The sequence below is a fragment of the Papio anubis genome, chromosome 17, assembly GCF_008728515.1.
Source record: "Papio anubis isolate 15944 chromosome 17, Panubis1.0, whole genome shotgun sequence".
Taxonomy (NCBI): Eukaryota; Metazoa; Chordata; class Mammalia; order Primates; family Cercopithecidae; genus Papio; species Papio anubis.
The window spans coordinates 44,081,335-44,142,282 of NC_044992.1; the positions used below are offsets into that span (position 1 = coordinate 44,081,335).

The window sequence follows — 60,948 nt, forward strand, 5'->3', positions numbered from 1 at the left end:
TAGTTGAAGCAAAAATTACAATACAGTCTGTTGTGGTTCTAAAAATATGCAGAGGAAATATTTAAGGCAATCATATCATAAATGAAGGTGGGCAAAGGGATGTAAAGAGAAGTAAGATTTCTTTTTTTTTTTCTTTTTGAGACAGGGTCTCACTCTGTTGCCCAGGCTGTAGTGTAGTGGCATGATAATGGCTCACTGCAGTCTCGACTTCCTAGACTTAACTGATCCTCCCATCTCAGCCTCCCGAGTAACTGGGACTACAGGCACACCACCACACCCAGCTAATTTTTAAACTTTTTTACAGACAAGGTCTCACTATGTTGCCCAGGCTAATCTTGAACTCTAGGTGCAAAGGATCCTTCCATCTGGGCCTCCCAAAGTGCTAGAATCACAGGAGTGAGTCACCATGTCCAGCTTGGGAGGTAAGGTTTCTATATTTCACTTTAACCGGTAAAATCAGTACACTGTATTAAGCCATGTACGTACAATGTAATACCTAGATAAGTCACTTAAAAAGTTACATGTAGGCCAGGTTTGGTGGCTCACATCTGTAATCCCAGTACTTTGAGAAGCCAAGGCGGGTGGATCATGTGAGGCCTATAATTCGAGACCAGCCTGGCTAACATCTCTACTAAAAATACAAAAATTAGCTTGTCATGGTGGTGCCTGCCTGTAATCCCAGCTACTTGGGTGGCTGAGGCATTAGAGTCACTTGAACCCAGGAGGCAGAGGCTGCAGTGAACTGAGATGGTGCCACAGCACTCCAGCTTGGGCGACAGAGTGAGACCCCCATCTCAAAAAAAAAAAAAGTTACATGTAAAGAAATACCCCAAAATACTACAGATAAATTAAAAAAAGATTCTAAAGAAAATGTTCAAGTAGCCCACAGGAAGGTAGGGAGAAGAAAATAGAAAAATTAAAAGTGGACTGGGCATGGTGGCTCCTGTCTGTAATCCCAGCACTTTGGGAGGCTGAGGCAGGTGGATCACTTGAGGTCAGAAGTTCAAGACCAGCCTGGCCAACAATGAAACCATGTCTCTACTTAAAATACAAAAACTAGCCAGGCATGGTGGCAGCTGCCTGTAATCCCAGCTACTCAGGAGGCTGAGGCACGAGAATCACTTGAACCCGGGAGGCAGAGGTTGCAGTGAGCCGAGATCATGCCACTGCATTCCAGCCTGGGAAATAGACCAAGACTCCGTCTCAGGACAAAAAAAAAAAAAAAAAAAAAAAGTGGAGAAAACAAACATAAAACAAAAAAATAAAACAGTAGGCTTATTCCCTAACATATCAATAGTTATATTGAATGTAAATGGTCTAAATGCAATTAAAAGATTGATATCTAATTAAAAGATAGAGATTGGTAGAGTGGATTAAAAAACATGACCTAACTAGATGTGGTGCATAAGAAAGTCATTGTAAGTATAGCAATAAAGGTAGATTGGAAGTAAAAAGATGAAAAAAGATATGTTATGTAAACATGAAACAAAAGAAAGCAGGAGTGGCTATATATATATATATCATGTATGTGTATATATGTCAGATAAAGTGGGCTTCAAGCAAAGAAACTTTTCTAGAGACAGAGACATTGTACAATGATATAAGAGAAGCGAGAAAACAAATCATCCTAAATGTGTATGCACTAAACAACAGAACTGCAATCCATATGAAGCCAAAACTGATAGAATTGAAAGGAGAGATAGAAAAATCTGCAACTGTGGCTGAAGACTTCAATCCTCCTCTCTTAATAGTTGATAGGACAGCTAGACAGAAAATCAACAAGGATATAGAAGAGTTCAACAAAACCATCAACCAACAGGATCTAATAGAATATTTATAGAACACGCCACCCAACAACAGCAAAATGTTCATTCTTTTTGACTACTCAGGTAACACATTTCAAAATAGACCATATCCTGGGCCATAAAATAAACCAATGAAAAACAACTGAATTAATACCAAGTGTGTTCTCTGACCACAATGGAATCAAACTAGAAATCAATAACAAAAAGGTAACAGAAAAATTTCCAAATGCTTGGAAACTAAACAACACACTTCTATATACTTCATGGACCAAAAAGGGAAGTCTCAAGAGAAATTATATATGTATATATAAAAACTATTTTTATATACTATATATACACACATCTATATAATGTATGTGTGTATATAATACATGTATAAATATACACATATATATGTATATGTATTACATATATTATTATATATTATATAATAGCATACTATAATAGTATACTATTAATATATTATATATTAATATAATAGTATACTATTATAGTATGCTATTATATAATAGTATACATAGTACATATAATAACATATACATTTATTTATTTATTTATTTATTCTTTTTTTAGAGATGGGCTCTCGCTCTGTTGCCCAGGCTGGAATGCAGTGGCACTATCACAGCTCAGTGCAGCCTCAACCTCCCGAGTGTCTAGGACTACAAGAGCACATTACCATGCTTGGCTAATTTTCGGATTTTTTGTAGAGATGGGGTCTCCCTGTTTTGCCCAGGCTGGTCTCCAACTCCTGCACTCAGGTGATTCACCTGCCTCTGCCTCCCAAAGTGCTGACATCACAGGTATGAGCCACTGCATCTGGCAAAGAGAAATTGTAAAATACACTGAAGCCAGTGATATGAAAATATAACGTAACAAAATCTGTGGGACACAGATGAAGAAAATGTATAGCATTAAATGCACATATTAGAATAGTAGAGGCTGGTATGGTAACTCATGCCCGTAATCCTAGTATTTTGGGGGGCCGAGGTGGACAGATCGCTTGAGCCCAGGAGTTTGAGACCAGCCTGGGTAACATGGCGAAACTCCATCTCTACAAACACACACACACACACACACACACACACACACACACACACAAACAACAAAAACCCAAATACAAAAATTAGCCGGGTATGGTGGCGAGTCCTTGTGGTCTCAGCTACTCAGGAGGCTGAGGTGGCAGGATCACTTGAGCTGGGGAGATCAAGGCTGCAGGGAGCTGAGATTGTGCCACTGCACTCCTCCAGCCTGGGTGACAGAGCGAGATCCTGTCTCAAAAAGAAAGAAAGGAAAAAAGAAAATAAATGAAAAGTAGGAAAGTCTTTATTAAATCAATGATCTAAGCTCATACCTCAAGAACCTGGGAAAAAAAATAAATCCAAAGGAAGCAGAAGGAAGGAAATAATAGGATAAGAGCAGGGCTGGGCATGGTGGCTCACACCTATAATCCCAACAGTCTGGGAGACCAAGGTGGGGGAAGTGCTTGAGTTCAGGAGTTTGAGAGCAGCCTGGGCAGCACAGCAAGTCCCCATTTCTAAAAAACATTAAAAATTAAAAATTAACCAATCACGGTGGTACACAGCTGTGGTCCCAGCTACTTGGGAGGCTAAGGTGGGAGGCTCAGTTGAGCTGAGGAGCTGGAAGCTGCAGTGAGCTATGATCATGCCACTACCCTCCAGCCTGGGCAACAGAAAGAGACTTTGTCTCAAAAAAAAAAAAAAAAAAAAAAAAAAATCCATGAAATTGAAAATTAAAAAAGAAACAAAATTGAAAAGAAAAAGAGAAAACCAACGAAACAAGGAGCTAATTATTTGAAAAGATCAATAAATCTCTAGCAAGACTGACAAATTTTAAAAGAGAGGAGAAATATATTAGCAATGAAAGAAGAGATATATGGACCCTGTAGGCATCAAAAGGATAATAGGGAAACACTATGGAACTTAATAATAGGGAAATAAAGAGAAATAGAGAATTATCTTTGGAGGCCGTTAGTCAGCCTCAGTAGGCCTCCAAAGCATTAATTAGGTCCTAATACTGGGAACCTGTAAATATTACCTTATATGGAAAAAGGGTCTTTGTAGATGTGATTAAGTAAGGATCTTGAGATGAGATTATCCTAGTAGACCTTAAGTGCAATGACAAATGTCTTTATAAGAGAGAGACAGAGGGACTTGTGGACGAAAGAGAAGGGAATGCAACCATGGAGGCAGAGATTGAAGCAATGTGGCCACCAGCCAAGGAATGTTGGTTGCCACCAGAAACTTGAACAGGCAAGAAATGAATTCTTCTATAGAGCTTCTGAAAAGTGTGTGGTCCTGCCAATGCCTTGATTTGACCATTGATGCTGATTTTGAACTTCTGGCCTCCGTAACTGTGAGAGAATAAATTTCTGTTGTTTCAAGTTATTAAGTTGTGTTAATTTGTTGCAGCAGCCCCAGGAAATCTATATCCTCCAAAAAATCTCTACACACATAAATTTGGCAACTTAAATAAAATAAACCAATTTCCCTGAAAACACAAACTACCTAACTCATCCAGTATGAGTTTATATGTGTAGAGGTTTTTTTTTAAGGGTATTAGTTTAAATTAGTTTAATTTTAGGGTATTAGTTTAATTTGAATAGCCCTATAACTATTAAGAGAATTGAATTTGTAATAAAAACCATCCTCCCTCCCTCTCAATATTTCCTGATCCAGATGGTTTCACTGGAGAATTCTACCAAACACTCAAAGAAGAATTTAATTCTTCACAATCTCTTCCAGAGAACAGAAGAGAGAAAATGTTTTCCAATTAATTTTATAAGGTTAATATTATCAAAACCAGATGAGGACAGTAGAACAAAAAGAAAACTATAAACCAATATCCTACATGAATATACAGGCAAAAATCCTTAACAGAATAGTAGCAAATGGACTCCAGCAATATAGAAAAAGGATTATACACTTGCATTTCAGGGATGCAAGGCTGATTCAATATTCAAAAAGTGATCAGTAATCCACCATGTTAACAGTATAAAGAGGAAAACCCACATAATCGTATCAATGATGCAGAAAAGACATTTGATGGAATTCAACACCCATTTAATAATTAAAAAAAAAAAAACTGGCGGGGTGTAGTGTAATCCCAGCACTTTGGGAGGCTGAGGCAGGCGGATCACCTGAGGTCAGGAGTTGGAGACCAGCCTGACCAACATGGAGAAACACCATCTCTACTAAAAATGCAAAATTAGCTGGGTATGGTGGCACATGCCCATGATTCCAGCTACTCAGGAGGCTGAGGCAAGAGAATATCTTGAACCTGGGAGGCAGAGGTTGCAGTGAGCGAAGATCGTGCCATTGCACTGCAGCCTGGGCAACAAGAGCGAAATTCTATCTCAAAAAACAAAAACAAACAAACAAACAAACAAACAAAAAACACCTGTCAGAAAAAATAGGCATACAGGGGAATGGCCTCAACTTGATAAGGAGCACCTGTGAAAAACCTACTAACATTATACTTAATGGTAAAAGACTGAGTGCTTTGCCCCTAATAGTGGAAATAAAGCACTGCTTTTATTCAACATAGTGCTGGTACCTCCAGTCCGTGCAATAAGATAAGACAAGGAAATAAAAGATTGGCAATGAAGAGGCAAAACTCTTCCTATTTGCAGATGACGTGATTATATATACAGAAAAATCTCAAGCAGTCTACAAAAACAAACAAACCTCCTAGAAATAAGTGAGTTCAAGAATGTCACAGGATATAAGATAAACATGTAGGCTGGATGTGGTGGCTCATGCCTATAGTCCCAGCACTTTGGGAAACTCCATCTCTACAAAAAAAAAAAACCCCAAATACAAAAATTGGCCAGTTGTGGTGGCGCATGCTTGTAATCCCAGCTACTTTGGAGGCTGAGGCAGGAGAATTGCTTGAGCCTGGGACATCAAGGCTGCAAGAGCTGTGATTGTGCCACTGCACTTCAGCCTGGGTGACAGAGTGAGACCCTGTCTCAGAAAAAAAAAAAGAAAAAAGTAAAAAGAAAAGAAAAAAAAAAACCTTTTAGAAAAAAAATAGAAGAAAATCTTCAAGGTCTAGGACTAAGCAAACAGCTCTTAAAGTTGACACCAAAGTACAATCCATAAAAGAATAATTGATAAATTGGAAATTATCAAAACTTAAAACTTTTGTGAAATAATCTGTAAAAAGACAAAAAGACAAGCTAGAGAGGAGAAAATATTTGCAAACCACTTATCCAACAAAAGACTAGTAAATAAAATATTAAAGAACTCTAAAAATGCAACAATAAAAACACAAATAATCCAATTAGAAAATGGGCAAAAGGCATGAAGAGATACTTCACAAAAGTGGACATACAGATGGCAAATAAGCAAATGAAAGTTATTCAATGTCATTAGTCAACAGGGAAATGTAAAATAAAACCATAATGAGATATGGCTACACACCGATCAGAATGCTAACATTTTTAAAAGTGACAACACCAAATGTTGGTGAGGATGTGGAGAAACGAAGTCACTCACACATTGATGGTGGAAATGTAGAAGGATACAGCCACTTTAGAAACAGTTTGGAAAATTTTGTGTGTGTTTTGAGGCTGGAGTGCAGTGGCGCGATCACTGCTCACTGCAACCTCTGCCTCCCAGGCTCAAGCGATCCTCCCACCCCAGCCTCCAAAGCAGTATGGAACAACACGCATACACCACCATGCATAGCTAATTTTTTGTATGAGATGGGATTTTGCCATGTTGCTTAGGCTAGTCTTGAACTCCTGGGCTCAAGCGATCTGCCCAGTTCGGCATCCCAAAGTGCTGGGATAATAGGTGTGAGCCACCACGCCCAGCCACCAGTTTCTTAAAAATACTAAACATGGGGCCGGGCTGATGGCTCCAAGCCTGTAATCCCAGCACTTTGGGAGGCCAAAGGCCCGGGTGGATGTGAGTCAAAGGTCAGGGGCCTCTACAGCTAACATGGTGAAACCCGTCTCTACTAAAATAAAACACCTAGCCAGAGGCGTGGTGGCTGAGCACATAGTCTCAGCCTTCACTTGGGAGGCTGGTAGGGAGAATGGCGTGAACCAGGAGGAGCTTGCAGTGAGCGAGATCCGCCCTGCACTCCAACCCGCAGGCACAGACTCCGTCTCAAAAAAAAAAAACAAAAAAAAACAAAAACTAAACATGGAACTGTATGGATTCTTGGGAATTTATTCCAGAGAAATAAAAATTTATGTTCACAAAAAAGAATACATGAGTGTTTATAGCAACTCTAAGTGGCCAAAAACTGGAAACAACTCAAAAGTCCATCAATGGCTGAATGGTTAAAGAAACTGTAGTACACCCATACCATGGAATACTATATAGCAATAAAAAAGAATGAACTGTTGACCCATGCAACAAACTGGATGAATCTCCTGAGCATTATGCTGACTGAAGAAAGTCAATCCCAAAAGGCTACATACTACTTGATTCCATTATATATATAACACTCTTGAAAAAAAAAATTGTAGAAATGGAGAACAGATTAGTAGTTGCCAGGGGTTAAGTGGGGAGCAGAAGGCCTGGCACAGTGGCTCCCACCTGTAATCCCAGCACCTGGGGAGGCCAAGGTGTGAGGACTGCTTGAGCCCAGGAGTTTGAGATTAGCCTGGGCAATATAGGGAGACCCAACTCTAAAAATAATTTTTAGCCACGTCTACTGCGAGAATGAAGACCATTCTCAGCAATCAGACTGTCAACATTCCAAAAAATGTTGACATTACTCTGAAGGGACACAGTTATTGTGAAGGGCCCCAGAGGAACCCTGTGGAGGGACTTCAGTCACATCAGTATAGAACTCGGTCTTCTTGAAAAGAAAAAAAAGAGGCCCCGGGTTGACAAACGGTGGGGTAACAGAAAGGAACTGGCTGCTGTTCAGACTATTTGTAGTCATGTACAGGACATGATCAAGGGTGTTACACTGGGCCTCAGTTACAAGATGAGGTCCGTGTACGCTCACTTCCCCATCAACGTTGTTATCTAGGAGAATGGGTCTCTTGTTGAAATCCAAAATTTATTGGGTGAAAAATATATCCACAAGGTTCAGATGAGACTACGTGTTGCTTGTTCAGTATCTCAAGCCCAGAAAGATGAATTCATCCTTGAAGGAAATGACATTGAGCTTGTTTCAAATTCAGCAGCTTTGATTCAGCAAGCCACAACAGTTAAAAACAAGGATATCAGGAAATCTTTGAATGGTATCTATGTCTCTGAAAAGGGAACTGTTCAGCAGGCTGATGAATAAGATCTCAGAGTTGTCCAGCTATAGAAACAGGATGCTGGATGATTCCTACCTATTTGTGATATTTAAATAATACAATAAAAGACCAACAGATTTGGAAAAAAAAATAATAATAATTTTTAAAAATTAGCCAGGCATGGCGGCATGAGCCTGTGATCCCAACTATACAGGAGGCTGAGGCAGGAGGATCACCTGAACCCAGGAGGTCAAGGCTGCAGTTAGCCATGATGGTACCTAGTGATCGCCAGCCTGGGTGACAGAATGATATCATGTCAAAAAAAGAAATAAAGAGAGAAAGAGAGAGAGAGAGAAGGAGGCAGGGAGGGAGGGACGGAAGGAAGGAAGGAAGGAAAGAAGGAAGGACAAAGAGGGGGGGAAAAACCCCTCTTTCGGTGGCTGAATCCGGAATGTCACATTTTTCCATTGAGATTTGGTGGTGTGAGGAGCTGGTCTGCAGATAAAGAAAAATGCATCAGACCTGAAGAAAAAAGAAGCAGAGATGAGAAGTAGATTACAACTTGCTCTGTGAGAGGAGGTCTGGATTGAGTGCATTCTATTTTCTTTTCATCAATTCCCCCTCTTTTTGTTCTAGCTATATATATATGTGTGTGTGTACATATATACACATATGTATATATGTGTGTGCATATATACACATATGTATATGTGTGCATATATACACATATATAATTATACACATTTATGTATGTATAGATACACACACACACACACACACACACACGGCTCACTGCAGCCTCGAACTCCTGGGCTCAGCTTCCCCCAGAAGCTGGGACTACAGGCTGGGACTGTGTATATATATTTTTGAGACAGGGTCTCACTCTGTCACCCAGGCTGGAGTGCAGTGGTGCAATCATAGCTCACCGCAGTCTTGACCTCCTGTGCTGAAGTGATCCTCCCACCTCAGCCTCCCAAGCTGAAACTACATATGCACATCATCATGCCCGGCTAATTCTTTTGTGTTTGTAGAGATGGGATTTCTCCATGTTGCCCAGGCTGTTCTTGAACTGGGCTCAAGCCATCTGCCCGCCTCAGCCTCCCACAGTGCTGGAATTACAGGCGTGAGCCACCACGCCTGGCTAAGCGATCTTGTTTTTCGTACAATCCATGGGGTACATGTGACATTTTATTATATGTATATAATACATAACAAACAAGTCAGGGTTTTTAGGGTATCCATCCCCCCAATACAATACATTTTTATTAACAGTAGTCACCCTACTCTGCTATCAAACATTGAATTTATGCCTTCTGTCTAACCGTATGTTTGTACCCTTTAACCCACTTCTCTTCATCCTCCCCTCTGCCCCCAACTTGTTTAAGCTATCTTGAGTTGGTTTCTGATGTTTCAACAAGATTCATAACGAATGCAACTGCTAATATTCCTCAGTAGTTTGTCAAATACCATTTGGCATCTTCTGTTGTTCAGTCATCGACTCTACATCTACTCTCGGGTCTCCCTGAACTTCTCCACTCCGTCCATCCTCCTCCTCCTCCTCCACATTCAGGGACCCTTTCATAATTCACATCAGGCTTTCACATACACTATCTGTGATTGTTCCAGTAAGCCTGTGAGCTAGTTCTTGTTCTTATTTCAGTTCAGCAGTCCTTTATCAAGTACCTACTAAGTGCCAGGAACCAAGCTGTAGGGTCCATTCTCCTGTTCTCCCATAGCACGAGTACACAGTTCCTCTCTAAAATCTCTGGGGCTCAGCCAGGCACGGTGGCTCATGCCTGTAATCCCAGCACTTTGGGAGGCCAAGGTGGGTGGATCACCTGAGGTCAGGAGTTTGAGACTGAGACCAGCCTGACCAACATGGTGAAACCCCGTCTCTACTAAAAATACAAAAATTAGCCAGGTATGTTGATGGGCACCTGTAATTCCAGCTACCCAGGAGACTGAGGCAGGAGAATCGCTTGAACCCGGGAGGTGGAGGTTGCAGTGAGCCGAGATCGCGCCATTGCACTCCAGCCTGGGCGACAGAGACTCCATCTCAAAAAATAACATAAAATAAAATAAAACAAAATAAACAAAATATCTGGGGTTGATGTACAGACTCACTTGAACACGCAGGCCTGGAGGCCCACACATCCATGCCTAATATATTTACAATATGTAAATCAAGTTAATAAGCTACTAAATAAGAACTGTCTTCTGAACTGCGCGTGGTGGCTCATGCCTATTATCTGAGCACTTTGAGAGGCTGAGACGGGATGATCACTTGAGCCCAGGAGTTCAAGAACAGCCTGGGCACCATAGTGAGACCCTATCTCTATTTGAAAAATAAATAAATAAGAACTGTGCTCTGTCCTACGTTGATAGGTATGGCCAGGGTCAAATTTACAATTTTGGATAACTACTCTGTCCCCTTTCTCTTTGCACACTCGATTCTATCCTTACCTTGAGTGGTTTCATGGGCACGTGTGTGGACATTTTAGTTTGCACAACCAGCCTCTATCCATACCTGCTGCAAACAGCTGCTCTTTGGTTATGTCTTGGGCTTAAGAGTGCATATGACAGCGGTAACCCCCACCCTGCACCCGTCCAGAAGGTTGACCTATTAAAGAGATCTGCACAGGCTGCGGACCACTTGGGCAGCAAACTCCAGTGTCTCAGGTACCTGGGACATGGTCTAGAGTTGAGGGGTGCTCAGGTGGTTAGAGGCCCTTCATTTTGCCTCACAGGCCTACCTAATTAGCAAGGGCTATCTAGAAGAAGGGCAAAGTAAGGCCCTCCAAAGTGTGGGGTCCTCTTGCGTGGGTCTAAGAGGAGCCCTGAAATTTAGAAGTGTTTGGTTTTCAGAGAGATAATATGCTCCACACACTGCATATTATTCAATCCCCCAGTGGGGTCTGGGGAGAGCTTAAGCAAATATGTTGGCACTTCTGCAATAAAATACATTGATATTCATTCTAAGAGAATGAAATAAAGACTATAAAGACTATAAATAGTCTTTATAGATGTCTCTATAAATTCCTCATGTCATTTCAAGTCAGATTTTGCCACCACTTGAGTCTGTGCCAAACTTAAGAAAAAACTTTTGGCTGGCCTCATGCCTGTAATTCTAACACTTTGGGAGGCCAAGGCAGGACGATCGCTTGAGCCTGGGTGTTCAAGCCCAGCCTGGGCAACATAACAAGACCCCGGTCTCTACAAAAGTAAGAAAATTAGCTGGGCACAATAGCACACACCTGTAGCCCTAGTTGCTTGGGAGTCTGAGGTGGGAAAATCCCTTGAGCTTGGTAGGTTGAGGCTGCAGTGAGCCGTGATCATGCCACTGCACTCCAGCCTGGATGACAGAGAAAGACCTTGTCTCAACAACAACAACAACAACAACAACAACAACAACGACAACACACACACACACACACACCCCCTTTCAATTTTCACAGCTTTTGAGATTCCAGAACTTGGAGATAAGGAATTATGGAACTATAACAGAGTTGTAATACAGTCATTGTTGTTCAATTGATGACACATTTCTAGCCTTCCTTTCAACTAAGTGTAGCCATGTGGCTAAGCTCTCAGCAAGAGAATATGAGCAGAAGTTATGAGGGCCGCTTTGGGTCTGAACTTTTAGGCACCAGGCATGTATTTTCCCACAGTCTTTTCCCTCTTCCTCCAACCTGGAAGACAGATGTGCCTGTTATCCAGCTTCTGTCAAGCAGATGAGGACAGAGTCCTTATATTTGCAGCACAACAATCTGGAAGGAACTAGAGTCCTCAGATGGCCAGGTGGGGCAAGATCCTTACCGAACTGCACTGCTCGACTCAGGACTGCTATGAGGGAGGGAAATGAGCTTCTATTCCTCCTTAAGTCACTGTATTTTTTTTGTAAAGATGAGGTCTGGCTCTATTTCACAGACTGATCTTGAACTCCTGGGCTCAAGTGACCCTCTGCCTTGGCCTCTCAAAGTGCTGGGATTACAGGCATGAGCCACCATGCCTGGCAAGCTACTGTATTTTTGAGCCTCCAACCCACTTAGTCTTGAACTAATTAATATAAGAGACAAGTGCTGGGCATATTAAAGATGGAAAAGATACAGTCCTTACCCTCAAGGGATGATAAGCATATTTTAAGTAAGGAAAACCAACCCATATGTGGAGACTTCCAATTAAATGTGCTACGTGCTGATGTGGCCGCCATGGAAGAACACAGGCCCACCTCAGGGCTTCAGGGAAAACTTCCTCGAAGAGATGGCGGCTCAGCTGGCCTGTGAAGGTTCAAGAGAGGTTGGTCAGATGAGAAAATGGAAAAGGGTATGTTATGGGTTAAATTGTGTCACCCTCCAGCAAAAGACATGTTGAAGTCCTAAATCCCAGTACCTCGGAATGTGACCTTATTTAGAAATAAGGTCATTGAAAATGTGGTGGCTTATGCCTGTAATCCCAGCACTTTTGGAGACCGAGACAGGAAGATCGCTTGAGTCCAGGAGTTTGAGACCAGCTTCAGCAACATGGTGAGACCCCATCTCCACAAAAAATAAACAAAATTAGCAAGGCGTGGTGACACACATCTGTGGTCTCAGCTACTTGGAAAGCTGAGGTGGGAAGATTGCTTGAGCCCGGGATGTTGAGGCTGCAGGGAACCTTAGCATACTGGAGTAGGGTGGGCTAGAATCCAATACAACTGGTGTCCTTTTTTGTTTTTTCTTTTTCTTTTGAGACAGAGTCTTGCTCTGCCACCCAGGCTGGAGTGCAGTGGTGTAATCATAGCTCACTGCAGCCTCCATCTCCAGGGCTCAAGAGATCCTTCTGTCTGTCTCCCGAGTAGTTGGGACTAGAGGTACATTACTAACGCCCAGCAAATTTTTGTAATTTTTGTGGAGCACGGGGACTTACTATGCTTCCCAGGCTGGTCTTGAACTCTTGGCCTCAATCCTCTTGCCTCAGCCTCCCAAAGTGCTGGGATTACAGATGTGAACCATCATGCCTGGCTGGGTGTCCTTTTAAGAAGAAGAAAATTTAGACACAGAGACAGACACTCAGGGATAATGCCATGTGAAGATATAGAGACACACAGACTCAGAGACGATGGCCACATGAAGATGACCACATGAGTTTGGTGTTGTGCTATACAAGTCAAGGAATGCCTGGGCCTACCAGGAACTGAAAGAAGCAAGGAAAGATCCTCCCCTGGAAGTTCTGGAAGGGGCATGATTTCAGACTTCTAGCTTCCAGAACTGTGAGTGGATAAATTTCAGCTGTTTATAAGTCCTGCACTTTGTTACTTCAACCCTAGGAAATTAATACAGGGCATGTCAGGCATAAGCAGAGGCAGAGAGGTGAGAAACAACAAGGTGTACTCAAAGAGACCATAGGCAACTCTGTATTTACAGCTGTAATGTGCGAGGCAAGGCATGTCCTGCAATGAAGCTGGAGAGTGGAAAAAACCCACTCACTGCATGTATGACACATAATTTTTAAAAACAGGAATGAAAAATGCAAAGACGAATGATCACCAAAATAACATAGTTCTTTCATGGTGGTAAAATTTTAGGCAAAGTTTACATTCTTTTTATTTTTTTCCTTATTAATTTTTAAAATGATTATGTCTTTTGTTGTTGTTTTCTTTGAGACACGTCTCGCCCTGTCACCCAGGCTGGAGTGCTGTGGCAGGGTCTTGGCTCACTGCAGCCTTGACCTCCCGTGATTCAAGCGATTCTCCCACCTCAGTCTCCCCAGTAGCTTGGACAACAGGTGTGTGGCACCATGCCCGGCTAATTTTTAAATTTCTTATAGAGATGAGATCTCACTATGTTGCCCATACTGGCCTCAAGCAATCTTCCTGTCTCAGCCTCCCAAAGTGATGGCATTACAAGATTGAGCCACCATACCCGACTGAACATGTATTTTTAATGTAATCAGAAAATAATCTATTTCATTTAGGAAAACAAAGGCAGATGCTGCCAGCAGTGAGGACAGTAGATTAGGGGAGCAGGACTAGAAGCAGAGAGACCAGCTAAGAAACTATTGCAGGCCAGGAGCAGTGGCTCACACCTGTAATTCCAGAACTTTGGGAGACCGAGGCGGGCAGATTGCTTGAGGTCAGGAGTTCAAGACCAGCCTGGCTAACATGGCGAAAGCCTGTCTCCAGTAAAAATACAAAACTTAGCTGGACACTCCAGCCTGGGCAACAGAGCAAGACTCTGTCAAAAGAAAAGAAAGAAGAAAGAAAGGAAGGAAGGAAGGAAGGAAGGAAGGAAGGAAGGAAGGAAGGTAGGTAGGAAGGAAGGAAGGAAGGAAGGAAGGGAAAGAAAGAAACTATTGCAATTGCAATGTTCCAGATCTGTGAGGAGGGTCTGAGCTCAGAAAACCGAAGTAGCAACAGACAAGAGAAATACTTAGAAGGTAGAATTAGAGAGACATGGTGAATAGCTAGAAGTATTTGGGTTGGCGATAGAGAGGGAGGATTCCAGAATGATTCTCAGATCTCTAGGTGGGGTGACTTGGTAGATGACAGCCCCTTCAGGGGGACTAGGAGAAGAGGAGATTCAGGTTTTCAGGGGAAAATGATGAGTTCAGAGGAAGATGGTGAAATACCCGTGGGGGTATCCAAGTAGCAATGTCCTCAGCTGGTAACTTTACATGGTGGTCTGTCCAGCACTCCACTCTAGGCTTCCTCTGGTAAATTCTCCTGCCCCATTCATCTCCATGATTCTCATGGTGGTTTGTTGTGTTTGTAGGACTCCACTTCCCTAGCTACAGCTAATTGGTCAAGGATGGATGCTTGACCCAAAGTTGGGTTTTGTTTGTTTGTTTGTTTGTTTGTTTGTTTTTTGAGACAGTCTCACTCTGTCATTCAGGCTGGAGTGCAGTGATGTGATCTCAGCTCACTGCAACCTCCGCCTTCTGGGTTCAAGTGATTCTCCTGCCTCAGCCTCCCAAGTAGCTGGGACTACAGGTGCTTGCCACCATGCCCAGCTAATTTTGTATTTTTTATAGGGATGAGGTTTTGTCATATTGCCCAGGCTGGTCTCAAACTCCTGGCCTCAAGTGATCCGGCTGCCTCGGCCTCTCAAAGTGCCAGGATCTCAGGCGTAAGCTACCGCACCCGGCCCTTGTTTTCAAATTCAAAGAGTAGTAGAGAAGACAGGACTGGCGACATAAACCTGGGAATCACCCCACATGGGCAGCAGTTGGATTCACAAAAGGATGAGATTTTCTAATGAGAGCGTATAAGAGGAGAAAAATAAAAGTCAGCATAGAATCTACCAAGGGTGCAGGAGACAGCAGCAGAAGAACTCACAACCAAAATGAAAAGAATGTTCAGAGAAACTGGAGGAAACCAGGAGAGAGGAGAGAATACAGCCCCAGTTAGAGTGGAGGAAACTGGAGCCTGGAGGTGAAGCTAAGAAGCTCACTGATCCAAGACTCAGATTCAGGTCTTTGCTCTTTGCATGGCACCACTGCCCATGGCTTTGATGGTACTGAGCCTCTTTTTTCTTTAAATGGACTTCTAGGGAGACAGTCTGTATAGACAACTTGTTTTCATTTCCCAGCTTCCCTCTCCAAACCTACGCCTGCTCTGAACTGAAGCCTACCTCTACTCTGCCCTCTCGATGTTGCTGTCCTGTGGGTTCATGCATCTGCCTAGGATTTGATATTTTAGGCCTGTGCGCCTGATTAACACAGGGAAGAAGAGCAACAAGGTCCTCAAAAATGCTTTGGACAAGGACAAATTGATTATTGAAGCGGAGTGAGGGTGGACATGGGACTGAAGGTTGCTGAAGCCCCTAGAGCCACATGGGAGAGCATTCAGGGCCACATGCCTATGACATTTTCTCAGAGCCATCGGTTTTATCACATTTATCATTACCCCACATCTTATTCTTAATGTCATAAGTCATGAAGATGAGTCATTAAGCTGGGTTACTCAGTTTGTCTTGTGAACATACTGATAAAAAGACTGTTATTGAATCCCCATGATTTAGAGGATTGTAGGAGTTTCAGGGGATCCAATAAAACCCATGAATTAAGCTCAACAATGGTCATGAGAACTAGTAATTAGCATCACTTGCCTGGTACTTGCATGGTTGGTATGAAAAATGACTCTGTGTTAGAAACTATCTTATAATGAAGGTAGGAGGTGTACACATGTATACATTTCTTCATATTTCTTGTGCATCTACTATATAATCAGGAATTATGTGAGCAACAGACTCAAGACAAGTGAGACCTCTGCCCTTCTGGAGCTTGTATTCTAGTGGGCTATTTCCATTTCATACCCCACTAACTGAGGATGTTTCTAACCATTGAAAAATGCCTTTCCCTGCTTCCCCCATTAGTAGAAGTGAAAGTTCACCCACCAGGATCCAGGCCAAACTGCCAGAAGAGAATAATATACATTCTACATTTAAATTCTCACTACAGCCCTGCAAGGCAGGTTAACATGATAGAAATAGATAGACCTGGGTTCAGAGGCTGGTTCTGCTACTTCCTGCTGCTTGTTCATCTCTCCGGGCCATAGTCTCCTCCTATTAAACCCTCGAGATGATAACACACACAGTGTATGGCATATAAATCCTTGGCATGTGGCATCATAGCCATTCCTATTGAGATCAGCTCATTTTTGAAGATGAGAAACTTGACACAGAGAGGTAAAGCGACTTACCCAACATCATACAGCTGGTAATTGGCAGAGCGGGAACTTGAACCCAAATCTTCTGACTCCATGCCATGTCCGCTTTCCAGTCTCGCATCACTGTCTGGTATAAGGCCAGGAAGTAATTATCCATGTGTTCAGGGATCTATGCTTCTGGAAGGGTGCAGGCCTAGTGACTTAGGAAGGACAGTATGGAGGTAGTGGTCGGGGGGTGGGGAGAATATGAGGAGTCTCGATAGGCTAGAACAAATTAATGGCCGGGGGACAAGTCCAGGCAGATTGGCACGGGCAAGACCCAGCTAGAAGAACCCGATTCAGCCCCGGCCGCTGCCTGCTCACCTGCGGCCAAACACTGACCCCTGCCGACGGCCCAAGGGAAGGCGGCGCAAGGCCCAGCTCCGGGAGTGCTGGGGGGCCCTCGCGGCTGGAGCGGGCGGGGGAACGCTCATCGCGCAGGCAGTAGCCTAGGGGGCTGGGGGTCACAGCGCGTCCCCCTTCTGGAACCTCGAGACCTGAGTGACTGCCTTGGCCACCCAGGGTGACGTTGCATCACCTCCTTCGCTCACCTGGCTTTTGACAAAAGAAAGGGGACAGAGCTGAGGGTTTTCCCTGCCCTGGGCCCCGACCCCAGCATCTCCTGGGTTTCTCCTTGCCGCGCAGCCCCCCACCGTGTTTGAGACTTGAGGCTGGAGGCCTGCCCTTTCTGTCCTGTCTAGGGTGCTGGCCACCTGGAGCAGGTGGGGGGGCGTTTCTAGGGCTGGATTTGAGTCTCCTATCGGGCAGATGGACCAACTCTAGACCAAAGGCCACTTGCTGGGGCTGAGGGGACGCTGTGGCAGTGCCACCAAATACGGCTGCTTCTTGCCCCTCCTGGCTGCTCCCATCCAGATGGGTCCAGAGATGTTGTCCCTGCAGAAGGAGCTCACTAAGGACTCTTTACCTCTTCCCTCCTTGTTCAGAACTGAGAGAGAGAGAGAGAGAGAGAGAGAGAGAGATGGGGGAGTTCTCTAGCATCCTATGCAGGGCTCAGCATTTTATTCTTTAAGATAAAAACGGCCGGGCGCGGTGGCTCAAGCCTGTAATCCCAGCACTTTGGGAGGCCGAGGCGGGCGGATCACGAGGTCAGGAGATCGAGACCATCCTGGCTAACACGGTGAAACCCCGTCTCTACTAAAAATACAAAAATGAGCCGGGCGTGGTGGCGGCGCCTGTGGTCCCAGCTACTCGGGAGGCTGAGGCAGGAGAATGGCGGGAACCCGGGGGGCGGAGCTTGCAGTGAGCTGAGACCCGCCCACGGCACCCAAGCCGGGGGAACAGATGAGAACCCCGCTCAAAAAAAAAAAAAAAAAAAAAAAAAAAGATAAAAACAAGGCAGACAGGCTTGTTAGCAATTCAAATATATTAATTTGAGAGGATTTTTTTTTTAATTTCAATAATATTTAGAAAGTAACAACATGCTTTCAAGAGTAAGGATTGATGTCAGGTCCTTTATCTTATTCTCTCCAAATCAAGAATCTCCATTTGCAATGGAAGGGATCTGACTCTTAAGTTTCCTGTGAAAAGGGAGGGAGGGAGGGAAGGAGGGAGAGGAGGAGGAGGGTGGAGAGGGTGAGTTGACTGAGCTGACCACTGCTCAGGGTGAGAAGCCTGTAGCCAGTTGCCTGTAGAGTGAAGGCAGTTGAGCCTGACAGGAGTAGGCAACTCTCATTTACAATGCATAAAGAACTTTCTAGTGCATCCTTGGGTCATCTGAACTTCAGTTTGACCCTTTGAGGTGGACCTGGATGCTAGTGCTATTCTCATTTTCAGATTAGAAAGAGGGAACTTGAGGTCAGGCTTAGTGGCTCACGCCTGTAATCCTAACACTTTGGGAGGCTGAGGTGGGTGGATCACCTGAGGCCAGGAGTTCAAGATCAGCCTGGTCAACACTGCGAAATCCCGTCTTTAGAAAAAATAAAAAAATTAGCCAGGTATCTGACACACACTTGTGATCCCAGCTACATGGGAGGCTGAGGCATGAGAATTGCTTGAACCCAGGAGGTGGAGGTTGCAGTAAACTGAGATACCATTGCACTCCAGTTTGGGTGGCAGAGGAGGATCTCTTGAGCCTGGAAGGTTGAGGCTGGAGTTCAGTGACTGATTGTGTCACTGAACTCCAGCCTGGACGACAGAGTAAGATCCTGTCTAAAAACAAACAAACAAACAAACAACAACAACAAAAAAAACATGATAGACTGATTGAAAAATTTACAGTTTCAGGTTCCACATTGCAATTAAACTTTAAGAAACTACACATGTCCAGTTTTGGTGTGTAATCTAAGAAAAATATCCACAATTATTTGAAAAGGCTATTAAGATAGTCTTCCTTTTTTCAACTACATAACTGTGTGAAGACAGACTTTTTTCATATATTTCAAACAAAACAACCTATCTCAACACATTGAATGTAAATAGAAGCAGGTATGAGAACGCAGCTATCTTCTACTCAGCTCTAGACATTTAACAGACAACAAAAATCCAAAACAATGTCACTCTTCTCACTAATTCTTTTGTTTTGGAAAATACAATTATTTTTCAACTGCTACTTATGCTAATATGTATAGCATATGGTTTATTAATGCTATTTTAAATGAGTTAATACATATTTTTAAAATTTCTGTTTTACTTTCTAACATGGTAAATTTAATGGATATTGAATATAAGCACACAAAAACAAAAACAAAATACATAAACAAGAGCTATTTGGGGCTATTTCAGTAATTGTTAAGAGTCTAAAGGGGTTTTGAGGCCAAAATGTTTGAGAATCATGGAGTTATCTATGAAGAAAATATCAACTTTTTTCTCTTTTTAAAATTGAGCTATAATTCATATACCATAAAATTCACCATTTAAAAATATATGACTCAATGTTTTTTAGCAGATTCACAAGGTTGTTCAACAATCACTACTATCCAATTACAGAACCTGTGCCTGTGTGCAGTCATTTCTCATTGCTCCCTACTTCTAGCCTCTGACAACCACAAATCTCAGTGAATGTGCCTACCTGAATATTTAATATAAATGGAATCATATAATATGTGGCCTTTTGTGACTGTCTTCTTTCACTTAGCATAATGTTTACAAGGTTCATCCATGCTGTAGCTTGTATCAGTACTTCATTCCTTTTTATGGTAGAATAATATTTCACTGCATGGATAGACCACATATTTGTTTATCCACTCATTGATTGATAAACACCTGGGTTGTTCCCTGATATGACTTGGCTCTGTGTCCCCACCCAAACCTCACCTTGAATTGTATTAATCCCCACATGTCAAGAGTGGGACCAGGTAGAGGTAATTGGACCATGGGGATGGTTTCCCCCATGCTGTTCTCGTGATAATGAGTGAGTCTCAGGAGATCTGATGGTTTTATAAGCATCTGGCATTTCCCCTGCTTGCACTCACTCCCGTCCTGCCGCCCTGTGAAGAAGGTGCCTGTTTCTCCTTTGCCTCCTGTTTCTCCTTTGCCTCCTGCCATGATTGTAAGTTTCCTGAGGCCTCCCCAGCAAAGCGGAACTGTGAGTCAATTAAAACCCTTTCCTGTATAAATTACCCAGTCTCAGGCAATTCTTTATAGCAGTGTTAGAATGGACTGATACATTCCCACTTTTGGGCCATTATAAATAATGCTGCTATGAGCATTCATGTATACTTTTTTTTTTCTTTCCTTTGAGACAGAATCTCATTTTGTTGGCCAGGCTGGAGTGCAATGGCACAATTTCGGTTCACTGCAACCTCCACCTCCCAGGTTCAAGCAATTCTCCCACCTCAGCTTCCTGAGTAGCTGGGATTACAGGTGTGCGCCATCATGCCCAGCTAATTTTTGTATTTTTAGTAGAGATAGGGTTTCACCATGTTGGCCAGGCTGGTCTCGATCTCCTGATCTCATGTGATCTGCCCGCCTCAGCCTCCCAAAGTGCTGGGATTACAGGCATGAGCTACTGCGCCCAGCTACACAATTTTTTTTTTTTTTTTTTTTTTTTGAGACAGAGTCTTGCCGTGTTACCCAGGCTGGAGTGCAATGGTATGATCATAGCTCATTGCAGCCTCCAACTCCTAGGCTCAAGCAATCCTCCCACCTCAGCCTCCCCAGTAGCTGGGATTATAGGCATGTACCACCACACCCCGCTAATGTTTTATGTTTTGTAGAGATAGGATCTCATTATGTTGCTCAGGCTGGTCTCAAATTCCTGGGCTCAAGGGATCCTCCTGCCTTGGCCTCCCCAAGTTCTGGGTTTGTAGGTGTGAGTCAATGCTCCTGGTCTCATGTACAAGTATATATAATGTTCTCAGTTATCTTGGGTATATAGCTAGCAGTGGAATTGCTAGGTCTTATGGTAACTCTATGTTGAACTCTTTGAGGACCTGCCAAACCGTTTTCCACAGAGGCTGCACCTCTTTATATTCCCACTAGTAATTTATGAGGGTTCCAATTAATCTACATCCTTGCTAATACTAGTTATTGTCTTTTTGACTATAGCCATGGTAGTGGGTTTGAAAGTTTTGATTTTCATTTCCCTAATGGTTAATGATGCTGAGTATCTTTTTTTTTTTTTTTTTGAGATGGAGTTTCGCTCTTGTTGCCAAGGCTGGAGTGTAGTGGTGCAATCTTGGCTCACTGCAACATCCACCTTCCGGGTTCAAGCAGTTCTCTTGCCTCAGTCTCCCTAGTAGCTGGGATTACAGGTGCCTGCCACCACACCCGGCTAATTTTTCTATTTTTAGTAGAGGCGGGGTTTCACCATGTTGGCCAGGTTGGTCTTGAACTCTTGACCTCAAGTGATCCACCTGCCTCGGCTTCCCAAAGTGCTGGGATTACAGGCATGAGCCACCATGCCTGGCCGACGCTGAGTATCTTATCATGTGCTTCTTTGCATTTGTATATTTTCTTTGGAGAAATGCTTATTCCAGTCATTTGCCCAAATTTAAATTGGGTTATTTGTCTTTTTATTATTAAATTGTAAGAGCTCTTATAGGCTGGACGAGGTGGCTCACTCTAATCCCAACACTTTGGATGGCAGAGGCGGGAGGATCGCTTGAGGCCATGAGTTCAAGACCAGCCTGGGCAACGTAGTGAGATCTCGTCTATACAAAAAAATTTAAAAACTTATCCAAGCATGGTGGTGTCACCTACAGTTCCAGCTACTCGGGAGCGAGGTGAGAGGATTGCTTGAGCCCAGGAGGTGGAAGCTGCAGTGAGCTATGATGATGCCACTGCACTTTAGGCTGGATGACAGAGCAAAACCCTGTCTCAACAACAACAGAAAACAGCTCTTCTATCTTCTAGACACAAGATCCTTTCTAGATCTATGATTTGCAAAGATTTTCTCCCATTCTGTGATTTATCTTTTAACTTTGATAGGGCCTTGACACTCAAATTTTTAATTTTGATGAAGTCTAATTGATCTATTTTTTCTTCAGTTGATTGTGCTTTTGGTGTTGTATGTAAGAAACCATTGCTTAATCCAAGGTAATAGAGGTTTACACCTGTGTTTTTTCTAAGAGTTTTATAGTTTTAGTTCTTTCTTTCCTTTTCTTTCTTTCTTTTTTTTTTTTTTGACAGAGGTTTGCTCTTGTAGCCCAGGCTGGAGTGCAGTGGCACCATCTCGGCTCACTGCAACCTCTGCCTCCCGGGTTCAAGCGATTCTCTTGTGTCAGCCTCCTGAATAGTTGTGATTACAGGCATGCACCACCATGCCCGGCTAATTTTTTGTATTTTTAGTAGAGACAGGGTTTCACCATGTTGGCCAGGCTGGTCTCGAACTCCTGACCTCAGGGGATCCGCCCACCTCGGCCTCCCAAAGTGCTGGGATTACAAGCGTGAGCCACCGCACCCGGCCTAGTTTTAGTTCTTATCTTTAGGTCTTTGATTAGTTTTGAGTTAATTTTTGTAGACAATAAAAGACAGGAATCCAAATTCATTCTTTTGCATGTGGCTATCCAGATGTCCCAGCACTATTTGTGGGGGAAAAAATTATTTCCTCATTTAATTATCTTGATACCTTGACCATAAACATACAGGTTTATTTCTGGACTCAATTCTATTCCACTGATGTACATGTTGATCCCTGTGCCAGTACCACATTGTTTTATTACTGTAGCTTTTGAAATTGGAAAGTGTAAGTTCTCCAACTTTTTTTTTTTTTTTTTTTTTTTAGACAAGATCTTGCTCTTTTGCCTAGGCTGGAGTGCAGTGGCACTATCTTGGCTCACTGCAGCCTCAGCCTCCCTGGGCTCAGGTGATCCTCCCACCTCAGCCTCCTGAGTAGCTGGGACCACAGGCGAGCACCACCACACCAGGCTAATTTTTGTATTTTTTTTTGTAGAAACTTTTTTTTGTAGAAATTTTTTGTATTTTTACCACATTGCCCAGACTGGTCTCGAACTCCTGAGCTCAAGCAATCCACGTGCCTTGGCCTCCCAAAATGCTGGGATTACAGGCATGAGCCACTGCACTGGGCCAAGTTCTCCAACCTTGTTCTTTTTCAAGATTTTTGCAGCTGGATAATATCAACTTTAATCTTTTTTTCATGCCAGGTGATGAGTACATGGGTGTTTGTTATATCATTCTCTTCACTTTTCAGTACTAGCAATGTACTAATAGAAAGGATGACATCTAAGTGTATAGCAATTAAACGACTTAAATGAGTTAATAAATGTAAAACACAGAAAAGTATCTGGCCCCCTCCATACTGTTAGTTGCTGTTGTTGTTATTCTTTTAAGTGAAAATTTTTAAAAGCATCTTTTGCTACTAGACTATCTGGGTTCAAATACTGTCCTGTCACTCCCTGATGGTGTGATCTTGGGCCCGTTATCAAACCTTGCCAAGTTCTAATCTGTAGAATGCGGATAATAACCTTAGTCTCAGAGAGTTGTTGTAGGGATTAAATGAGATAAAGACACAATTAAATCAGATAATGGAGATTATAGGAGATGCTTGAACCCAGTAGGTGCTAAACTATTATTTGCCTTCCTATAAGTCTGCAGGGAGCGATCAACTTAGTGAAAAGCCTAGAAATCATTCCACAGGAAGGACATGAAAGAAATGGAGCAGGGGCCGGGCGCGGTGGCTCAAGCCTGTAATCCCAGCACTTTGGGAGGCCGAGACGGGCGGATCACGAGGTCAGGAGATCGAGACCATCCTGGCTAACACGGTGAAACCCCGTCTCTACCAAAAAATACAAAAAACTAGCCGGGCGAGGTGGCGGGCGCCTGTAGTCCCAGCTATTCCGGAGCAGAGCGAGACTCTGTCCAAAAAAAAAAAAAAAAAGAAAAGAAAAAAAAAAAAAGAAATGGAGCAGGAAGCTGTTTTTAAATATCCAAAAGCCAGATGTGGAAGATCTTTTCTGTGTACTCCAGAGAGTGCCAGGGCTCCTGAATTTCAGGAAGCCATTCTGGCCAGTCATCCCCAGCCCCCATTCTTCTGGGAGAGCCCTTAATGCTCTGTGATCATCGTGCCAGCACTCCCCAATTCGGAATTATAATTATTTAGGTCTTAGACGCCCCCATCGGTTGGTCCCATTCCATAAATATTTACAAAGCGCTTACTATCTGCCAGACACTATGTGTGCTACACCCTGGGACTCCTGGGTGAATGAGACACTGCTCGTATTCTCCAAGTCACAGTCCAGCAGAACGCCAATTGGTGAAAGTTTGGAGGAGCCCCATTTCTGCTCCATGTAGCCGCTTGCAGTCTCCTCCTCCTTCCGTAAAAGCCTTTAGTTTCAGAACCAAGGCAGCAGATACTTCTTCCCAGTAAATTACCAGACCCAAAGAGAAAGTTTCAGGACCGGCAGTCCAAGCGCTTCCTGGCAGAAGTCCCAGGCCTGGCAATACGCGGCTTTCTGAGCGAGGAGCACCCTCTAGTGTCTGTCCACGGTAAGGCGGGTCCAACGTAAAACCTTTCAAACATCCCTATTTATTGCGAAGAATTTCTTCGCTTAGTTGAGTGCTGCTCATGGTTAAGCTGCTTTCAGGTCTCCGCTATAAGACAACAACATTGACAGTTTAAAAAATAATAAATATCATAGTTGCCAACATCTTTTGAGCACTTACTATGTGCCAGGCCCTGTGTTAATTGTCTTACATGGCTTACCCAGGAGGCAGGTACTATTAGGATGATGATGTCCCAGATATTGATGAAGAAACTGAGGCAGGTGGGGCAGCCAGCTCAAGCAGTCAGACTCCATAACCATGCGCTTAATTTTTTGGTTTACTGTCAAAAAGAAGCAACAACCAGGGGCAATACCAAGATAGTTCTAGTCAAATTTCTCCTGGTTATTTGGGCGAATTGTAATTTAGCTAAATCCAGCAGATTTATGTCAAAATATCAAATATGGAATGATGATGAGCCTTTCTCATGTTCATACTGAAGGGAGTAGCAAGAAAAAAATCTAGACTAGGGTTTTCAAACTGTGGGTTGTAACTCGTTGATGAGTTGGGTAAAAAATTTAGTGGATTTTTACTAGCACTTTAGAAATTGAAATAGCCGGGCGAGGTCTGCAATCCCAGAACTTTGGGAGGAGGCCAAGGTGGGCAGATTACTTGAGCTTAAGAGTTAAAGACCAGCCTGGGCAACATGGAGAAACCTCATCTCAAAAAAAAAAAAAAAAAAAAAAAGCCGGGCATGGTGGCATGTGCCTGTAGTCCCAGCTACTTGGGGGCTGAGGGGGAAGGACTGCTTGAGCCCAGGAAGTCAAGGCTTCAGTGAGTCGAGTTTGCACCACTGCACTCCAGCTTGGGTGACAGAGAATGACCCTGAAAAAAAAAAAGAGAAAGGAAGAAAGAGAGAGAGAGAGAGAAAGAAAGAGAGAGAGAGAGAAAGAGAGAGAGAAAGAAAGAAGGAAAGAAAGAGAAAAGAAAGAAAGAAAGGAAGAAAAGAAAGAAGAAACTGAAATACAGTCATGTGCCATTTAGCAAGAGGGAAACATTCTGAGAAACGCATGGCTAGGTGACTTTATCGTTGTGATAACATCAGAGTATACTTACACAAACCTAGATGGTATAACCCACTACACACCTAAGTTATATGGTGTAGCCTTTCGCTCCTAGGCTACAAACTCATCCAGCATGTTGAGTACTGTATACTGAATGCTCTAGGCAACTATAACATAATGGTGTTTGTGTATCTAAACATAGAAATGGTACAGTGAAAATATGGTATTATAATCTTTTTTTTTTTTTTTTTTTGAGATGGAGTTTTGCTCTTGTTGCCCAGCCTGGAGTACAATGGTGGGGTCTAGGCTCACTGCAACCTCCGCCTCCTGGGTTCAAGCGATTCTCCTGCCTCAGCCTCCCAAGTAGCTGGGATGACAGGCGCATGCCACCAAGCCCAGCTAATTTTTGTATTTTTAGTAGAGACAGGGTTTCTCCACATTGGCCAGACTGGTCTTGAACTCCTGACCTCAGGTTATCCCCCTGCCTAGGCTTCCCAAAGTGCTGGGATTACAGGCGTGAGCCACTGTGCCTGGCCTGGTATTATAACCTTATAGGATGACTACCATATATGTGGTTCATTGCTGACCCAAACACTGTTATGTATCACATGACAGCATAACAAATCAGGACTATACTAGCATGCATAACGAGGCAGTACATATTCTCCCGCCCCACCTGCCTCTCTCTCTCCACACACACGTGATACATGATATATATTTAAGTGACTCAAATCTTCCATCCAGAAACCTTTCAAGAAGGTTCCACCTGGCAGCCCACTCCTATCCTGAGGTTACTGTTTGCCTTAGGCAGTTTGAGCTGCCATAGCAAAAATATCCTAGACTGGGCAGCTTAAACCACAAACACTTCTCAGAGTTCTAGAGGCTGAGAAGGACAAGGTGAAGGCGCTGGCAGATTTGGTGTCTGGCGAAGGCCTGCTTCCTGGGTTGTAGATGGTCATCTTCTCAGTATCCTCACATGGCAGATGGGAGTCTCTTTTATAAGGGCTCTAATCCCATTCATGAAGGCTTATGACCTAATTACCTCTCAAAGGCCTCACCTCCAAATACCATCACACTGGAGATTCTATTTCAACATATACATTTTGGAGACAGATAAATGTTTAGTCTACAACATTGATGAAGCACTACATCGCTTGCATCTTCTCTTTCAGCCAGGGTGAGAAGCAGCTTTCCCACCCAGCACAGTGCTGTGGATGTGTGGATGCTTTGCTGATTGGGTTGGAGGCATGCTAGGCCCCTGTCCTGTCACTCTCCTCTGCCCCAGCACACAGCAGCTCCCCAGTTGCTCCACTGATCCACCATCATTCCTCCATAATTTTGTATGCACTCCTTGTCCACACATATATGAGCCTTTACTTATCCTTTAATATCCACTTGACCAGGTGAACTTATCATGATGAATGTAAAATATTCATAAAATGGTACAAAAAAGTGAGCATGTGTGATTATGTGCTTTTTTCTGTGGTGAGGGTCTGTAGCTTAGGTAAGATTCTCACAGGAGTCTGTGACCCCCAAAATATTAAGAATTAACCACTACATTTGCCTGGAAGCCCCACAGGGTCAGGATCTATCTCTTTTATTAATCTGTTATTTCTCTGTCATGTGTTTCTAGCTGACAAACACATAGTAGATATTCGAACACCGCTAGTCCCTAAACACTTCTGCCTACTTCTGCTGTCACCACCTTTATTCAAGTCACTATTTGTCCACCTTGACTACAACAGCAGCTTCCTAAATGGTCTCTATTTCTGCCTTTGCCCCCTAGAAGCCATCATTCATACAGCAATGTGATCTTTAAAATCAGGTCATGCCACCCTGTTGCTTAAAACCTTTCAGTGACCTCCCATTACACTTGGAATAAAATCCAAGCTTCTCACTCTGATGTCCCAGGCCTGGCATCATCTGGCTTCTAGCTGGCTCTCTAATCTCATCCTACATCACTCTCCTCTCTTCCTCTGCTCTGGCCACATCTAGCCAAGTTCCTATTCCTCCAATGTCCCAAGCTCTTTCTTCCCTGGCTTGGTAAAAGGTTCTTGGGAAAATCTTCCAGAGATGAAATCACCTTCAAACCAATTAAATATACACTTAAGTAGGTGAAGCAGGAGAATTGCTTGAACTCAGGAGGTGGAAGTTGTAGTAGCCGAGATCATGCCACTGCACTCCAGCCTGGGCAACATAGCTAGACTCTGTCTCAAAATATAAATAATAATAATAATAATAATAATAATAATAAAGCTAGATACATCTAAAAGTTTGAATTATAGAGCCATTTCAGTACTTCATTTGAAATATTAAGTACATGGTTGGGTTTTAGACATGTATTTTATTTATTTATTTATTTATGTTTTTTTGAGACAGAGTCTTCTCTGCTGCCCAGCTAGATGCAGTGGTGTGATCTTGGCTCACTGCAAGCTCCACTTCCTAGGTTCAAGTGATTCTTGTGCCTCAGCCTCCAGAGTAGCTGGAACTACAGGTACACACCACCATGCCCGGCTCATTTTTGTATTTTTAGTAGAGATGGGGTTTCATCATGTTGCCCAGACTGGTCTGGAACTCCTGGCTTCAAGCAATCCACCTGCCTTGGCATCCCAAAGTCTTAGGATTACAGGCATGAGCCACTGCACCTGGCCTACCCATGTATTTTAAAGGGATCACTGTGGGGCTTCCACTTCTGCGCATGAAGGATAAACTGTTGTAGAGATTGCTTCCCCCACCACACACACCCAAAACTAGTAAATTAAACAAAATATATGAAACAACTGTTTTCACTCATTGGACAGCAGGCAGTGCAAGACTAAGATCTCTGAGAAAAGAAAAATAAGTTCAGCCTCACCAGAGCCCCAGCTTACTACAAGGAGACAGTGAAGAGAGTGCTACATGGAGTACCCAAACAAAGCCCCGTGGTCTCACTGAGTTTAGGAGACAGGGTTTAGAGTTCAAGGACGTGAAGGCAGCTAGAATTTGTGGGAGAGAGTGCCAGAGAAGCAAGAGCTGCATGGGGGGAGAGAGAGAGAAAGCAACAAAGTCTCATAGATCATTAGAGATTCCCTCAAGTCTTTGGGGACTGATCTACACAGGTGTGGGGTGAAATTCCAGACGGTTAGAAAAAGTAAAATCAGAAAGCAGAAGACTGAACAAGTGTTGGAGTTTACACAGGGCTGGGCATAGTTTGTGTTTCCATCAACCAGAGTGAAGAGACCTCATAACACACAGGTATTGGGTAGAGTCTTCAGGAGGATAGAGACTTAGTGGGGCTAAATTATTAACAGCTCTAGAATAGAGGCCAACCTGGGCTTTTCCTAACAAAGCTTAATAGCAAGACTTAAAAGAAGAAAACAAATCACAAGTAACTTAATTATATGCCAGGACAAAATTCAGAACTCTGTTTTTTTGTTTGAGTGTTTGTTTTGTTTTGTTTTGTTTTGTTTTGAGACAGAGTCTCACTCTGTCACCCAAGTTGGAGTGCAGTGGCATGATCTCGGCTCACTGCAACCTCTGCTTCCTGAGTAACTGGGACCACAGACGTGTGCCACTATGCCCAGCTAATTTTTGTATTTTTCTCCAGTACTCTTTAAAAGAATACAACAATATCTTGCACTCAACAACCCAAAATACACGATATTCAGCATCCAATAAAAAATTGCCAGGTAGTCAAATAAATGGGAAAAAATTACCCATAACCAGCAGATAAATGAAGCAATAGGAACAGACCACAAAATTCAGAGATGATGACATTAGTAGGCAAGGATCTTAAAATAGCCATTATAAATCTCATAAATTATGCCCAAGGGTATAAAGAAAAACATAAATATGATGAAGAGAGAAAAGAAATATATTTTTAAAGTACCCAAAATGGAACTTCAAGAGATGAAAAGCATATGATCTAAAAATGAAAGATGTGCCGGGCGCGGTGGCTCAAGCCTGTAATCCCAGCACTTTGGGAGGCCGAGACGGGCGGATCACAAGGTCAGGAGATCGAGACCATCCTGGCTAACAGGGTGAAACCCCGTCTCTATTAAGAAATACAAAAAACTAGCCGGGCGAGGTGGCGGGCGCCTGTAGTCCCAGCTACTCGGGAGGCTGAGGCCGGAGAATGGCGTGAACCCGGGAGGCGGAGCTTGCAGTGAGCTGAGATCCGGCCACTGCACTCCAGCCTGGGCGACAGAGCGAGACTCCGTCTCAAAAAAAAAAATAAAAAAATAAAAATAAAAATAAAAATGAAAGATGCACAGGAGGAATTAACAGCAGATTATGCACTGCAGAAGCACTGCATAAGAAAAGATTGGTGAATTTAAAAATATAGCAATAAAAACTATTGAAAATAAAGCACAAAAAATCCACAAAAATAACAGAGCATCAATGACTTATAAGATAGTATCAAAACCAAGACACATCATAATCAAATTATTGAAAATGTTGACTGGGCATGTGGCTCAAGCCTGTAATCCCAGCACTTTGGGAGGCCAAAGTAGGTGGATCACTTGGGAACAGGAATTCGAGAGCAGCCCGGCCAACACAGCAAAACCTTGTCTCTAGTAAAAATACAAAAATTAGGCATAGTGGTGCACGCCTGTAGTCCCAGCTACTCGGGAGGCTGAGGCAGGAGAATTGCTTGAACCTAGGAGGCGGAGGTTGAAGTGAGCTAAGATTGCACCACTGCACTGCACTCCAGCTTGGGCAACAGAGTGAGACTCTGTCTTAAAAAAATAAGTAAGTAAAAACAAATAAAATAGGCTGGGCATGGTAGCCCATGCCTGTAATTTCAGCACTTTGGGAGGCCGAGGCAGGCAGATTACATCAGGTCAGGAATTTGAGACGAGCCTGGCCAACATGGCAAAACCCCATCTCCATTAAAAATACAAAAATTAGGCTGGGTGAGTTGGCTCACACCTATAATGCCAGCACTTTGGGAGGCTGAAGTGGGTGGATTATCTGAGGTCAGGAGTTAGAGACCAGCCTGGCCAACATAGTGAAATCCTATCTCTACTAAAAATACACAAATTAGCCAGGTGTGGTGGCAGGTGCCCGTAATCCCACCTACTCAGGAGGCTGAGGCTGGAGAATCACTTGAACCCAGGAGGCGGTGGTTGCAGTGAGCTGAGATTGCACCATTGCACTCCAGCCTGGGTGACAAGAGCGAAACTCTGTCTAAAAAAAAAATGCAAAAATTAGCCGAGCATGGTGGCACATGCCTGTAATCCCAGCTACTCGGGAGGCTGAGACAGGAAAATTGCTTGAACTCAGGAGACAGAGGTTGCAGTGAGCCAAGATCACACCACTGCACTCCAGCCTGGGCAACAGAGTGAGATTCCATCTAAAAATAAATAAATAAATATTAATAAAAATTAATAAAGAAAATCTTAGAGTACCTAGAAAAAAATGAACACATTACCTAGAAGAGCAAAGAAGACAAATACAATGGACTTCTTGTCATAAACTATGCATACCAGAAGATAATGGAATAACATCTTTAAAGTGCTAAAATAAAAACTATTAACTTAAAAATTTTTCCATCTTTAAACTATGAACATGAGAGACCTATTAGCATCCTGTACCTCATAATGTCATGAACTGAGATGGGTACAACATCACATCTGTGGTTTTCATGCCAAGAGGTATGCTTATATATTTAGTCATGAGGGATATCAAATTCAAATTGAGACGCATTTTACAAAATAATTGACCAGTGTAATAAATTACTTGATTCCATTTTTGATGTTCGACTGCTGAGTTTTCAAGTCCACAGCTCCACTCCTCCTTTCCCTTTTACCAAAAACCTGGGCAAGCCAATAATAAAGGCAGAAGCTGGGCATGGTGGCTCACACCTATAATCCCAGCACTGTGGGAGGCCAAGGTGGATGGATCACCTGAGGCCAGGAGTTTGAGACCAGCCTGGCCAACATGGTGAAACTCTATCTCTACTAAAAATACAAGATTAGCTGGGCATGGTGGCGCATGCCTGTAATCCCAGCTACTTGGGAGGCTGAGGCACAAGAATTGCTTGAATTTAGGAGGCAGAGGTTGCAATGAACCGAGATTGCAACACTGTGCTCCAGCCTGGGCAACAGGGTGAGACTCTGTCTCCAAAATAATAATAATAATGATAATAATAATAATGCCAGGGTACTCGCCTCCTTTAATGCCAGGGTACTCTCCTCTCTTGCACCAGTAGGGAAATTCAAACCACAAAACCCTGGCCTGTGCATCAGAACCCTCACCCCGGCTTTACTCCCTAGCAATAAAACCCAGAGCCACTTGCCTCTCCTTGTTCTCAAGCTGTTTTTAGGCCTGCTTAAGAGCCTGCCCTGTTCTGAACAGAAAACCTCATAACACGAGTAATAAGCTTTTCCAAACCCTCCATATGTGTGTATTTGGCATCACCAATCTTGACATCTAAACCAAATCTGGGGTAGAGATTTGATCCCTTCCCCTGTGGGGCAATCACAAGACAGCTGGCACAGAGAACAGCGTGCCTTAGATGATAGCCACCTACCATCAGGGGTCTCTCTCCTCTCGCTTTGGCTTGCTATTGATTCTGCTGCCTATTGGCAAGCTCACACTTTGAGCTGTGCTGCTTTGTTCCACATTTGCTGAGTACTACTAAATCTCTGTTATGGATGTAACTGACCTGAATTGAAAGTTTCTGTAATTGGCATTCTGAGACAGAAGTATAAAATTGAAGATGTCCTTAAAGTGGCCCTAAAATGTGAGCCCCATCTGGACCTATCTGTGCATCTCAGATTGAATCATATGTCTTGCTTCTGGCATAAACCATGGCTGATACTAGACTCAAGGGCATGACACTTATTATTTTGTGACTATTGGTTGTGTGTCCCAACTAGGCATTAGCCTATGTTCTATAGAGTGTGCAGGAGAAAGGCTGATACCCTGTGCAATATACAGGGCCATCTGGTGGTTGCTCTGGTGAGGAAGCACAGTCACCAGGATTAAAGATAAAAACACTCAATAGCACTCCATGGCATGAACCCTTATAAAAACTAGGCCAGAATGCATTACTCCATCTCTCTTAAAGGGTCAGAGGACACCATCATCACCCTACCAGATAACTATAAAACAGACCCAGAAAGAAGCTGGGTTTGATTAAGTGCTGCAGCTTAACCTATCAAGGGATTCATTCAAATCCAACTCAAGGCTGGGTGCAGTGGTTCATGCCTGTAGTTCTAACGCTTTGGGAGGCTGAGGTGGGAGAATTGCTTGAGCCTAGGAGTTCAAGATCAGCCTGGGAAACATAGTAAGACCTCGTCTAGGCCGGGCGTAGGGGCTCACCCCTGTAATCCCAGCACTTTGGGAGGCTGAGGCAGGTGGATCACGAGGTCAAAAGATTGAGACCATGCTGGCCAACGTGGTGAAACCCCATCTCTACTAAAAATACAAAAATTAGCTAGGTGTGGTGGTGCGCACCTGTAGTCCCAGCTACTCGGGAGACTGAGACAGTAGAATCGCCTGAACCCAGGAGATGGAGGTTGCAGTGAGCTGAGATTGTGTCACTGCACTTCAGCCTGGCAACAGAGCGATATTTTGTAAACAAACAAACAAACAAACAAACAAAAAACACCTCATCTATATAAAAAGATTTAAAATTAGCCAGGTATGGTGGCATGTACCTGTAGTCCCAGCTACTTGTGGGGGCTGAGGTGGGAAGATTGCTTGAGGTTGAGGCTGCAGTGAGCCATGATTGTGCCACTGCACTCCAGCCTGGGTGACAGAGTAAGACCTTGCCATTAAAAAAAATCCAGGGGTTGGGTGCAGTGGCTCATGCCTGTACCTGTAATCCCAACACTTGGGAGGCCGAGGCGGGCAGATCACTTGAGGTCAGCAGTTTGAGACCAGCCTGGCCAACATGGTGAAACCCCATCTCTACCAAAAATACAAAATTAGCCAGATGTGAGGGCGTGCCCCTGTAGTCCCAGCTACTCAGGAGGCTGAGGCATGAGAATCACTTGAACCCAGTAGCAGAGGTTGCACTGAGCTGAGATTGTGCCTCTGCACTCCAGCCTGGGCAACAGAGTAAGACCCTGTCTCAAAAAAAAAAAAAAAAAAAATTCCACCAGCCTGGGCAACACAGCAAAATCCCATCTCTACAAAAAATACAGAAATCAGCTGTGTGTGGTGGTGGGTGCCTATAGTCCCAGCTACTCTGGAGGATGAGGTGGTAGGATCACTTGAGCTGATGAAGTTGAGGCTTCAGTGAGCTGACATCACACCATTGCACTCTAACCTGGGAGAGAGAGTGAGACTGTCTAAAAAAAAAAAAAAATCCAGCTTAAGTCCAGGGTCCCTAAATCAAATAAAATAACAATTGCCATGAAAGTGGCTGCCGCAAAAGTGGCCCCTTACCCTGAGGGTACTGATTTGTGACTCTCCAGAAGAATAAACATAAATATGAGCAGAGAAGAGAAGCTCCCTCCTCCTGAAGTACATCCAGTAACTCCCCCAGACACACACACACACACACACACACACACACACACAACTTAACAGAGGTTCATGATTTAACCCAATTGTAAATCTGAAATTTACTCTAAAACCTATACAATAAAAAAGATATTTAAAGGAGGAAGTGGGGGGGTCTCTTTGGCTTTCGCACTTGTACAACATAAATTCTAAATTAACTTTAGGCCAGGAACAGTGGCTCATGCCTATAATCCCAACCTTTTGGGAGGCCACGGCGGGTGGATTACCTGAGGTCAGGAGTTCGAGACCAGCCTGGCCAACATGGTGAAACCCCACGTCTACTTAAAAAAATACAAAACTTGGCCAGACGCGGACTCACGCCTATAATTCCAACACTTTGGGAGGCCATGACAGCGAATTATCTGAGGTCAGGAGTTTGAGATCAGCCTGGCCAACATGGTAAAACTCTGTCTCTACTAAAAAAATACAAAACTTGGCTGGGCGCGGTGTCTCACACCTGTAATCCCAGCACTTTGGGATGCTGAGGCAGGCAGATCACGAGGTCAGGAGATCGAGACCATCCTGGATAATACAAAAAAATTAGCCAGGCGCGGTGGCGGGTGCCTGTAGTCCCAGCCACTCAGGAGGCTGAGGCAGGAGAATCGCTTGAACCCAGGAGGCGGAGGTTGCAGTGAGCCGAGATCGTGCCACTGCACTCCAGCCTGGGCAACAGAGCAAGACTCCGTCTCAAAAAAAAAAAAAAAAAAAGAACTATTGATTTTCCTAAATTCCCCATATTCATAGTGCCTGTTGCCCTAAAATATTCTACCATGGGCATGTACTCTGGCCTAGTCAGTACTAAACAAAAGCAAAATTAAGTTTTTGGCAATTACAACTGGCTTAACAAAATGAGAACCTGAGCCTTTATCGTAACCTATTAAAACTGTTCACACAGACCAACATAGATTAAACTAGGTATCCTGAGAGTGACTCTGTATAAAAAACAAATAAATAAAATGAACTACGACCTTTTAGAGACAGGGTCTCACTCTGTGGCCCAGGCTGAAGTGTAGTGGTGCAATCTCGGCTCACTGCAGCTTCCCCTTCCCAGGTTCAGGTCATCCTGCCACCTCAGCCTCCCAAGTAGCTAGGACTACAGGCACATGCCACTTGGCTCAGCTAATTTTTGTTTGTTTGTTTGTTTGTAGAGACGGTTTTCCCCCCATGTTTCCCAGGCTGGTCTCAAACTCCTGGATGCAAGCAATCTACCCGCCGCAGCCTCCCAAAGTGCTGGGATTACAAGTGTAAGCTACCGCACCCAGCCATAAGCTCAAAACCCATTACATAAGACCTATTTAGAGAAGGGTGATTGTCCCCAGTTTTTCTCCACTCCAAATTGTCCTGGTCTTACTAGAATGAATGAAGGATGCCTGATGGTGGATTACCACAATCATAATGCTGCAGTTCCACTTAATGAGTTCCTGGCACTCCTGAAACCCTTGAAATCTTTAGGCTAATACATGTCTTTTGCATGTTAATGAAATGATTAGCTGGGGGTGCTAGATAGCTTCAAGATGGGAGCTGATGATCAGAAAGACCAAGGCATTAAAAGGTTGGAACTTTCAGGCTCATCTCAGACCTATGGGGCGGGGAGAGGGCTGGAGATTGAATCAGTCACCAGTGGCCAATGATTTAATCAATCATGAAACCTCCATAACCCCTCTACCCTACAGGGTTCTGTGAACATGTGGAAGTCCTGGGAAAGTGAAGCACTCAGGGCATGGAAACTCTGGGTGTACCCTCCCCGACCCCCGCTCAATATCCTGCCCTGGGCATCTCTTCCAACTGGTTGTTCCTGAGTTGCATCCTTTATAATAAGCCAGTAAATGTAAGTAAAGTATTTTCCCGAGTTCTGTGAGCTATTCCAGTAAATTATGGAAACTGAGGAGGGGGTCATGAGAACATCCGATTTTTAACTGGTCAGTCAGAAGTACAGGAGGCCTGGGACTTGTGATTGGTCTCTACAGATGGGGCAATTTCATGGGAATTGATGCTAACTCCAGGTAGATATTGTCAGAATGAAACAGAATTGCTGGACACCCAGCTGGTGTTCAGAGACTTGGAAAATTGGTTGGTGTATTAGGCTGTTTTCATGCTGCTAATAAAGATATACCTGAGACTGGGAAGAAAAGAGGTATAATGGACTTACAATTCCACATGGCTGGAGAGGCCTCACGATCATGGCAGAAGGCAAGGAGGAACAAGTCACATCTTACGTGGATGGCAGCAGGCAAAAGAAAGAGAGCTTGTGCAGGGAAACGCCCATTTTTAAAACCATTAGATCTTGTGAGACTTATTCACTATCCTGAGAATAGTACAGGAAAGACCCACCCCCATGTTTCAATTACTTCCCACCAGGTTCCTCCCACGACACGTGGGAATTGTGGGAGTTACAATTCAGGATGAGATTTGGGTGGAGACACAGTCAAACCATATCAGTTGGTATAGGGGGAAAAAATCCATACATTTAGTGTCAGAAGTGTTGTGAGTGAAAAACAGGACAGCTTCTATATTACTAAAATTACTGCCTCCCTCCAGTCAGCAACTGGCAAATACTTTGCTATCATATATTTGAGCTAATATGTTCCTTAAGTTCCCATTTCAACCAGTTTGTCCATTGCATGGACACAATATACTTTTATCTAGCTACCCATGGGACCCCCAACAGACCTGCCATTGCACACAGTCTTTACAAACAAAACCTTAACTGCATCCAACTGTCTCCAGAAACACAAGTATGATGTTAGATTGATGACATCCTTCTCAGAGGAAATTAATTTTTTAAAAAGACAGTATCTTACTATGTTGCCCAGGCTGGAGCACGGTAGCTATTTGCAAGCACAGTCATAGCACACTGCAGCCTCAAACTCCTGGGCTCAAATGATCTTCCCCTCTCAGCCTCCTGAAGTAGCTGGGTGCAATGGAAATTCATTTGACACACTAATTTAAGGCATACAAACATTCAAAAGGGAGCTCATAAAAAAGGATGGGTCATTGCTTCCACACAAAGTACAAGGTAAAAGCACAAGCATACCTTAGTAAAATTTCTGGGCATTATTTGGTAAACAGAGCTGTTTATCCCTGGCATTGTCAAGAAATCTCTGTTGATCCTCTTAGCACCCATAATGCTAAAAGCCCAGTATCTTTTAGAACTTTGGGGGTCCTGAAGCAACATATTCCTCCTTTACACATTTTACTTAAGGCATTTTTTTTTTTTTTTTGGAGTCAGAATCTCCCTCTGCCACCACGGCTGGACTGCAGTGGCATGATCTTGGCTCACTGCGACCTCCACTTCTCAGGTTCAAGCGATTCTCCTGCCTCTGCCTCCCAAGAAGTTGGGATAACACGCACCCACCACCAGGCTCAGCTAATTTTTTTGTATTTTTTTAGTAGAAACGGGGTTTCAGCATGTTGGCCAGGCTGGTCTCAAACTCCTGACCTCAAGTGATTCACCCGCTTCGGCCTCCCAAAGTGCTGGGATAACAGGTGTGAGCCATCACACCTGGCCCTACTTAAGCCCATTTTTGCTGTTCCTTACAAATTTGTTCACCTAAATGGGGTCCGCTATAACAAAAGGCTTAGAACCTATTCAAATTGCAAAAGGACAGACCCTACTGTTAGTGCTCCCCAGAAATTCCTTCACTGTAGAGGCTTTAGCAACCTCCTCTCATACTTCCATAGTCTTTGGTTCACTTGTGATGGCCATAAATTGCGGGTTTCTGATGCAAGAAATCGCCTTCCTCAGCCCAACGCTATACATCATTAGAGTGACAATTGCTGACTGCATACTGGACTCTTCCAAAAAAGGAGGCTCTTACAGGCCTTGAGACCATGGCACACTAGCTGCCCGCTATGCCTTGGGCCATGGAAGCCACACCTCCAAAGCTTGGCATGGCTATTGAGGCTTCCTTGCTAAAATGAAAATAATATCTATAGTGTGGAGCCAAATCTGGATCCTGTAGCATATCCCACCTGCAGGATGCCATGGGCTCCCCTGTTCTCGGTTCCTGACTAGATACCACAGTGCTGAAGGAGGCCATTCCTTTCTCAGACCTCTTGGCTTCTTGAGGATCCCTTGGGATCAACTAAGTGAACAGCAAAGGGAATTCGTATACTTTTAAAATGGCAGTGCTACCGTCATATCTGATTCTACGTTTTCCATCTCTTAACAGACATCCCTGATAAAAGACAGGACCCAAGGATCCACACAATTTGCCAAACTTCAAGCAGTCATCGTGGCAACAAAGGATGCCCTGGCCAATAAGCGACCCCATCTTAACATTTTTCAGACCCCTAGGCCATTGCCAATTACCTGGCTATCTGGTCCGACTAATGGCAACAACAGTTCTTTATCCAAAGTCATCCTCTTTGGGGTAAAGAACTCTGGAAATGTCTTGCTTGAAGATACCCAGAAATATAAATCAAGGTCAGATATATCTCTGCACATACTCAAGCCACAATACAAGGCCTCGCCAAGACACTCCTTATCCCCTTCAGAGTTCCACAAATCTTGAGAGTGACCAAGGCATTCATTTCATTTCTCAAAATACATAACATTGGGTTCTTTAATAAGAAGGAATTCAACAGAAATTATCCCTGCTTTACTGGCCTCAGGCTGCAGGTGTCATAGAGTACCATCATAGCATACTTAAACAAGTTTAAATTTAATTAAATAAAACAGGACACATTTCAGTAATCCATTAAACATCAGGGGTGAATTGTAACAGAATCTGATTCCATATTTGATGTTTGACCACTGACAGTTTTGAAGCCCCACAACTCCTCCTTAATCTTTGCCTTCCATTTGGTAGACAAAAAAGCCTAGGTGTTTCCTCCCTTGGCTCCAGCAGGTAAGTTCAAACACTGACTTGTGCATGGGAAAACCATGACCTATCCCCAGCCCTTAACCCCAATAAGACCCAAGGTAACTTGCCCCTCCCTTGTTCTCAAGCCATTTGGGGGCCTTTTGGGGAGCCTGTTGTGGTCTGCCCAGAATGTCTCATGCCGTCTTTGTGTATATGTGGCATTATCAGTCTCCACATTCAAACCACATTTGGGTAGAGGAGCTGATCTTTGCTCTGCAGGGCAACCGTAAACAACCGGCACAAGTGTCAAGAAAGGAAGCCTGAGGAACTATCCCAGATTAAAGGAGACTAAGAAGAAAAGACAATTAAAGGCAATAAGCAACCCTGGACTGAATACTGGTCAAGAAAAGGGGCAATAGTAGGACAATGGACAAAACTGGAATAAGGTCTCCAGGTGAATTAATAGTATTGTATCAATGTCAATCTTCTGGTTTGGATGGTAGTTTTGTTGATGTTACCATATGAAGAAATTGGGAGATACGTTTATGGAAATTTTTTGTGCAATTTTGTAATTCTTCATAAGTATAATATTATTGCAAATTGTAAAGTTTTAAAATGTTTTAACTTTAAATGACTTTTCCAGACAAAAACTGAAAGAAACTGTCACCAGCATACCTGCGGTATACAAATGTTAAAGAAAATATATCAGGAAGAAGGAAAGTTACAAAGATGGATATTTGGGTCTACACAAAGGTATAAAGAGCACCAGAAATGGCAAATATGCACATAAACATAAAACACCTTATTTCATTTTAATATGTTTAAAAGACAATTTACTATTTAAGCAAAACATAATAGCAATGTACTGCAGGGCTCATAGCTATAGACAAATTATATGTCAGCAATAGCCACAAAAGAGGAGGAAATAGAAGTATACTATTGTATCACTCACTATACATGAGGTAATATTCTTTTTATTTATTTATTTATTTTTTTAGAGACAAGCTCTTGCTCTCTCGCCCAGGCTGAAGAGCAGTGATGTGATCACAGTTCACTGCAGCCTCAAACTTCAGGGCTCAAGCAATCCTCCCCACTTAGCCTCCTGAGTAGCTGGGACTATAAGCACACAGCACTACGCCCAGATAAGTGATATAATATTCTTTGCAGAAAGACTGTGATAAGTTAAAGATGCAAATTGTACATCTCAGATGTGATGGTTAATTTTATGTGTCAACTTGCCTAGGCCATGGGGTGCCAGATATTCAGTTAAACATTATTCTGGGTATGTCTACGAGGGTGTTTCTGCATGACATTATTTGAATCAATAGACTGAGTAAAGCACATTGCCCTCCCTAATGTGGGTGGACCACATCCAATCATTTGAAGAACTGACAAGAACAAAAAGGCACTCCTGCCAGAAGATGAAGGCTCTCCCTGCCTGTTTTTGAGCTGGAACACTGATCTTCTCCAGCCTTTGGACTCAGATTCAGACTGGAGTTATGCCACTGATACTCCTAGGTCCTCAACTTGTCAACTGCAGATCTTGGGACTTCTCAGCCTCCATAATCATGCAAGCCAATTCCTTATAATAAATCCTCCTCTGTCTATGTATGTATGTATGTATGTATCTATCTATCTATCCATCTACCCATCTCCTATAGGTTTTGTTTTTCTTGAAAAATCTGACTAATACATTAAAATAACAGTAACCACTAAAAATTAAAACAAAAAAGTAGAATTAATAAGCCAACAGTCAGTTGAAATGAAAGAAATCCTGGCCAGGCCCAGTGGCTCACACCTGTAATCCCAGCACTCTGGGAGGCTGAGGTTGGCGGATCACCTGAGGTCAGGAGTTCGAGATCAGCCTAGCCAACATGGTGAAACCCCGTCTCTACTGAAAATACAAAAATTAGCCGGGTGTGGTGATATGCACCTGTAATTCCAGCTACTCAGGAGGTTGAGACAGGAGAATCGCTTGAACCCAGAAGGCGGAGGTTGCAGTGAGCCAAGATTGCGCCATTGCACTCTAGCCTGGGGAACAAGAATGAAACTCTGTCTCAAAAACAAAACAACAACAAAAAGAAATCCTAAAACATATTCAATCTAAAAAAAAGGCAGAAAAAGAGGAAAAGGGGAACAAATAACAGATAGTATAAATAAAAAGCAGATAGCAAGATGGTAGATTTCAATCTCACCAAGTCCAATAGGTTTAAATATCAATATAAGAGTCAGATTGAATAAAAACACAAGACTCAACCATATTCTGCCCACAAGAAATTGCTTTTAAATATAGAGACACAGATAGGTCAATAATAAAAGGATAAAAATTCCCATTCACATAAAAAAATCAAAAGAAAGTTTGAGTGACTGTATTAATATGATATATATACATATACATATATATATATTTTTTGTTTTTTTTTTGAGACAGGATCTCTGTTGCCTAGGTTGGAGTACAGTGGTGGTGATCATGGCTCACTGCAACCTTTGCCTCCCAGGTTCAAGAGATTCTTGTGTCTCAGCCTCCTCAGTGGCTGGGATTACAAGCACACGCCATCATGCCAGGTTATTTTTTTATTTTTATTTTTATTTTTTGAGACAGAGTCTTGCTCTGTTGCCCAGGCTGGAGTGCAATGGCGCCATCTTGGCTCACTGCAACCTCCGCCTCCCTGGTTCAAGTGATTCTCCTGCCTCAGTCTCCAGAGTAACTAGGATTGCAGGCATGCACCACCACGCCCGGCTAATTTTTGTATTTTTAGTAGAGATGGAGTTTCACCATGTTGGCCAGGCTGGTCTTGAACTGCTGACCTCAAGTGATCCACCCGCCTCGGCCTCTTAAAGTGCTGTGATTACAGGCGTGAGCCACCACGTCTGGCCTAATTTTTATATTTTTAGTAGAGCTGGGGTTTTGCCATGTTGGCCAGTCTGTCTCAAACTCCTGGACTGAAAAGATCTGCCCACCTCATCCTCCCAAAGTGCTGGAATTACAGGCGTAAGCCACCACGCCTGTAATTCCAGCACCTCCTAGGAGCCAAGGGAAGAAACACCTATTTTACACATATAAAATAGAAAACAAGTTACACTTTAGAACAAGGACTACAGACATGAATAAAGAAAAGCATTACATAATGACAAAAGGGTCATTTCACTAAGAAAATATATAAATCCTAAATGTGGTACATACCTAAAAATAGAGCTTCAAAAATACATGAAGCACCAAAAATGATAGTATTGAAAGGAGAAATCCACAAATTATAGTTGGATATTTCAACACTCCTCACTTGGTAACTGATAAAAGAAGTAAAAAGAAAATCAGTAAGTATACAGAAGATTTGAACAACATTAAATACTTTGACCTTATTGATCTCTACAGATATTCCACTCAGTGATAGCGGAGTCCACATTCATTTCAAGTGCACATGGTGCATTCACCAAAATAGACCATAATCTGAGCCATAAATTAATTCTCAATAAATTGAAAAGGATTGAAATTATACAAATTATGTTCCCTGACCAGAACAGAAGTAAACAGAAAATCAATAACAACAATAGCCAAAACTTCTGGAAATGAAACAACACAATCTTAACCCGTAGATCAAATTAGAAAGCATGAAGAAAATTAGAAAATATTTTGAACTAAAGGAAATTGAACAATACCACATGTCACAAAGTGTGAATGCAGTTAAGGAAGTGCTCACAGGGACATTATAGCATTAAATACTTACATTACAAGAGAAGAAAGGTCTAGCAGCAACACTTTAAGCTTGTACCTTAAGAAGCTAGGAAAAAATAAAAGAGCAAATTAAACCCAAAGTAAGCAGAAGGAAGGAAATAACATAGATGAGTGAAAATCACTGAAATAGAAACTGTAAGCAATAGAGAAAATGAAACCAGCCAGTTTTAAAAACAGCCAGTTTTTTAAAAGGCAGACTGATCAAGAAAAAAAGAGAAAACACAAATTACCATTATCAGGAATGAATGAACATCACTACAGATCATATAGACATTAAAAGAATACTAAGGAATATTCAGAACAACTATATGCAAATAAACTCAACACTATGGAATACATTAACAAATTTATTGAAAAACACAAACTACCAAAGCTTTCCCAAGAAGAAATATATAATCTGAATAGTCTTATTTATGTACAGAAATTGAATTGAATTTGTATCAAAACTCTTCCCACAGCTGTGCATGGAGGCTCATGCCTGTAATCCCAGTGCTTTTTAAAATAAGCCAGGAGTGGTGGCATATGCCTGTAGTCCCAGATACTTGGGAGGCTGAGGTGGGAGAATCACTTGAGCCCAGAAGTTCAAGGCTGCAGTGAGCTATGATTGTGGCGACAGAGACTCTATCTTAAAAAAAAAAAAAAAAAAAAGCCAAAGAACAAAAAACTACAGTGAGACATCACCTCACACCCATTAGGATAGCCACTATCAAAAAACAAAACAAAACAAAAATTAACAGATGCTGACAAGGATGTGGAGAAATTGGAACTCTGTGCACTATTGGTGGGACTGTAAAATGGTGCAGCCACCATGGAAAATAGTATGGAGGTTCCTCAAAAAAAAATTAAAAATAGAATTACCATATGACTCAGCAATACTACTTCTTTTATTTATTGACAGATTTTTTTTTTTTTTTTTTAGATGGAGTTTTGCTCTTGTCGCCTAGTGCAATGGAGTGCAATGGTGTGATCTCGGCTCACTGCAACCTCTGCCTCCCAGATTCAAGCGACTCTCCTACCTCAGCCTTCCGAATAGCTGGGATTATAGGTACCCGCCATCATGCCAGGCTAATTTTGTGTTTTTAGTAGAAATGGGGTTTCACCATGTTGGCCAGACTGGTCTCAAACTCCTAACCTCAGGTGATCCACCTGTCTTGGCCTCACAAACTGCTGGGATTACAGGCATGAGCCACTGCACCTGGCGGATACTACTTCTTAATATATACCCAAAGGAACTGAAAGTAAGAGAGAGCTTGAGGAGATACTTGCACACCCATATTCATTGCAGCACTGTTCACAACAGCTAAGAGGTGGAAGCAAGCTAAATGGCCATCAACAGTTGAATGGATAAGCAAAGTATAGTATATAAATATAATGGAATATTACCTAGCCTTAAAAATAAAGAAATCCTATTACATGCTACAATGTGGGTGAACCTTGAAGACATGCAAAGTGAAACAAATCAGTCAGAAAAAGACAAATACAGTATGATTCCACTTATATGAGGTATCTAAAGTATTCAAACTTATAGAAACAAAGTAAAATGATAATTGCCAGGTGCTGGGGAAAGGGGAGTATGGGGCGGCAACTTTTACTCAGTGGGTATTGCGTCCCGTTTTGAAAGATGAAAATATTCTAGAGATCTGTGGCACGACAGTGTGAATATGCTTAACATACTGAACTGTACACTTAAAAAAGGTTAAGATGGGCTGGGTGTGGTGGCTCACGCCTGTAATCCCAGCACTTTGGGAGGCCAAGGTGGGCGGATCATGAGGTCAGGAGATCGAGACCTTCCTGGCTAACACGGTGAAACCTTGCCTCTACTAAAAGTATAAAAAATTAGCCAGGCATGGTGGCAGGCGCCTGTAGTCCCAGCTACCCGGGAGACTGAGGCAGGACAATGGCTCGAACCTGAGGCAGTGAGCTTCAAGACCACTGCACTCCAGCCCAGGATAGAGCAAGACTGGCCTCAAAAAAAAAAAAAAAAAAAAGGTGATGGAAATTTTATTAATGCTTTTTACCACATTTTTTAAAATGTACAAAAAAAACCCAAAGCACAAAAACCTCATTGCAAGATTACCACAAACCCACCAGAATGAAGAGACAGACAGTGTCAGGTGCTGGTAGGCATATGCGGTAACTGAGTCCTCTTTGTCTTTTTTTTTGTAAATACTCTATGTATCTCACACATTACTAGTAGGGGTGTAAACTGGTCAACCACTTTGGAAAACTGTTATTATTTAGCAAACATAAACATATTCCTACTCTGTTACCCAGTATTGTCCACTCCTGGGTCTCCAAGTGCAGGCATCCATCAAAAGACACAGATGTAATGTTCATAACAGCTTTTTCATAATAGCTCCAAACTGAAAACAACCCTTAAGGCCACCAAGAGTCAAACAGGTTAAATACATTGTAATAAGTTCATACAATTAACATAACACAATAATAAAATGAATGCACTACTGCCATATACAGCACCATGGATAGGTCCCACACAAGTAATATTGAGCAGATGAAGCCAAACAAAATAATACATACTCATGTTTATATGAAGTTGAAGGATTAGACAAAACTAATGTATGCTGATAGAAAGCCAAATAATTGTTAGGGGGTATGCAGGGATTGACCAGAGGGCTATTAATTGGAAGGAGTTACAAGGGGCCTTCTGGTAAGCAGGAAACATCTTGATCTAGGTGGTAGTTACACAGATGGGATCTATGCAAAAATATATTGAGCCAGAGGTTTAACATTAGATTCTTTACCTCATGTATACTATATATCAACAAAAAGTGAAGAAAAAGTAAAAAAATAGACCCAAACAGAAAAAATTCTGGGGCCGGGCACGGTGACTCACGCCTGTAATCCCAGCTACTCAGGAGAATCGCTTGAACCTGGGAGGCTGTGGCTGCGGTGAGCCGAGATCGCGCCATTGCACTCCAGCCTGGGCAACAATAGCGAAACTCCGTTTCAAAAAAAGAAAAAAAAAAAGGAAAAAAGAAAGAAAACATTTTGGAAGCAAAATTTAGTTTTGTCATACTTCTACATTCATGTTTAAGTGGATATAGACTAAAGTTCCCATTTGGACGTATTTTCTCTCAGCAGTTCAAGCTCAACAGAACCTGCAAATGAGAGGAGGCTGCAGAAGCAAAGGATAAGAAGACACATCATGGCTGGCGCGGTGGCTCATGCCTCTAATCCCAGCACTTTAGGAGGCTGAGGAAGGCGGATCACCTGACATCAGGAGTCAAGACCAGCCTGGCCAACATGGTGAAAACCCGTCCCTACTAAAAATACAAAAATTAGCTGGGCGTGGTGGCGCACGCCTGTGGTCCCAGCTGCTCGGGAGGCTGAAGTGGGAGAATCGCTTGAACACAGGAGGCCGAGGTTGCAGTGAGCCGAGACTGCACCACTGCACTCCAGTCTGGGCTGGATCAAGACTCCATCTCAAAAAAAAAAAAAAAAAAAAAAAGAAGAAGAAAGAAAAAGAAAAAGGACACATCAGTCCTAAATCTAAATGTGGTACACACCTAAGAAGACACATCAGTCCTAAATGTGGTACACACCTAATAACAGAGCTTCAAAAATACATGAAGCACCAAAAATGATAGAATTGAAAGGAGAAATGGGCAAATTCACAATTATAATTAGATATTTCCACACTTCTCACTTGGTAAAATCACTTGTAAAACCACTCTGCCCATTTTACAGAGGAAAAAACTGAGGCCTAAAAGGATAAGGGGTGGGGGCTGAAGTCAGTGGCAGAGCCAGGCTTAGGACCCAGACCTCAGGCACTCTCTACCTGCCTCCTGGACAACCACCTGCAGGAAGGGACTGGATTGTGAGGGGGTGTCCCCTTCACTGGATTGTGAAGCCTACATGTCCCATGCAGGCTAAGGAGGAAGCAGGGTCTCAGGGCTGAGGTCAGGCAGGGGGGCCACTCCTTAGATACCAACCAGCCAGGAATGCCAGTGTTTGTCATAGTTTCACTGATTGTAGGTAGGTTAGAACCTCTATTTGCGTCTCAGAAATAAAGAGAAGAGCCTGCAATTCCAGGATAACACGCTAACGAAGGGCCAAAACGCAAAGGCGTCCTGAGGGCTGAGATGGAAAGTGAAACTTTCAAGCTCCTTCTCTGACCTTGGCCAAGGTCGTTCCCTCTGGGTTCATAGAATAGGAATGAACCCATGTAAGGCACAGGTAACAGAAAAAAGGAGGCAGGTAGAGAGACAGCCTTCAGCCTGGTGCAGCCATCCCGGTGGGACAACCCCAGGCAGGAGCCGCTCGGTGTCCGAGGATGGCGGGAAGTCACTGGGCTGCGGCTGGGGCCGGAGGTGGGCGGAGGAGGGTCCGGCGCTCTCTTTTTCTCCAGATACGGAGCCCTACGTGTAGATCAGTCGCCTCCCGCCCAGGGTGTGAGCGCCCCCTCTCTTCTCAGCCTCCTTCGGCCTCGCCCCTCCCTCTCACATTCCCAACTCCCAAGGATAACTTGTCGCTCGCTTCAGACGCCCATGGCTTCTTTCAGTCCCTGGGACTCGGCTTTCTCCTCTACCTCTTTTGTCTATTTGTGCATTTGATGGTTTCTCTGGGCGCGCCCTTGGATCTGCTTCTCTCTTGCCTGTTATATTCTCTCTCTCTCTCTCTCCCCTCCCCCCCACCCGCCCTTCTCTCTCTCTCTCTCTCTCTCTCTCTGCTCTCTCCGGCCATCTGGGCGCTGCTACTCCGCGCCTCTGGCCTTCCCGCGGCGCGCCAGGCCCATTTCCTCACCAGCCGCTCTGGGATCCGACGGCGCCGCGGAATTCGGGGGAGCAGGTGAACGGCCGAGCCCCGGGCGAGGCGGGAAGCGTGTTTGTGGACCCTGTTCTCGCCGGCAACTCACCGGCGCCGGGGGACGCAGGAGCATGAGCCCCTTCGCGCCCCAGCGCGCCCGTCGTCGCTGCCCAGACACAGACGCGCACTGCCTCGGGGAGGCCTCACGGGGCTGGGGGCAGGAGGCGGCGACCAGGCTCCTGCCTCCCCCGCCTTGGGCGCCGTCACAGTCCCCAGAAGCCCTGGGCTCCTGCAGTCTACCAGGACGCGCGGCGGACGGCGTGGTTCCGAGAGGTAGGTGAGGAGGCGGGCGCAGCCCTTCCTCTCGCAGCTGGGGACTGCGGCGTGAAAGGCCCCTCTCCAAGCTGGCCAGCCCCGTGGCCTGAGCTTTCAGGACCGACCGCCCGTAGCAGGCGTGGGCTACCCAGGGCCACCGGCTTAACCTTGATCTCCAGACCGAGGCAGTTCCCCGGGTGGGGCTCGGGGCGCACCCGAAACGCCTTGGCCTTCCCATCCGCTCGCACCCGACCCTACCTCTCCAAGAGAAGGTTTGTGTATGGGGAAAAGGGTTGCCTCCCCTCGTTCTACCGGAAACCCTGGCTCCCCAGAGCCGGGTGCTCAGTGCCCCGCCCAGCCTGAGGCCCTGCGTCCTGGGCCGCCTGCTCACAACCCCCGATTCCAGGCGGATGAGAGAGGCATGGGCCAGCCACCCTGAGCAGCCTTGGGGATGAGGAATCGCTTGGGAAGGAAGAAGGGCCACTTTTCCTAATGGAAATTAGAAATTGGCCTGGAACTCTTAGTCTAGACAGAAGCCCCCAGGTCCCCAAGGTGCAGAATCAGCTCTCCCGCGCGCTGTCTCTCTAGCTGCTTCCTAGCGTGGAAGGGGCAGAATACTTGGGGGAGTCTCTTGCTTTGGCTTTTGGGGGCCGCATAGGTTTCCTTCCCCTCTGGACTGTGAGCAGCCTCCTGCCTGAGAGACCGTGTATCTGAATCTAAGGAATGCCAGCCGCCATCTTATTTGAAACTCACACTCACAAAAACAGGGCATATGCATTTTTGTGGAGGGGCCTGTTGTTTATGGGAGTGGGCAGAGGGCATCCAAAGGATTTCAAACTGTATGGACTGACTCATGGGTCAATACAAAAATTACTCGCCTTTGAAAAGGCATGTAGAGAAAAGCAAGCATAAAGGGGTGTGCATCGTGCATCGTGGGTATTGTGGAGTCTGGGAGGAATTAGTAACCCGCAGGAGTCGGCTAGGAATCTTATATGACAGCAACTGTGCCTCTCGGAGTAGTTAACCACCGTTTAAAGATTAAGGATTTATACAGACATGCGAAAGAGACATGAAATTATGTGCTCCCAATTGTGCTCAATAATAAAGGCAGTAGAAGGGAAATTCATATTTTCATCTATATGCCTCCTCCCTCCCAAAGTAGACCATTGCTTGGTATATTTCACATATTCCACATACCAGAGGCGGAATGTGCAACTGACTGCCCAGGACTGTGCTTTCCAGTACAAATGGAAGCACAAAGACGCCTAATGGAGAGGACTTGAGTTCTCTTTTCTCAGTGCACTTCCCTAATCCTTTGAGGAAGCAAGTCGGGGGAGCCTTTCCTGATATGATCTTCCCTCAAAATCCCCTTTTGGAGCTGCAGCTCCTCGCTTTCCCTAAAGTCTGGGGCACTTGGCTCCAAGTCCCCGTTTCCCCAGTTCAGAAAGGATGAAGCCTCCGCCACCCCAAACATATAGCCCTTGGCTCACCAGGAGAATTGCTCACCTTCTGCCGTGGTTTAGAACACCACCCTACACAGGCATACACATACACACTGCCCCAGAAGAAATACAAAGAAAAGCTTTGCTAGTCCAAGCAAGGTGTTGTGGGAGTCCTCAGAGACCCTTAGAAAGGGCCTTACTCTCCACACTGCAACTTGAAAGACCCAGGACATCCCTCCCACCCCCACAACAGACATGGTTCTCACCACCTGGGAAGGCACCAAGCCCATGAGGACAGGAGAATCTGTGGGGCTGGGAACTTCACATCCTACCCACCCTGCCTCCAACTTCTTTTTGTTTCTGGCCAGATTAAAAGTCAAGCTTAAAGTGCTGTTGGGTTGGAGAGTTTCGTTATTTTAGTCTATTGATTCCTCTCCCTCGTTTTCTTCTCCCTCATCTTCCTTTTACTCCCAGGTTTTGCCCATTTTTTTCTCTCTCTCCAAACAGAAAATCTGTGAATTTTCTGGGCTTGAACAGAAGGAATGAGGAGGGAAAGGAGGGAATATTTGACCTATCCAGGCAGCAATCAGAACTGTAATTGACACCAAGTCATCCTAGCAGACCTTGTCCTCACAGGCTTAGAGGATATTTGATTCTACAATCCCCCACCAGCACCCCAAGATCGAATGGTACCTCCTTCCTCAAGAGGGACTAAGGATTTGGGGCTTCTGCAGTTTTCAAAAATGGGAGAAGACAAAAATGCCATCATTATTCCAGTGGCCAGGTGTGGAAGGAGTCTGCAGTTTGGCCAGAGGCCTGGTCTCAGAGAAAGGAGTCTTGAGGGCTGACCTAGGGCCGACTTGGTTCTGACCCTGCCTGCCAGTGGGGAACCTTGGGCTCTTCACCAAGTAAAGGCAAGATCAAGGAATTGGAGGTCTGAGTCCCTCTCTTGCCTAACTGCCCCAAAGGCCCCAGAAACTACTCTGGGCCAAAACTCAGGCATAGTTGAAAGAAAGAAACAAATACTGGAAACACCCAGATTTATAATCTGCTTAGACACCCAAACTCATCCTTAAAGTGGTAAATACAATTTATCTCCTTGGCTGCCTTGCAACTTTCCACTCAGTTTGGCAATGTGTAGATGGGGTCAGCTTGAGTTTCAGAGCTTGGGGGTCCAGCGCTCAATGTCTAGAGAGCTAGATCTGGGGCCTCTCACCTCCTTTCCTCATGTACCTCCTCTTGGGTCCTTCCCCTCCCAGGGCTTCTCAGAAAGTGACAGCTGACTTTCTTGTAGAACTGTGAAATCCCACAATTTCAGAGGATTTCAAATTCCTTGAACTTCAGGTTGAGAACTATTTGGATTAATCAGAGAAGTTTGTGTCTGGAAAATGTTGAGACCAAATGTGGGTCTTTACTTTTTTTTTTCCTTTAGCTGATCTCAGTGCTTACCAGGTCAACCTTCACCTTTAAAAACACCCTGGTGGCAGTATTTCTTTGCCACCACTGTCTGTAAAGCAAAGGGCAAAAGCATCTCAGAGCTTTTAGTTGGGCCGGGAATTCAAATGCCTCCTTTCTCAAGAAGATGCCAAAGTGGCCACCCTCAGCCCACTTTCCATCCTTGCCTCCTCTGCCCTTTCCCCAGCTGCAGTTATAGGAATAATGGCCTTTAACTTGCAGAGATCATTAAAGCCAAAGCCCCCACTCTTTCCCATCACCCCTCTTGGGGCCGTCTGAATCGCTTCTTCCACAGCCCTCCTCTTTTGAAGCACTCTCTAGTACTGTTAAAGGCCGAATTTCGGCTGGAGCGAAGGTGGGGGCTTAGTCCAAAATAACCTAGATATTAAGTAACAGTAATGACTTTTTAAAAGATAACTATGAACTCTCAAGCCTCGACCACCCAGAAAAGTTCCTCCTTAAATTGTTGACGGCGCTGGGTGCAGACACGCAAGGACTGGCCAGAACGCCAGAAACTCCTTTAAGGAGAGAGAAGTCAGTGCCCACATTCCTCATGCTTTAAAGCAATATAAGAGGAGACAGTCCAAATTTTTACTCGTTAAACCTCCTCTTACCTCTTCCTCAGGTCTGTTCACTCCTTGGTCCAGGTAGCTCCTGAGCTCCAAGGTGAACCAGAGGGAACCAGAGGCTCCCCGCAGCAACCTTCTCGCTTCTGGGCTCCTCCTGGGGGCTGAGTGGTCCCCTTTGCCTTGCTATTCCCGCTGCGGCTCCTAGGGGGACAGCTCCACGGGACCAGGTCTCTTCGAGGGGTGGAGGGTCGCGGAAGTCGTGACCAGGGGTTGGAGACCGCTGAGTCCCTCCGCTGCGGACCTGCCTGGGACTGCGTGGAATGGACCAAGTCCTCCGTCTAGGATTCCCTAGTGCACGACGGCGAGCACTCCGCAGTGCTCCGCTGGCGATCTGCACCTGTGTCCCGGGGCTGGGCGCAGAGTGAAGAACTCCGTGCAAGCTGCTGACCGGCTCCGCTACTGCCTCCCTGCTGTGAGCGGGAGAACAGGAAGTCTGCCCCATAGGGAGATGGCCGGGCGGCAGCCGCAGAGTCAGCGTTGAGAGGAGGGTCAGCGGCACCTCGGGATTCCGCGCACCTTCAGCTGCCTCTCGCAGACAGCCCAGCCGCGGGTTGGCGACGTAGTGATGGAAACTGGGGAGGGCCTAGGTTGGAGTCCCGGCAGTCCGGAGGAGGGGGCCAAAGCAGAGGATTAGGAACCGGGCTTTCATATCCAGCCTCGGCGCCCGGAAGCGGTACTTAAGGGGCGAAGTGAGGCCACAATTACAAAGGTGCGCCCTCCGACGCCTCAACGTCAAGGGCCTGTAGATTCACAACCTCTGCCGTCGGGGAAGGGGGAAGATGAGGTGTGATAGGGAGGCTATGTCCAGCCACCAGGGCAGGGAGTGGCTCTAAACGCTGACCCAGCGCCTCGCCCCAAGCGGGATCTTGGCGCGCGGATAGACCGAGCCCGGGGTGGGGCGCCTTGCAGGGCTCCCTCGCCCTTACCGAATGAGCATCTTCTTCCCGATTTGCTGCTCAGAGAGGGAGTGGGTCCTGGTCTCTGAATCTCAGCGCTCCCGACTACCTCGCTGCTCCTAACGAACAGTTCATCTGTTCCCTCCTGGCCGCCTGTGCCAGCGGCGCTCACCCACTTTTCCAGCCCTGGATTTCCTCTCCCCGAATGCGACCTTCCTTCCCACAATTAACAAATGATCTAGCGAAACCCCGCCAGGTCCCCAGCAGAGGAGCACCTCCATCCGCCCGAACCAGCCAATTAATCAGAGCATTAAGGAGCCTGAGGAGTTGTAATTGGGTGGTTTGGGACGAGGGGGCGCTGAGGAGGTCATTAACCCCAGCGTAAAGATGGGGAACGGAGACGCGCCTGGACGCCTCTGCCGCCCCTCTGGACTCTTCTTAGCACGCGGGTTTTGGCCACTCCACCTGCCTGCTGCGCTCCAGTTCCCGCCTCCAGTCCAGCTACTTCACTTCTCTCTGTCATTCTCCGTCTTTTCTCTGACAGCCGTCCAGGGCCCCTTTCTTTGTGCCTACTTCTGTCTACCTGTCCAGCTGTCTCTTGCACCCTTTTTGTGGCCCAGCGGCCAAGAAAACTCAAAGGTCATGGCTGTTGGCTCCCGCTGATGGTCTCTGGGCTCCGGGGTCTCAGACAGTTCCTCAGGGCTGGTTGGAAATGATGGGAGTTGGAGATTTGGACACTATACCCATTCCCCAAGAGAAGGGCATTTGCACAGGGGAGGTGTTTCCTGAAACGTTCAATTCTCTTTCGGTATGAGATGGCTTTGGACAAGGTGGCAAATGGCGGAAGGTCCAGGCCCCAGTGGATAAAAGCTCCATATCACTTTGATTAGAGACACAGAGACCTTGCATACTCCTTGTCTGAAAAGGCAAATACGGAGGAGGTAGTGACTGGGTGTTGTGGCCTGCCTGGTCTCAGTCCAAGAGTCCCCAGCACCTGTGACCTGGTGCCTGGTGTTTCAGGAAGTCCAGGTGACAGTGTCTATTCAACCTTGTGGAACAAGAAATTGTTTGTCCTTTTAATTTGTCTTGTCAGATACCCAAGTCTATTACAACGCCTCCCTTTGCATTACGTTTTTAGTTGGTTGTATAAGATTAGCGGATGAGAGGTTCTTAACATTTTGGGGGGCCGCTCCCTGATAAGATAATTTAAATTTTGATGAACAATATTGATTTCCCTCTACCGAGAAAAAAAAAATGCACTTATGTAGTACTCACCAAATCCCACAATTTCAGAGAGTTTCAGTCTCCTCAGACACCAAGTTAAGAACTACAATTTGGATAGATCAAAGGAGCTGGTGTCTGGGAAATGCGGAGGCCAAATATAGTCAGTTTACGTAGCTCTTCACCCTTTCTCTTGGCTGACATCTCCATTTTGCCAGGTCAACCTTCACCTTTAAAAACAGTCCGGTGGCAGTGTCCTCTCCCCACCATTACCTGTAGGGTCTGGTCTCCCAGTGGGAGTCAGTCTTTCCTTCCCAGCGGGAGTCAGTCTTTCCTTCTCAGCAGCTGGGAGCCTGAGAACGTGGGAAGAGCTTTGCTGGGGAAAGCTGATCTTGCACTGGCCAGCAGTTGGAAGTGCAATGGAAGGAAATCAGGCTTAAGCAGCTTCCCAGGAACTTAAAACCATACCAGAACTCCTGAAAGGGAAGACTATCTGGAAACAGCCTCCTAACTAAAACTGTCTGTAAGTCAAGCAAATGGGGATTGGGCAATAGAATGTTCCTTTGTGTCCCTTATTGACTCACTTATTACTTTTCCTCAGGGACCCTGGCTCTACTTGGGGCTGATTTAGCCAAGGTTAGAGGCTGGGGAATACCAAATGCTGGACTTAAAGGGGAAGGATTTGCTCCCTAATATTTTAGTAATCTTGTTTGTAAGAGATAAACAGCATGTGACCCCTGACTATCCTGGGGGACCTCCTAATTATGCCCAGCCTCATGGGTTGTGGCCTGTTTAGACACAGGGTGTAAAGAAGGACTTAGCTGTTCTTCCCCAGCCTATTAAGTTTCCTGGCCATCTCCCCACCTGTGTGAATTGACCAAGCTAAATCTCCCAGGAGAAAAATCAGGCTTCTTTGGGGTCTGGGAAGTAAATAAACTTCATTTTTCGAGGACTATGTTAAGACAAATTAGGATAACTGGAAATTATCTGGCTAATTGTACCCTCCCCGTCCAAACATACTTATACTCCAAACCCAAGCCCTCCTGGCTGCTCCTCAATTGTCTATATATTTCAAACAAATGTGACTTGGCACAGGAAAGACTCCAACTCATTTCTAGTTGCCACTCTCTGCGCTGTACAACCACCACCCACCTGCCCAGCAGTTCGAGGCTGTGACAAGAAACCAATGGCTGGCTAATAGTATTCAGACCCCTGCCTGAAAATACAAAGAAAAAAATAAACAATTCTCTTCTTGGGACAGCTTAAACTGGATAATCCTGGCTGTGAAAACCTGACCTAAATGCTTTTAATCAGAGCAGAAGAAATATATGCTCATTGGCTCCTTACTTTACTAATTAAAGAAAGCTAATTGGTGTTCTCAGAAACTTCCGACTGAGGGTCAGGAGCCTCTAGCCATCTCTTTGCCTGCCCCACCCCTCCCTGCACTGGGCCCTGCACCGTGGAGTTGGCCTTTTTCTGATAGACAATTGGAAGGGGGTGCTCCCGACCTTCTGGCTCCGCCCCTGCATTAGGACTTTGGCCCTGAAAAGGCAGTGCTGCTATTGGCCAGAAGTTTTTGCCCAGCAGGCTTGTCCCCTTTCTTGTGTCCTGGACTTGTTTCTAGGAGCCAAGACCTCTTGCTGGCTGCCACATCAGCACTGCCAACTGGTAGGGTGCAGCCCTGCTGAAGCTCCAGAGCTCAGCCCAGTGCTGGGCACAGTAGGTGCTCAGGAAATGATTGCTGAATGTGGAATGAAAGTCCCCAGCAGGCAAAAGCCTGTGACTTCTTTCGGTGGGGCGGTGGTCCTCTGGGGCGAGTGCATAGAGAACTTCAGGGCCGCCTCCTGGGTACCCAGGAAGTGGGTAAGACCTGGTTTTTGTCAAGCATTTCTCAGATGTTCTGTTTAATTCCAGCTTCCTGGCCCCCTATTTCTTGTCTACCCATTTTCTAAGGCAGGACCGTGCTCACCACAGCAAAGGGAAAGAACTCCTTGAAAAGTCAAAGGAATACAAGTCACCGCTTCTCAGACCTTTCTCCCATGAGATCCAGATACTTCAGGCTAAAGGGAGTTTGAACCTGAAATGAGCCAGATAATTGCCCCAATTCTCTGTACCTTATTGAAGAGGTAGTTACAGGTCAAGGGGTCCAAGGGGCCTCACTTTTATAGACATTGCTCTAAGTCAAAAGAATACATTATACATATACAGCTGAGACACACACTCTCCGTCCTAGGCCGGCTCTCTGTGAACAAAGCAGATTTCCTCCTTGCCACTCACCCCCTATTCCCATTTTCCCCCTCCTCTTTTCTCTTCTTTCTCCTCCTTGTTATTAGTAGTTACTGTTTACTAAATGCTGCCTGTGCACCAGGTATTGTGCTAAATGCTAGACACATAGTAAATCATAGTACATTAATTAATCCTTACATTAACTTTAAGAGTTAAGATACCAGATTTTACAGATGCAGAAACTAAGAGTTACTTTTCAAGCATGAAACACGTGTGTGTGTGTGTGTATGTGAGAGAGAGAGAGAGAGAGAGAGAGAGAGAGATACGGGCAGATCTGAGTGCTCAAGTGTTATAAAGATAGAAATAAAGAAAATTGAGAATGAGGAGATCTTAAAGTTTTGAAATATAGAATGTTTTAATAGGATGCAGATAGTTTCTCCTGCCCTAAAGTGAACAAAGAAGTGAGGCAATTAACTGGCTAATTCCAAGACCCAAATGCTTTCCCTTGAAATGGGCAGATAATGAGGCTGACAGTATGTTCGCAGTTGAATTCGCCTGATGTTGCTCCATTTTTTTCCCCTTAACTTTAGCGAATCCATTGGGCAATCACAGTGAGATGCACAGACGTCGCCCCGGACGTGCACATATTCACACACACACTCACACACAGGAATGCTGACACACACAGACCTGACTTTATTCTGCCTCTAGAGTCTTTTATGACTCAACCTCCGGAATGAAAATAGGGGTTGGAGCGAAATAATGTGTCCGAGGGCGCAGCTGCTCCAGATGTGCGCTGGGTAATTAGGCATCCTCAAGAGCTCGTGCCCGGCTGGGAAATGCACCTCTTGTGGGACTGCAGATCCCAGCAGGCACCCCATCGTAGTCTGGCCCATAGTAGGTGCCTGTCCTTTGCTGCCTGGTCCCAGCAGCCTGTCCCTCCTCTTCTTCCCTTCTTCCTCCGCAGGTGATTCTCTGGCGCCTCTGTTTTAGGAATAACTGCAGAAATGTCTCTCAGAGGGCTCTGCAGTATAAAATGGCATCTCTGCCACAGGGGAAGGGGAAGAGGGACCCTGGTTTCTCCTATCCTGCTCTTCCTAGGCCCTGGACGTCTCTGAGGGGCTCATTCCAGAATAAGACCTCTCTTTCCTTGCTCCACAAGAATTTAACAAAGAGGCTCTATTTGGGTCAAGTAGGAGAGTGGCCTGACTGGCCCTAACACCCCTGGTTTGAGGGCTGAGGAGCAGTCCTGTTGCTGGCAGCTTCTCTTAGTTGTGGAGCCTCTTTCACAAAGTGTTCGCACTTCTCAACTTCCCTGTCCAGTAGGTCTTAATCTGGGCACCTCGGGGCCTAAGGCACTTGGCCAGGGTTGTGCAGCCAGGGAGGTCATAAGTGAGGAGTTAGCATTTATTGGAAGAGAGGGGACTGGATTTGTCCTGGCTGTGAATCCTGGCCCAGCTGTCCCTATGTCCGCCTCCAGTTTTCTCATGGGCCTCCACAAATTTGAAACTCAAGAAACGCCAAACGTCCAACATAGAAAACACCAAAAAGCTGCCTTTCTGGAGATGAATTTTGCTTACAAGAAAGACACGTTTTGAGGGGGTGAATGGTTATGGTAATTTCGGATAAAGAACATTACCCTTGGAATAGAGGGCTCCTCCTCCAGCCCTGCTTCACCACTTTTAATAGCTGCTCTGATCTTGGGCTAATCACTTAATTCCTTCGGACCTCAGTGTCTTCTTTTGCAAGCTGGGGGAGGGGGTTAAAGATGCTGGCGCTGCCCTCTAGCCTGCTGCTGGGGAGATCAAAGGAGATTCAGGCTGTGGAAGGCTCCCTAGCGTAGGAGATGGGGTTAGAAGGTAAGGGCCAGGGGGTGGGGGCGGATGGGGCCTTGATTAGCTGTGGATTTCTGTCCCAGCACACTCATTTAACCGTGTTTCTCTTGGTTGGCAGAGGGCGCCAAAGGCGACATGCCGGCGGCCAGCTCCAGGCCGAGCCCCGAGCGCCTGCGGGAACAGGCCCCTTCACCCGGCGCGGGACGCAGAGCTGGGCGAGAATCTTGTTCAGCGCGGACTCAACGCCAGGGCGCCGCCTAGAGGTCGGTTTCTCTCTCGGCCTCACCCGCCGGGAGACCACAAGAGCTGTTTCCCCAGCCGCCCGCCGCCAGAAATAGGAAAAAAAAAAAAAAAAAAAATCCAGCTGGGGTCTAGGAACTCGGCTTCTGGCACCTCTGACTTCTCCGAGACTGTCTCCTCCCTCCCCGCCCCGTAATGAACCCCGTGAAGGGAGACGGGCCAGGAAGTCCCAGAAATATTTATTCTTGTGACTCTCACAAAATGGAAGAGGGTCTCAATTTTTAAGGATCTTGTGTTCTGCGTCTGTGTCTACACTGCCTTCTCTCACCATCCAAATTGTCCAGCCCCCCTCCAGTTATGCTAGAACTCTGCTTTATCTTCAAGGAAGAAAGGGAGTGGGGAGAAGCTACCTCTAAACCCTCCAGCGTGGCCATCAATTTTCTTAATTTGGAGATCAACATGCTTTTGGAAAAATGTTTGGAAAACGTTTGGGGGTGAAAAGAAATGTTGCCTAACTGGCCTTTACTCACTGAGTGACCATCATCTCAGCTAGTTAGTGTATGAGCGGCACCAGCACCCCGGCCATGGGTGTCCGTGCTGAGCTTCTGAAAGTTGACTTCTCCTTTGGGGAGCCCTCGGAAAGACACAGCTGGTATCTGTGGGAATGGCTTTGGGGTGTCCTTTGGCACCATACAGAGAATTTTATTTTTTTTAACTGGAATCCATGGCCTGGGTTCTTGGGATGGGGGTAGGAGGAAGCCACAAACCCCCTGGAAATGTATGCAAAACATATGGGTGTGCAGGTGCATCATCATAGGGCTATAGTCTCTTCAGTTTTTCCTAAGAGTCTAAGACTATAAAAGATTTCCATCTCCTTTTCTCAGCCAGGGAGCCACAGCGACCCAGGCCAGCAACAGGCTGGGAACCAGCACACCGACGGGCCCCCACCAGGTGCCTGGTAGGGGATGGGTAATAACACTCTTGAATGGTCTGGAAACTGCTGGCCCCTCAGTCCAGCCCTCCTCCCAGAGGGAAATCCTGATAGAAGGAGTGACAGCCAGTAGCTGCCATCTCAGTATTTTGAATAAAAATATAACATGATAAAGAGCAAATGAGAGAGGTTGGAGGGGCCTCCCCATGCAAATCCTGGAATATGAATGTTGGCCAGAAATAAGATACTTACTGTCCTCCAGCAGTTAAAGAGCTCCCCACTTCCTCCCTCTTGGTGCTGGGAAGGGGCCAGAGGGCACTGCCCCCAAACCACCACCCACCTCTGGAGAGCTGGGGCAGAGTGGGATTGCCTGCAGCAGAGTTAGCCCTTCAGAAAATTCAAAACCTGTACTGCCTAGTATTTTCCCTGCCTGTTTCTTTTTTTTTTTCTTTTTTTTTTTTTTTATCGGATTTTTAAAACATCCAGCAGCACTTTGGTGCCTTTTCTTGGGGTTGGGGAGTGGGGTTATCTATGTGTGTATCTATGGGAAGGTGGATGCCTTCAGTGCACTAAACCCCCTCCTGGGCCTGCAGCTGGACCTCACTCCCGTACCTGAGCACTCTGCCTCAGCCTGAGCTAATCTTAGCCATCCATTGTGTCTCAAAACTGAACTCGCGGTGTTTTGGGGTGAATAACTGTGAGGCAGGATGGAGAACCTTTTGCTCTCCCATCCAGAAAGGCACCTAACCAGGCCCCTGGAGCAGACAAAAGGAGCAGGACGTCAATCACTTTGCTCCCAGTTCTCTGAAAGGGATTTTCCTTCATTTTGGTTCGGAGGCCTAGTAGAGAATTTGGATTCCACGAAGTTTTGAACAAAGTAAATGGTTCAGAGTAGGCAAAAACTATGGAAACTTGAGGCCTGGGTAGTAGTGGTTTTATTTGATTTTGAGGCTTTAAAGAGATGAGGAGATGGTGGTGGAGCTCCGCCACGCAGAGTGGCTCTCCCTTCCACCCCGAGGAAGACCGACCGACCCCTGGGTTTATCCTCTGGGAGCCCCCGGCCCACTCAGCCCCCTTCAGGCCTTGGGAGTCACCCGGAGTCTTATCTTCTGCCCCCTTCCAGCAAGTACCCGGCAATAAACGGGCAGGGCTGGGCAAAGGTCTGGTCGCTAGAAACGGAAAAGGAAAGATAAAAGTAAAGTTAAACAAAAAACAAAAACAAAAAACCCTTGGGCTGGGCGCTGTGGCTTACGCCTGTAATCCCAACACTTTGGGAGGCCAAGGAGGGTGGATCACGAGGTCAGGAGTTCGAGATCAGCCTGGCCAATATCGTGAAACCCCGTCTGTACTAAAAATACAAAAATTAGCAGGGCGTGGTGGCGGGCGCCTGTAGTTCCAGCTACTTGGGAGGCTGAGGCAGGAGAATCGCTTGAACCCGGGAGGCGAAGGTTGCAGTGAGCCGAGATCCTGCCACTGCACCCCAACCTGGGTGACACACCGCGACTCTGTCTGAAAAAAAAAAAAGAAAGAAAAGAAAAAACCCGCTTTCAGCGGAAAGATGCAAAAAATGGAGGCCACCGGGCGTGGTTGGGAGAGCCTGGGCTTTCACAAGGAAGCCCCAGGGAGCCCAGCTCTGCTTTGGCGAGGAGCGGGGAACCTCATCCCAAGCCCGGCGAGCCGAGCGGATCGTAGGGTGTGCGCGGGGTTCTGTGGATTTTCCGTGTAGGCGGCGGCTTCCAGTCTCTGCCCCGCGCGGGCTGGGTCAGCGCGGACTCCTCCGAAAGAAGAGCGCGCCTGGCGGCCGGTTCGGCGGAGGCCAAGGCCCGGGGGCCGGGGCTGCTTCTCTCCACGCGGACAAAGTGTGAGGGCAAAGAAAGGGGCCGAGGCGGGTGCTTCTGCCGCTCGTAAATTTGTTTCCCCTTCCTTTTAATCCGCCCCCGGACGTCTTTCTTTTCAGGACAGGAGGGGATGTAAACCGTTTGAAGTTCATCAACACGGTGAAGTTTTATTGTATTTCCGGTCCCCAAGATTTATACCCGGGAGGGGGAGCGGGCGGCCAGGCGGACTCCCTCGCTACCTCGGACTTCCCTGCCGGACACGTGGCCACTCGGACCCTCGCTTCGGGGCGAGGGCGGGCGGGAGCCTGGACTGGGCCGCGGCCGCTGGCTCCGTACCTTCCGACGGCGGTGCAAGGCCGGCACCGCCGCGGCCCAGGTAAGTCCGCCGCCGCCCTCGGCCTGCACAGCCGCGGTTCTGGGATGGGTGCGGGTGTGGGCGTGA

The 60,948-nt window shown here is 45.2% G+C and overlaps 1 protein-coding gene, 1 long non-coding RNA gene and 1 pseudogene across 3 annotated transcripts; 2 read left to right on the forward strand and 1 right to left on the reverse strand.

Moving 5' to 3' along the window:
- The first annotated feature begins 7,395 nt into the window (after positions 1–7,395).
- Positions 7,396–8,194, forward strand: LOC101014728 (annotated as a pseudogene).
- Positions 8,195–23,975: 15,781 nt separating this feature from the next.
- Positions 23,976–45,592, reverse strand: LOC110741602. 2 transcript variants are annotated; one of them, XR_002518077.2, is made up of 4 exons: positions 44,982–45,592; positions 42,163–42,757; positions 24,837–24,956; positions 23,976–24,724 (listed from the first exon to the last, which is right to left on the reverse strand). It is a non-coding gene; the product is annotated as an uncharacterized LOC110741602 (long non-coding RNA). The 2 variants fall into 2 exon arrangements; XR_002518076.2 differs by lacking the exon at positions 44,982–45,592 and having other exon boundaries at positions 42,163–43,250.
- A 1,413-nt stretch (positions 45,593–47,005) lies between these two features.
- LOC108582520 lies at positions 47,006–59,584 on the forward strand. Its single transcript, XM_031656961.1, has 3 exons — positions 47,006–47,042; positions 47,479–47,811; positions 57,616–59,584. Exons 1-3 carry the CDS (start codon positions 47,006–47,008, stop codon positions 57,756–57,758), a joined length of 513 nt encoding a protein of 170 aa, XP_031512821.1. The 3' UTR covers positions 57,759–59,584.
- Positions 59,585–60,948: the final 1,364 nt, after the last annotated feature.

Excerpts from the sequence above, each read along its gene's own strand:
- LOC108582520 (XM_031656961.1), top strand. The coding sequence starts at position 47,006 with ATGGCGGGAAGTCACTGGGCTGCGGCTGGGGCCGGAG. Across the intron at positions 47,043-47,478 it reads GGCTGCGGCTGGGGCCGGAG|CCGCTCTGGGATCCGACGGC; the intron begins GTGGGCGGAGGA and ends TTTCCTCACCAG. Across the intron at positions 47,812-57,615 it reads GGACGGCGTGGTTCCGAGAG|AGGGCGCCAAAGGCGACATG; the intron begins GTAGGTGAGGAG and ends CTTGGTTGGCAG.